Here is a 68,446-nt window from a genome sequence, read left to right on the forward strand (position 1 = left end):
ACACCACTCTTTAGTTCAACCAGTAGACTCTTATGGCTACTCCTCAAATTTGACAAGATCCAGCAGTGTAAGTTTAGTGTTTAATTTCGAAAGGCACCACTGACAGCAAAAGTAGTTGGAGTAGTTTATTTTTTTGTAAGGTATAATGGAACAGTTGATTTTTGTGTGTGTGTGTCTTCATGGTATTATTTATGCCTAATAAAGCAGTGTATATTGAAGAGAAGGTTTATAGATGTAGTGAAAAATATGCTTGTGACAGGAAGGCGCAGAAGACAGTTCGCTGGAGAAGGTTGATCAGCCGTGGCGATCCTTAACTCTTTTACTGATGCGGTCGTTTTCTATTAACATTGAGATCACTGTAATAAATTGTTTGGATGGACACGAAAAAAAAAAATAATAATAATAATGTGAATTTGATTAAATCTTTGCTAAGTTACAGAAGTACGTTTATTTAAGAGACTAGAAAAAAAAATGAGTTTTTAAAAGTGTAGATGAGTATGGCAAAAGATTAAAACGCTGTAGGAGCCCAAGCGTCTTAATGTTATCAGCAGTGGGAGGGTTAACACAGAATTGTTGGTGTTTTGATGCTATGATACACTCAAGAAGACTATGATATTCTGGCAGGAATTAATGTATAGAGATGACATGTTTTTTTTAAAAGGGCCATTGCTATTATTACTTTACACCAGCCTTTATATCCCTATTATATATGTGTTGATGTTAATAAGCGCTGAGAGAGAGAGAGAGAGAGAGAGAGAGAGAGAGAGAGAGAGAGAGAGAGAGAGAGAGAGACTGACTTACTTTGTGCTCTGCTTGTGTTGCTTGGTCATCATTCTCACGCTTCTCGCTCTCTGTAAAATGGAAACAAAAATATGAATCAGCTTCCGCAACAATAATACGAAGGTTGAAATATGATGTATACACAAGAAGAAAATCAACATTTATCTTAAAATTCAAGCTACTTAGCATAATATGAACCGAAGATAGACATCAGTGACTACATCCATCATAACACGTATTTTGAGGATTATCCAAAGAAAACGGAGACCTGAGTAGACTAGCAAAGAAAACGGAAAGTCGCCAAGTCTGAATTCCGGTCGGTACATAGTGAAGCATCGAGACGAACCGCCGCGAGGCTTCAAAAAGAGAAATCAGCCAAGTAAAAACCGAACCACGAGGAAAACAAACGAGGCATCAGTCGAATCCATACGATGATTGAAGTCACTCACCACCAAAACGTCCTAAGCTCCCCTGATTAGCGAGCACCCACTAACACCTGCCTTAAAACACCTGACATCACGGAGAAGCGATGGAGAGAGAAAAAAAAAAAATGAGAATTGAGATTAGCGAGTTGGAGGGAGGATAGACGGAGGGAGGATGAAGGGAGAGGGGGGAGGAGGGAGAGTTTGAGCGTCGATTGGACGATGTTTTCCCATAACAACGTATATTGGCTCGAGCCCTCTGGTGAATAACAAGAAGCTGATTGGTTGAGTCTCACGAGAATACGAGGGAGCTGATGACCGCCTCTACCAAGGCTTCCCCCCCTCGTCCCCCCTCCTTCAGTCCCCCCCGAGTGAAGGAAGAAGAGAAGGAAGAGGAAGAGGAGACGAAGGAAGAAGATAAGGAAGAGGAGACTGTAAGACCTACAAGACACTTTCCGAAGGAGAAACAAAAGGATGATAAGTAAGGAACGAAGGAAGAAAAGGAAGAAACAAAGGAGGAGGAGGAGGAGGAAGAAGAGGAGGAGGAAGAGGAGAGGATGGTAGGACACCTTAACTGTCTAAAAACAGGAAGAAAAACTATGAGGAGGAGGAGGATGTGGAAGAAATAGTAAGGTTGAATAAGAGGGAAAAAAAGGAGGAAGAGAAATAAATAAAAGAGAAGGAGGAGGGGGGAGGAGGAGGAGGAGGAGGAGGAGGAGGAGGAGGAGGAGGAGGAGGAGGAGGAGGAGGTTGTAAGTCCCACTCATTGTCTAGAGGAGGAAAGAAAAATAAGATGAAAAGGAAGAATGAGAAACAAGGAACAGTGGGAAAGAAAGAAATAAAAATATGAATAACTTTAATTTTGTCTGTTAAGATTGCAAGATTGGATGAAAAAGTAATTTATAGGAAAAATAGTGTATCGATTAAGAATGCATATAATAATAATAATAATAATAATAATAATAATAATAATAATAATGAACAGCTTGCCATCACTAGAAGCTGTTCTTCAATCTGTATTATTCATATGTCTGTTGTTTACTTAATTGTGTCACTTTGTCTTATTCATAATGTAACAAATATCAAATTTTTTATACTTATTGAGATATAACCCTGATTAAAACAACGATAAACTCTCTCTCTCTCTCTCTCTCTCTCTCTCTCTCTCTCTCTCTCTCTCTCTCTCTCTCTCTCTCTCTCTCTCTCTCTCTCTCTCTCTCTCGGTATGATTATAGAGATGATATCTGTTTTTTTTTTATTTATATATTGATTTATGTAATCTTAATCTCTTAGTAGAAGTGATAGACTCTCTCTCTCTCTCTCTCTCTCTCTCTCTCTCTCTCTCTCTCTCTCTCTCTCTCTCTCTCTCTCTCTCAGGGGGTTAAGCAAGTCAGACTCTAGGATGAATTTGGAGGAAGAAGCCGCGAATATTCCTCATTAAATAAATATATTTCCTTCACGCATTGGGCGGCGAGGACGAGAGAGGTGTGAGGGGCGTGTCGCTAAGGACTACCTCCCGCTGGCTTCCCTGGGACTTCCCTTCTTACGGGGGCGGACAATGGAGTAGGTCCCGCTCAGGCCGCTCAATTGACGAACGGCCAAGCTTACACGAAGCAGGAAAATTAAAAAGACTCTTAATTAATTGAGTTAATTAGCGAGGACCGGTGGCAGTACTTAATGACTTTCCCCGCCAGGTACCCCGTCTCCCTGCGCCTCTTACACCACAATCTTTTCCGCCTAATTCCGCCTCATTTTTTTTTCTTCCTTCTTACTTTGCTGATCATTATTAGTATTGAGCGATGGCGGCTGTGAGGGTAAACAGGGGATGTGAGGAGGGGCGCCCTCACCTGTCGGCAGGATCATCGCGGGGCAGGTGAGAACAAGAAACGTAAAGGCGACGAGGGCGAGAATTTTAAGGTTCTCGTTTATATGGAGTTTGTCTCATAATTTGCTCCGTATTTTGTCGCCTCAAATAGCCTCCGAGGCGTAGAGTTTAGAGTGAAGTGTTTATGGTTACCGACTTTCCTTTGGCGTTTGTTTGTTTTCCTCAGAAGAAAGTCTCCTTCACCCTTTACTTCCTGACATTCATCCTTCCATCACAGTTGCCTTATAGTTCCTTATCTCTCCACTGTCTCTTTATGCTCCTTATTCTCCTTCTCCGTCCCCTCTACTTATTCTCCTTCTTCGTCCCCTATATTTCTTCCACGTCTTTATTTAATCTCCTTTCCTCCCTTACATCCCTCATCCTTACTTCTTCCTTGCAACTTCTTTATTCCGTCGCTTCTCCAGCTCCTAAATTTCCCCCTTTTTCTCACTCGAGTTCTCCTATTCCTCATCCTCACCCCTTCTCTATGACTTCTCTCTCTCTCTCCAGCTTCCTTCCTATTTCATCTTACACGCCTTTTCACCCCAGCTTCCCTTAAGTCGTAAATCTCTCCCCCAGTAACATTCATTCTCCCCCTCTTCTTCTCCTCCCTAGTCGCTTTACCGCGAATTCTCACTCCCCAGTTTTCCTATTTTATCTTACTCACCTCCTCACCCCAGCTCGCAGTTCCCTCCTCCTGGTTCTCTGGCTCTCTCTCTGGTGTTCTCTCTCTCTCTGGCTCTCTCTTCCACCCCAGCCAGGTCCAGTAGCCGCCGCCCTCACCGCTCCGCCGCTGTCCGACCTTCAACATATATTCCCCCACAACACCTTTCCGCTCGGCTGAGGACATACTCGAGGGCTGAGTATGTCGGGCTCCGCTAAAACATTCGGTTATACATTTCACAACTGCCAACAAAACAGTGGGTTCCTGCGATTGTCCTGACCCCTGGCGTGTTATGTGCAAAGTTTGAGATGTATGTGATTATGCGATGCACACGAATGCATTCCAATCAAAAGCACAAAATTACACGCACGCAGGCGATTTGCAAGACGAGGGTGTGTGATTCTATACATTATTCCGCGTATCTGGTGCTTGTGATTATTGCCTCCTCGCGCCGCGTCAGGAGAGTTAGATGTAGCTCTCTCCGCGGCGCAGGAACCCTCTCTCTTGACAGTCATGCTCAAACTTTTGGAGCATTGTGTATTTTTCCCCCTCTTCCTTTCTCTGGTATTGTCGCGGAGAGGAAAAATGAGGCACGGCGGTGGGTGGCGAGTCTCCGCTATGGGCGAGGGAGAGAGAGGACGAGTCTCGCCCCGCGATAGTTAGTTGGTCATTGAGGGGAGAATCGCGCGGCGGGTGGGCAGCCCGGGCTCATGGGAGAGGTCAAACGGAGGCGAAAAAAGAAAAATAAAACTGAGGGAATGGAGCAGAACTGGGGGAAGTGGCCGTTTGGCAAACAGATTAAATCGCGCAAGAGAGAAAGAGCGAGAGAGACACACAGAGAAAGAGAGAGATAGGAACAGTCCAGTGAATACATTAATTAAAAATGTACAAACTGGTGCTACTGTCCGCTATTGCTAAGTTAGTGATGCGGGAAGAGGCGGCAGGAAGCGTCGGTCGTGGCGAGGCGACGGCGGAGCGGCGGCGTGCAGCCCCAGCGCCCTCACCGCCACGCTTGGGGCCGCGCCGCCGTAATCTCTCGCCGCCGGAGGGGGGCGCCGCTCCACCAATTCGAACAAATACCTAAAAGTGAATAAAATGCAAAAATCCGCTTTACCACACCCACACGGGCGAGCAGCAGCTGGATTACAGGCGGGAATCGTTCAGACAAAAGTATTACAAAAAAGTTGACGTTGTTGCATATGTTGTTTCTTCCCTCTGAGGTGCACGGGAGCGTCAACACCACAACGCGAACATCAAAAAAAAAAAAAAGGCACAGGTAAGCCTTGCATGAGTTACCTGCAAGCCCACACCATCACCACCACCACCACCACCACCACGTCATTTCCCTCGCCAATGATTACAAAAATGTGGAAACTCGCCCCCCACCCCGACCATTGTGCCAGGAAGACCATATGCTGACAGCCCTCCCCCTGTCCCCCTCCTCCCCTCTTTAATCCTCGGCGTGGTGGGGGGGGGGACGCTGCTATCACCCTCATTTATATCCCAAATCTGGCTGCCTCATCTCTGATTTTTTTGTCGATACTCTAATGGCAGCAGACAAAACCTGCACCCCTCTCATTACGAGCCGCGTATGCAACAAGATGCTGCAATTAACAACTACTGCAACCGTTTCATCATCACAGTCTACTTCACTGCGAGTCTATTCATGGCCACCAGCACTGCCAATCCAGCATGAAATCCCTTCGACTTAAAATAATATGGAATACAATGGTGAAAAAATGGCAATGTTTTCCGTTTCATGAGTTGCCACGAAATAGTAAACTAACGCTGCATGATTTTTCTTTTTACTCTTTTTTGTTTAGGAATAAATACAAATAACACTCCCTTGTTTTAATACTGAGGTGTGGGTAAGAATATTAACACTGAATCCAAATAAAACATTAGGATTGAGAACAGTAAAATAGGACTTATGGTGTTCATGCTAAAAGGTATTTCATATGAAGCTTCGAAACATGTAGGTAAAAGAAGCAAAACACTTATTCCATCAGTACCTACACTCGTTGCCTTCACGGAGGCGAAACACACAAGGCCACACAAGGACACACGGGCACACACGAGGCAAACACATACCCATTAGCAGCACTCAGCGCCGCACCATCACACAGGAACACCAAACGCCCTTTACTTCGAAACAAAACCAACTCAGATACAACGAAGCTTGATCCGGTCCATTGGCCTGACTATGAACCCCATTACCGCTCGCCTATGACTCTCAGATAGCGGCGGGAAGCGAACCACCGATACTTTGGTGTAAATTAACCACAAAGCATAATATCCATTGAGATTCGCATGTTGGTTCTCCTAAAGGGAAGAGCGCCACTGTAGTTTCCATTTCCCTAACCGGTGATTCACGCAGGAACGAGCAGTGAACCAATTCTCCCTTACTGTCCAGCCTTATCGTGTTAATCTTTTAAAGGTCGCCACAATGGCACTTCGGGGAGCGTCCGGGAAGCCTCCTCACGATGCTTGAGAAGGACACAGGACGCGGCCAAGGGGAAAAGCTGAAACTGTAGAAAACGTAACACACACACACACACACACACACACACACACACACACACACACACACCTTGAAAAGAGTATTCGTGGCTGTCTGTTTTCTTTTCCCACTCCTTTTTCTTCCCTCACCTCTGCTTTTTTCCTACTCTTCGTCCTCCTTCTCCTACGTTCTTTTAAGACATAATTTTGCTTTCTGTTCATGTTAAGTGGTGTTTATAACTGCCTACAAAGAATTATAACTATCCAACTGAGTGTTGTGATGCTTTAGTGAATGATATGAAGTAAGTTTGAGGTGACAGGACGAGCACATCACATTAACTGTCACTCACTTTGCTCCCTTTCATCAAGTGAGTCAGATAACGATGAAAATCACTTGTATTAAACTCAACTGGTGATGCAGCACAGTATCACAGTCATGGCCATAAGTCCTGAACACGAACACCAGTATTTTTACGCGCACAACAAACGCTGTTAACAGTAAATAACAATCAACAGGTGCTTCTACTAACATTACTTCCAGCACCAACCACCACCACCACCACCACCACCGCCACAACTACAACTACCACTACCACCACTGACTGACTCTCCATTACAACCACTATTTTTTTTTTTTTACCCACACAACCACTACGGTTATCATACGACTATATAACCATCAATAGGTACTTCTGCCAACATTACTTTTTTATAACACCATCACCATCACTACCATCACCAACGATACTACCTTTACTACCACTATTTTAACCACACAACTACCAGTATCTTTTACATATTATTCCAAAAACAACAACCACCATCACCACCACCACCATTACCACTATTACCAACACTCATCACCAGTAGGCACTACCACAAACACTACTTCCAGCAACAACTCTACCACCACCACCACCACTACCACCACCAGAGCCACCGCCACCAGCAGCGTCCCGCAGCACCGGTACGGCCCAATAGGGAGGCGGCGTTAGTTAGCATGCATTACAGTGGGTCACTCGCGCAAGTATGTAATTGAATTCCCCCTTCTTATTATACCATTGTGGAGGCTACCGACGGGAGACGGCTCAGCATCTTTTATTTATGGAATCACAAATGGAGACGTATTCTGTTCAGGGCGGTCCGGGGAAGAACTAATCCAGGAAGTGTCGGAGGAAGACATGGAAGGGGGGAGTGAGAGAGAAGATGGGGGAAGAAAAAAACTTAGTCGCGTCTTTTTTTATTAAGCAACACTGCCGCGTCTTTCACTCTACTGGTGCTCTCAGGCGGAAACCTCGATGATATGGTGTGTGTGTGTGTGTGTGTGTGTGTGTGTGTGTGTGTGTGTGTGTAAAGAAGACGTGATGTGAGATGTTGTGGGTGTGAAGGAGACGAAAATGCGGTGCGATGTTGGTGTCCGTTGGCTCAGTGGTAAATTCTTTGCATACACGTACGTTGCCACCTGTTCAAATCCTGCTCAGCCCTTAATCACGTCAGTTTGGTTCTCTCTCTTTTTTTTTTTTTTTTTTTTTGACCGTAAATTAAAACACCTTATAAATCAAAGAAAAAATAGGAAAAAAAAAGACCCAGGCAGAGTCAAATCCCATGTTAACTTTCTGAATGAAGTTAATTATCTGGAAAAAAAAAATTGTAAGTGAAGAAAGTGAGAAAAATTAAATGGATTTACACACAGACAAACCTTCACCTTCTCTTTTTTTTCGGTAAATTATAAGACATGCAGGAAAATGTCAAGAGAATACACAATTCCGGCGGATGAATAATCGATTAAGGTCATAGAAAACGTGGTGGACGGATAAACTAATACATTGCGGTCCTGTCTTACTTGTTCTGAGGAAAATTTATATCCAAAACAAAACAATTTAAAAATGCACGACATGCGATCAGCCAAATACGTCTGAAACAAGAAAGCAAAACTAATAAAATAGAATGAAAGAAGGGAGAAAGGGAGTGTACAATTAAAATCACTCAGAATACTAAATCTCATCTCATCGTGGAAATTATTACCCAGATAGTACAAGAAGGAAATAATGAGACACCACACTTCGCCAGCCCTCCGTCAGCCACCCCAGCAAGCATCAAATCAGAAATTCTCTTTAACTTCAGAAACACACTCGGTAGAAGTATAACTAATAAAAATAATAATAAAAAAGAGTAATCGCACTTCTTCAGCCCCTCCGTCAGCTACTCCAGCGAGCACAGAATCAGAAATTTCCTTTAACAACAGTTGTATATTCCATGGAAGAGAAACTAGATAAATAATAAGGAAGGCGTAACCACACTTCGTCAGCCACTCCGTCAGCCACCCTAGCAAGCACCAAGTCAGAATTTCTCTCTAACTTCACAAATACATTCGGAGGGAGAGTAACTAAGAAAAAAATAATATAATAATAGTAAAACAAAGGAGTAATCACATCTCGTCAGCCCCCCAGTAATACGTCCAGTGGAAGTATGAATAAGAATAAGAAATGGTTTGTCAGCTACTCCGCCAGCCACCCCAGCAGAAGTCCGCTCGGTAATACGTTCAGTGGAGGTATAACTAAAAAAAAGATGGGGGAAAGGCACCAAAGGCATTCATTACACACGGCGCGATGGGAGAACGGGAGCGTAACGCAGGCGGGGCAGAGGACAATGAATATTTGCATCGCCCAGCACTCCGACAGCCGCCCTGAGTAATGCACATTAAATTACGCTTCTCACCACGCCGCCGGAAAATATGTATCCACAGTTCCTACAACCATGAAATCCATTTATAATTCGGCGGCCATAACTCTGTCTCGCTAAGATACCACCACACTATACAGATTTTCCTTCCCTCTCTCCCTCCCTCCCTCCCTCCCTCCCTCTCTCTCTCTCTTCCTTCCTTTCCTCCCTGCTTCTCTCTCCCTCCCTGCTCGTCTCCTTGTCTGTGTGTGTGTGTGTGTGTGTGTGTGTGTGTGTGTGTGTGTGTGTGTGAGGGTTCGTGCAACAGACAAACACACACACACACACACACACACACACACACACACACCCTGTCGTCGCTGTCGTCACCAGCAGTATGGGCGTTGCCATCGCTAACGCTGACGCAGGGCTGACGCTCCCTCACGCCCACACGCAGGAGGGAGGGCGGGAAGCAGGTTTCCGTGCGCCTGCGTGCTGGCGGCGGAGGGCGGCGGGCGGGCGGCTTTTGATGTGCGGGCGGCAGCGAGCACATAATACCCGAGTTTCCCCGGGGCCGCCCCTCCCCGCGCCGCATCACAGGCTGCACTGTATTAACAGCGACTCCCATCAGACAAAGAGCTCCCGTGGCACTCCATATAGATAATCAATTACGTTTTAATCCAAATATCAATCATAAGACCAAGTTTTCTTTTGTGGCCAACAAGAAACCGCCGCGGGCAGGCAAACCTCATTACCCGCTGGTGCCAACCCGGTGGTCACCGCTATAGCGCGCGGCCGCCGGCACCACGCCGCCGCTCTCTGGTATCGACTTTAATTCATGCTCTTCTCCTGGACATGCGATCCCCATTACCGACTTCTCCGGAAATATGTTACCAGGTAAAACTGCTGCCAATATTTCCCCCAAAAAACAATAATTGAGTTGCTGCTGAAACGTGTGTGGCAACTCCCTATATTTCGCAGTCAATTCCGACATTTTATAAAAGTTTGACTGTGCCGTCAAATGCGAACTTCATAAGACGTCACGACAAGATATGAACTGCCGGCGGAAGGGTTGGCGGCACCCGAGGACCTGGTGTGCTGGTGTGCGCGGCGGGGCTTTGTTGTGGCGGGAAGGGGGCGGGTAGGAGCTGAAGGGGGCTGAAGGGGGCTGAGAGGAGGAAGGGGGAGATTCCCACAACGTCCTTAGTCAGTAAACCACGTCAGGCTTGAGAGGAAGCGACGCCTTCATCTATGGGCAATTAATGGTCTCACACACACACACACACACACACACACACAGTACGTTTCTCTTTATCGCCTTTAAGATATGGGCTGCCTTATTGAGCTTTCATCATATCATCTTACTATGCATCTCCCCATATCTATAAGCACCTCACCTGGCTGTAATACCTGTCTGAATGATGAGGACCCAACGTAATACCTCGATGGGAAGAATTACCCTTACAAATGACGCAGGTGCAATGAACTAATGACATACTGCACAAGTACACAAAAAACAGGTAAGGTATTGATTCTACTAAGGTTATATTCACGTAAACACTCAAGCTACGTTTCCAGAAGTCAAAATTGCGTTGCCGAGAACTAGGGAAAGCAATACGAGGGAGCAAGACGGCGGCCTCACAGATCTGAAACCAGACCATCGCTTCCCTAACCTACCTGGCCTGAAACTCGATACAATTTGTCCCGAGGGAGGAAAAACTATCAACCGAGCCTTTGATCTTTAACGGGAGTCATACCAAGTCTGTAAAATCTGTTAAGTAGATCTGCCTTATGTTGTGTTGTGCCTGGGAGGGAGGAGAGTGCGGTGAACGTTCCTCTCAGGGTGATCTTCCCTCGCATCTCGCTCCTGTCTGTTCCTTGCACTCAGGATGATATGATGGCTGAAATATTACAAGTGTTTCTTATTCCTTACTCTAGCGCCATTTAACTTTTAGTCTTTATTGATAAGTTATTCATTCTTAACACATTTTTTGTAATAAACTACAGCAATAAAACGTACAGGAAATTGTTTCATACAGTTACGCATTACAAGCCCTCTAATCCCTCAGTACAATATTATTTAAGTTTTTTCTTTCTCTATATATAGAATATATTTTTAATTCCTTCCGTACCTCTTTATCTTCTCGTAATAGATTCTAGTAAAAAACAAGATAGTTGTATAGGACTTTATATTACAAATCTTTTTTCACCCTTCACTCACTCGCAGTTAAAGATTTCTTCCATACGAATAAATTCTTAATCCCAACTCCTCAACTCGCCACAATAAGCTGTAGTTAGGAAGGTGGAGGGAATGGCTTTACAAATACAATCTCGCAGGCACCTTTGTGAGAGGCAACATCCGGTCCCTCGCCCCTTTACTGGCGCTGCAACACAGGAGGCAACACTGCACCACAACAATTACAACACAGACAACACGTAAGCACCTCTACGCTACACGAACACACTCTGCACGGACTCGCGAGGACGGTGACGGTCATCCGGCGTCACACCTGCCCTAAGTAATGATCTAATTTGACCTGGGCCGCTCACCTGTATCAGACTTGGAGTATTAACCTTAACCTTAGCAAATGGAGTCTCCTGAACACATGAATACCGCTGACGGCCTCTGTGTGGGCCCCGCCTGGCACTAACAGCCAGTGACGCTCCCTAACTGGTCACGGCCGGGTATAATTGATTCGCTTAACCACCCTATTAGGCAAGGATAATCCCGTCTGGCTAGCGAACGTACGTGTGTGTGTCTCTCTGTGTGTGTGTGTGTGTGTGTTGTTATCTCTGTCTTTCTGTCTGTAACTCTCTCTCTCTCTCTCTCTCTCTCTCTCTCTCTCTCTCTCTCTCTCTCTCTCTCTCTCTCTCTCTCTCTCTCTCTCTCTCTCTCTCTCTCTCTCTCTCTCTGATTGCTGTCATATATTTCATTCACGTAATTTCCTTCCATCACTTGCTTCACTTCTCTCCTTCACTTGCCTCGTCTAAGTATCGCGTGATTTACCTGCCCCCTCCTTTCTGCTTCCTGTGAATCCTCCCATTATTTCTCTCATCAAAATCCCTTATTATTATACTTATTTATTTCCTAGACACACCAGTACACATTGATTTCAAGGGAAGGAGTACGCAGCCCTCTTACCTTTATGCATTAATATGCCAATTAACTCCAGTTCTCAGGTAGAAGAAGCCATTACACAAACAATACACAAAACTTGAGCTTCCAAGGCATCAGAATTTACATTGAGAGCTCGTATTATCTTGCATATTTTCCTCTTCTTCCTTTCTTCTCCCCTCCTCGTCCTCGTTCCCCTCTTCATCCCTCCCTTTACTCCCTCTCCCCCTCCGCTCCTCCGACTGAGACACACACAAATACTTCTTTCAATTTCTTTGTTTTGTCCTACTCCTCGGTGAAAGACTTGGAAATAATGAGGAAATGGGAAGTGTCATTCTAGGTCATATTCCCAGGAAACAAAAATATCGACGTCTACTCGCCCAAATGGGGAATCCTTGTCCTGAGCCCAAATGGTAAATACAGGGAATGCAAAGGAACAGCAGCAACGAGTGTGGCCTGAGGAGAGTCAGAGTTTCACTACATTACGCCTTCTCCTCCTCACCCTTCGCGTCCTCTCCCGCCTGGACTGACCGCAATGTACCGTCTCCCGTCCCAGCCACCCTGAGCTTTCCAGCCCCCTGGTAGCGGGAGTCCAGCGTCCAGTGGCTCGTCCGGGTGGGGTGGCTCGGGTATGTGGTCACGTGGCGTCTTTTTCCCTCATTTGGTGGCTCATTTTATGTCTCCGCTGACCGAAAGTGTGGGAAAAATTCATTCACGTTGACGACAGAGGAGAGTGTGCGACCGTGTTTTGTTTTTCCGGAGGGCCTAAGTAAGATCCCGTGTCCTCGCCCCTCGTTTTGTGCACTCCACGCCGTCATAGACGCTCCATTTTCAGTGATGCTCATCTTCACTTCACCCCAAACGACTTAACGCGCTAACCAACCCGCCGCGGACGCTGTCGTGGTATTGGTGATGTTGATTCTTCTCGTCTGCGATAGTTTTTCGATTCACCAAAGCGTGGGAGGGGAAGGTTGGGGAGGCGCACTTACCGAGGCTCGTTTTTGGTAAGGGTGTAGAGGAAACGACCTGCACGGGATGAAATGACCGACGCACTGCACGTTCTGGTAATTACGTACTGCACGGTGGTCGTTCATGGTTTCCTCGTTAATATGGAAAAGGGTGCTCTTTTTGTATTTCAATATTGGTGTGTTTAACAATGATTATAAATTATATTAATCTTAATACATCAAATGAACTTAACAGGTGAGTTTAGAGTGTTCTTTGGTAAGAGTGGAATTAAAGTAATCGTGGGAAAATAATGCATTGATGTCTTGAAAAATATTGAAAAAAAAAGCATTACATCTTAATGGCACCTGATGTCTTGAAAGCTACACTATTAGCAGGGAAGCACCATGGGATGACTACAAGATGACGACAATGACATAAGAGGATTATTTTTGTCAGGTAAACTCTATACTACATTGGATTTCATTCTTTAATACCGCTTTCGTGTATCACTGTCCTCCTTCTAAGCCTTTATTCGTGCTTTATATCTATTCTTTATTAGTCACATCAATCACATTTTCGATTATCTTTATTACTTTCTGTACCTGCTTGGTGTATTTGTCTAAGTCATATTTCTTTCTTAACTATTCCCAACTCACAGAATGAAATATAACTAAAAAAAATAAAAATAAAAAATCTTCGTACTTGCTGTTGTCTTTTCGGTATGTTCAGTTCCTGGTGCATTTTGTATTTGTATATATTCAAGTTCCTATCTATTCCCTCTCCATTAGACTCCTTTCTCCTTCCCTCCTCTCTGTGCCTCCTTTTGCCGGTGTCTGTCTCTGCCCGTCTGATCCCGCTCCCGTCCCCTCCCGGCTTTCTGTCTCACCACTACTCACGCCTCCACTCTCTGCTGCACTTGAGGAAAAAGCCCCATTTATATCATCTGTAAGAGGTGACGGCAAGAAGTCTCACGGTAAGGTCTTATGTCACCGTCACTTCCTGGAAACGGGGAAGGGGGAGCGAAAGGGGGACGCCACACACCCATGTCCCCCCAATTCAGGACCCCTTCACCTCGCCCTCCCCCCTCACTCGAGTCGACCCATCAAGCCTTCTTTATAACCTCTGACCTGACCACGTAAAGAACGACAGGAATAGTAGCACATTCTTAGGCTGGGTCGAGTCATCAAGCTTCCTTCATAACCTTCACCTTGACCATCTTAAAAAAAAATACGAGTTACAGAACATCTTACTGATTCTTGGCCGGATGTACTAAGCGCCCTCTTTCGCCCAGCACTCAAGGCATAAAGAATATAAACAGACTTAGCATGCTCAGCGATTATATTCAAAATTCATAACGGCTTCGCAAATCAGGGCTGGCTAGACCCCCGAGTGTCTTAAGTGGAAAGCGTTGTCCGACTGGTCCGAGTTTCTGGGTGGGTACGGGGTGGCTGGCTGCCTCGCTTACCTCTACACGAGATTTCAATTATTGGGTCTCGCCTTGAATTATTAAAGGGGTCTGTTATGGTCACAGCTGGAGGGGGATGTTTGTTTTAGATGATGGCGTAAGGGATGGGGTTTATAAAGCTAAGAGCGCGTTGTGGCGTATGAATGATATAAGGAGATATTAGGGGGTGAGCCGCCCTCCTTGGCTCCTCGTTGCCAGAAAGGGAGTATCGTATTTTCCTATTATCGTACCCGGTAAAGAAACTATTGTTGATCCATTGTTCGGAGTGAGGGGAAGTTGTTTTGTTCTTTTACACCCTCTGTGTGTCTGGTGGTAAAAGTCAGCGAGCAATGAGTGCATGGAGGTTGGTACTCGTGGTAATAATTCAGTGTTATGGTGAAGGAAGGAAGCGAGGTGCGGAGTACGATGCTGCGTGAGGGGAGAATAACAAGTATTGTGATTGATATTTTTTGACAGAGAGAGAGAGAGAGAGAGAGAGAGAGAGAGAGAGAGAGAGAGAGAGAGAGAGAGAGAAACTAACACGCTACAAAAACCCACGAAAACAAAACACCCAAACACTCAATAACCACCATAACAAGTTAACACCCTTACAACACCACACCTACACTCTGGCCAACCCTCCAACACACGTCAATCTCACAACACGCCCTCTGCCCAACGCTCACGCCCTGAGAAGCGATATGAAGCGAGAATCAAGCGAGTATCGAGCGAGTAAGCGACGCCTGATAAAGCATTAGCACGTCATACAAGAGGACTCGGCGCCACTGAGAGCAGCTCCCCCACCAAGACGATTTATGGAGCCGAATCTGTACAGTATAACAAATTGTGTGCCAGAGTCCGGGGAAATATTGCCGCCAACGTAAAACAATATTTGCCCATAAAAATGTAGGTTGTGTATGTGTGTGTGTGTGTGTGTGTGTGTGTGTGTGTGTGTGTGTGTGTGCTTGTGTCGACACGAGAGAGAGCTGTCGGGTTTGAGTGACTGATTAATAAGCGAGGTTTCTGAGTACGTGTGAGTTATGGGAAATTTAATCTAATTTAAACTAGTCTTACGTAACCTTACCTAACCTTACCTTACCTAACTTTACCTTACCAGCAAAAGATAACGTTACTCATCCACACTTGACCTACAATAATCTATGTAAAATTGAATAGCTTAAGTATGGCCATCCTTGTATTAAATAGAGATATAATTATTGTTATTTTTGTTTGCTCCTTTCTTTGTTTGCTGTCGTTGTTGCGCTTATTATTATTATTATTATTATTATTATTATTATTATTATTATTATTATTATTATTATTATCATTATTATTATCATTACTATTATTATTACTATTATTATTATTAATATTATTATTAATATTATTACTATCGTCATCATCATTACTATTATTATCATCAGTATTATTATTCTTCGTACTGCAACATGACCTTAAGTGAGAAGGGCACACAAAAAAGCATCACAAAGGGGACCTCACTTCTCCCTTCCGAGAACTTTAATGAAGACACGACTATTTTAGAAACAACAAAAGCTTGCAGTCACCACTTCCCTCCCTCCTGCTATTTTTTCATGTCCCTCCCTTCCTTCTTTCCCTCCCCTGCCCTTCCTTGCCTTCCTTTTCCCCTCCCCTCCATTCCTTCCTCTCTTTTCCTTACCTACACCTCCCTTGCTACACCACCGCACAGCTTTACCTTCGCTACAGAAAACCCAGCTTCGGTTTTGCCTTTGTCTCCTCCGCCCCTTTGGTACCTCGCCACTAAGTAAACAAAATCCCTCACTAGCTGCCGGCCGCCGCCATTAGCAGCAGTTTTACGCTAGTCTCCTCCGACTAGCCGCTATTTGTGCCTCCTCTCCGAGCCTCTTACGCCTCGCAGACCACGTCCCGAAGCACCTCAAACATTGTATTTACCTCAAAACAGTCGCACTCACGGCTCACTCTACGGGCCGTGTTGGCGGTTGGGTTAAGCAAACTCTCGCTTCAACGTGTCCTTCACACCGCTAAAAATGCCTCGCACACCACGAAGCGTTTCGTGAAAGACATTATCTATATTTACTCTTGAGATGATACTTTAAAAATTGAATATTGTTGTTTAAGTAAAGTTATGTGAAAAATTAGTTACTCTGAGAATCAATGTTACGAGAAAAATAAGTTACTTTGACTTGTAAAATGTTACATGGAAGACTAATTGCTCTTACGAAACAAAACAAGAAAAATCCATCTTTGAAATACTACTGGAAAAAATAAGTTTGTCTTGATTCTGAAAAATTACATAAAAGGTGAGATCGAGGGAATCTTTGAAAAAAAAATGAAACGTTAAATAAAAAATTAATAAATATAAACAAATATAGATAAATGACAATAAAAAAAGGGCAGCTACATTTCTCAAAATTTCTGTGGCGGGAAGTTGAAATGGCGGGATAGATTTCAAAAGTTGAGATGAAAACCAGTGAATAGAATTACTGTGAAGTTGCTTGACAGTGATAGTAAGAGAAGAAAGGGAGAGAGAGAGAGAGAGAGAGAGAGAGAGAGAGAGAGAGAGAGAGAGAGAGAGAGAGAGAGAGAGAGAGAGACTATGAGACAGCGAGGGGAAACAGAGGGAGAGGTAGTGAAGAAAGGAGGGAGGGAAGGGGGAGAGGGAGGGGAAATATGGAAGGGAGAAGGGGAAGGGAGTCAGGGACGGTATGGGAAGAAGAGCAAGGGGAAGATGACAAGGAAGTGGACGAGATTAAGAAAAAAGTAGAGCCGTAAATAAAAAAAATTAAAGGGAGAGAGAGACACAGAGAAAGAGATAACAGTTAGAGTGATGATGAGTAGAAATATGAAAAGACAGAAAATTAGTGCAATTACAGAAGTATCATTAAAGTTAATGAGTTGTGTCCGGGAAGAAGGGAGGCGAGAGAGAGAGAGAGAGAGAGAGAGAGAGAGAGAGAGAGAGAGAGAGAGAGAGAGAGAGAGAGAGAGAGAGAGAGAGAGAGAGAGAGACGGAAAGCAGAGGGAGACAGGAAAGTTAATGGAGTCAATCAGGATGGAAAGGAAACGGCGGAAACGAGAAGAATAAAAAGTGGAATTAGGAGCGAAAGGGGGAGGGGAGAGGCCATCCAAACTTGTGTGACAATTACAAGATTTGGTCGTTGTAAGTTCCGAGTCAGTAATCGTCTCGGCCCTGTGCAAGCTCGTCAAAGATTTAATGACACTGTGTTCGATTCTCTTGATGAGGTTTGTAATTAACTAACATGCCGTAATTAGGGCACTTTAGGGACTCTATCGCGGTCGTAGCAAGGCTGTGATGGTCGCCGGGAGCAGTGAATATTTGCGTTATGCACCAGAGCGCCCCAAGCACCTCCTATTTGCCGTTAAAAGTGTGGGGTTTAGAGCGAGGGTGATGTGTTTCGAAGTCCGAGATGGCCGGGGAAGCGACCAGGTGTGTAAGGAAGGTTAAAATCTGTTGTGTAGGAATACTCTAAAATGGAAACAGAATTTGCCAGCATCAACATTCAATTATCGGGGATTGAGAACGATTAAAACAGCCATGGAAAGGATCCAAGAAAATGTGTCGCGGATTCTCTTTTGAAATGTTTCTTTCTGGTGGCGAAGGACGCGAAATATAAATCCACTAAATCACTTTTCCCTTATATTTTTTTCTCTATTTGTTTTGTGTTACGGTTACGGGAATGTGTGGCTAGACTATGGTTTTAATGCCGCGAAAAGAGAGAAAGAACACGCATTCGATTTCATTAAAGAGTATGTGTGTACAGATGTTGTGGAGTGTAGATGATGTTACTGTGTTACAAAGATTACACTCCGCGGGAAAAGGTAAAAAAAAAAAAAAAAAATGCAGGGAAAATAATATGCCGCAGTATGAACGTGTAAGACTTGAGTGTTATGGAAAATGCACACTTTTTGCTTCTTTTTTTTCTGTAAGACTAAAGCTGTGGTGTCTATGTACGCATGCATGTGTGTACTACGTGTGTGTGTGTGTGTGTGTGTGTGTACGAAGCGACATCTTTTTCCTCGCTTTTTTTTTTCTTCTCGAAACATGAATATTTCCTTTATAAATCACTGTACTACAACACTGGACACTTTATTTTTATCACTTTTTTTATTGCTAATCCTATTTATATCACACACGTGCTTCTCCCTTTGAATCAACACCACATAAACACACCTCCATTACTTCACGTTGCAGTAAGTGCTTAATCCCTACACATCTCACGCCCTAACCCAGCCTAAGCTTACACTACTGTAGGATGGTTACCCAGGAGGAGGAGGAGGAGGAGGAGGAGGAGGAGTGGAAGAGAGAAGTGAATGAGACTGAGTTTCTAAGAGAGGACAGGCTATGTAAGGTTATGTTAGAGCAGATAAGAAGGAAGGCTAGGAAAAGGATGAGGAGAACATAGACACACTCTAGGACAATTAAAAAGGATAAATAGGAAGAGTGACTAAGAAAGAGTAGGAAGACGAAGGGAAGAAGGCTCATGTAGGAGAAAGGTGGAGGAGACGGAGAAAGGAAGCAAAGGAGGAGAAGGAAGAGAGCAGAGACTGAGTCGGTAGGAAAGGGTAGGAGGAAGGTTACATGTGGACGGCTCGAGGGTGGAGTGTCGGGGGAGGACAAAGCCTGGCCTCCCCCGCTGGGCTGACACTCACCAATATTGCACAGCGTCAGGGATTAATTATGCATCGCAGCAATGTTGTTCCCTCGTGCACCACCAGGCAGACCAACAAAGTGAGTCCAAGCAAAAATCACAACAAAACCTTTATTTCCTTGAAGCAGAACATCCGGCGAGAAGAGAAGAGAAGCCAAGTCTCATTTACGATTCGAAAATCAATGCAATCTGAACCTTTATTTATTTTTCATATGGCATTGGATCCTAAGTTTTATAAATGAGTGACATACGTACGTACATAAATGTATATATTTTTATTTTAATTTCCCTAGCTCGCACCTGCAGAGATTCGCGCGTTTTGACTTTTCTCCGCTGGCTGCAGGTGTCACTCACTAATTTTCGTATATTGTGTGGTATGTACCTGGCCGGCCCTGGCACGCAAATACGGCAGGCGTAGAAATATCAAAAATGCAATCTGACAAACGCGCCAGGCAATCAAAATCAAACATACACATGGCGATTCAAACACACACACACAGACACACACACACACACACACACACACACACACACACACACACACACACACACACACACACACACACACGTGAAAAAAAAAATAATAACAGTTCCCCCTTCATGATGGTACATTTTTACCTCATTACCGTTTTCAGTGCATAATTCTGCTTGCTTTAATGTTTGCTTGAATTGTATGGCTCTTTTTGTCTTTTGTTTTTGTTTTTTTTGTTTTTTTCTAGACTCATCAGCAGCCTAACTAGCCGAGACTCGAAATGTCACAATGAAATAAGAAATAAGCAACGTCAAACTAAATCAAGGTTAAAAACTAGCATCATTGCACTCAATACTGATGAACTTCACCGCTCATTACACTGAGTACAGCAACCAGTACACCACACAACAACACAACAACACAATATTAATGTTCTCAGATACAAAAAACAAATCAGAAATAACTTTGACTTCTTAAATCTCTCTCTCTCTCTCTCTCTCTCTCTCTCTCTCTCTCTCTCTCTCTCTCTCTCTCTCTCTCTCTCTCTCTCTCTCTCTCTCTCTCTCTCTCTCTCTCTCTCTCTCCTTCATGACGTCACGATCTGCACCCTGGTGGCTTCCAAGAGAACTAATTAACGCTGCAACATGCAACTTCGAAACGCAGGCGGAAGAGGCTCTCAAGCTCCGCCATGAAAGCAATGATTTTTCTTATATAAACCTTAAGAGTTCCAGCTCCTTTAATACTCCGAGGCTTTTTTTCCTTCAGCGTCGAATGGAAAACAGTCAGGAAGGAGACGCAGATTTTTCTTTCTTTTTTTTTTTTTTTTGCTGTGTTTATGTGAGTGATTAGTGGCTCTCTGTACGACTGTATGAGTAATCTGATCAAAAGTGAGTTAATTCAGGCTATCGCAATGTAAGATAAGCAATACGTGTGATCTATATAGCAGTGAAGACTTCTGAAATCATACAGCGATAAATGGGAAAAAATAATTGCTCTCTCTCTCTCTCTCTCTCTCTCTCTCTCTCTCTCTCTCTCTCTCTCTCTCTCTCTCTCTCTCTCTCTGGAATGAAGTAGTAATTAGCCAACAAATTATTGGGCGAGTGATTAAATTTTCCATTAAAGTTTCATTCGTTTTAGAAAACATACTGAGATTTATCTTGAGGTGACACGCTATGGTTGTGTGTGTGTGTGTGTGTGTGTGTGTGTGTGTGTGTGTGTGTGTGTGTGTGTGTGTGTGTGTGTGTGTGTGTGTGTGTGTGTGTATGTGTGTGTGTGTGTGTGTGAGTGTGTGTGTGTGTGTGTGTGAAGGGAGAAAAGAGCCATTGCGTGGAAGGAGAAAAAAGCCTTATTAAAAAGCCTAAAATCATAGCAACACTGAAAAAATTCAACTTTGTTTATCGTAGTTTCCCTCATCACCGCCCGCGTCTCCTGCAAGCCTGCCCACCGCCTCTCGACCCACTCAGCGCGGAGGGAAGGAACACTCCTCCCTGCGGGCCTGGACGCAGCTACCACCACGACAAACTGGAGGCGTGGGGCAGAAAATCAGGGAGTCTCGGTAATTCCCAGGACTCGGGATCAAGAAGTAGCGTCCGGCCGAGCGGCGACATCTCTGGTAGTCTCCGCCGAGCCCTCTAGCGGCCGTCAAAGGGAACGCGGATTATGAGGTTATCGAGTTTGACTGGGCACGCCCTTTGACGGAGCCCCGAGGTCGACCTCCTGGGGATCGCCGTAGGCCGCTGCCCACCACCCAGGATGATCTGACAGCACCGACCAAAAGCCGTATTGCCAAGGGGGATCAAGGGAAGGTGACCTCGCTTACACTCCCTTCACGGGTGATTTTACGGCCTGGCTATGTCCACGGCAGAGCGAGGGAGGCAGCTGCTCTGGAACCCTCGGCCCGCCGCTTGTTCAGGCCAGCGTCTGAGGGTAATCTAATATATCTCGAATAGTTAACAAAATCTGCCAGAAGCCAAGGGCAGCGTATGGAAAGTTACGAGAAATTTGAGGCAAGGAAATGGTGTTGTGGTGTTGACTCGGGACTGCGGCGCTCCCTCCCCGAGCTGCCGCGTCTCCCTGAGCAGATATTGGACACGGGATTTCCTCTCCCTCTTCTGTCTGGCATAATGTTTGACAACCCTCTTAATTCTCTTTGGTTCTGCACACCATTTAATCCTCTCAGTTTCTCACTTTCACCGTCTTTAATACTCTTCCCTTTTTTCACTGCTTTGTTTCTCTTCAGTCATCTTCCCTCTCCTTCTCCTTCTCCTCCTCGTGCTCTTCCTGTGGCCGCCCTTCACACATCGTCAAGCCGAGGGAGGGAGCTGGCCAGGAGCCACTTTGAAGTTTAGGCGGTGATCCCCAGGAGGCAGGGGACCCCTACGGCCCATATTACCTTATAAATGTAAGATGAGCTCAAATGGACTTGCCTGACCACTCGCCCAGGTAACTTCTCGAGGGACCGCTGGGTCAGACACTTAGAGGCGCCTCCACAAGGGTAGTACCTTTACTTCCCGTGCACTTACCAACTTGTAATTTGCTGCTGGAGTCTGAATTATTTCCTCCACTTACTGTACCCTGCCAGCCCTTGTTTATGGGTTCAGCTTGAGTGGTGGGAGTGAAGGACAGCGTCACCGAGCACTCTAGCGACACACTTCTCATTCACAGAGTGTGACAGGAGGAACATTCAGTCATGCCTCTTCTTACAATACGTTTGGTTTTCCTTCCCTTGTGCTACTGTGAGTTGAGGGAGGAGGGCAAGGGAGCCACTGACCTATTTTCAGGCCCTTTCTGTGATTGTTTTCTTCACCTGTATAGAGTATTACAAAGCATCTTCCACGCTTTCCTTTCTACAAATACAGTAAATATAAAGTATAACAGCGTATTGACCCACAGGAATACTTTGAAGTGAGCTGACCAGTTTCCTTTATAAGTGAGTCTTGTATCATTATATATGTAATAACAACCTCGACACTTTAGAAAACATGTAAACATGTAAATATTTCTAGCTTTTTTTTTAAGTCTCTCTCTCTCTCTCTCTCTCTCTCTCTCTCTCTCTCTCTCTCTCTCTCTCTCTCTCTCTCTCTCTCTCTCTCTCTCTCTCTCTCTCTCACACACACACACACACACACACACACAGAGTACATTTCTTCAACTTCTGGCGACGAGAATACGTTCCAGAATCACAGATATTTTATTTCCCAGCAGGTCTCGGTACTTCTCCAGGTAAGTGAATGCTAAACTTTCCACCTGGCGGGGCTCAGTACCTGGGGCCGCGAACCCTCACAGGAGGAGACCAATCCAGCATCCCCGTCACTGTATTATTATCCCTACGTCTATTTCCATTCCTCGTGTGATTTGTTCATTGCATTCCGTCCACATGTTGTAGTTTTAGTTCCTTGGGTTTGTTGGTTTTCCGTATCCACCCACTTATCTACTCTTACCGTCCACTTATTTGTTATTTTCCCGTATTTTTTTTTTTCTCTATCGTTTTACTTTATAATACTCATAAGCTCACCTATCCATCTTTTGTAACGGTAATTTATCTTAGCATCATCCACTTATTTGTGTTATTTTTTACTTTTTTTTATTATTCCACTTTTAAGACTTATAGCGTCCACCTATCAAACTTTCGCAGTAATTTTTTCTCATAGTATTTCTGTATCCATCCACTTATTCACTCATATCAAACCATTCCGCCTTTGTCTTAATAGTTTTCTTCATTCATCCACTTTATGTTATACCTGTACCGCCAATCTATCCAACTACTGCAGCAATATTTCTTTATCTATCCACTCTTAGTATCTTCCTATTGAATCTTTTCGTCCTTATCTAAATAATGTCCTCTTTCTATCCACCGAGAGCTGCATTATTCCATCTCTCGGTAGCGTTTCTTTATCCATCCACTTATATCTTACTCTACACACTCCCGTCAATCCTTGTGATGCGTGGATACAATGCACTCCTGAAATGCTACCCCGTTAAAAACACATAAGTGGGAAAAATACTGGTAGCTGTGACTCTTCTTCCTTGGCAGCGTTGTATTATGTTTGATTTATGACTGCGCTGTGCATCAAATATCAACATTCACGCACTGGGGTAAATACGTGGAGTGATGGATGGATGGATGGATGGAGAGATGCTTCACGTAAGGTCGCATTACATTATTGGTGTGTGTGTGTGTGTGTGTGTGTGTGTGTGTGTGTTGACTGTCACCTTGAAAAGTCAAGGTGACGTGGGCCTTGATGACGAGTCGGCCCACAGTACATTATTGGGAGTCTCAAGAGTGTCTGTGTGATTCTAGAGACAGTTTAACAAGAGTTCTCCACTATTAATACAAGAAAAAAAATGGTAAATATAAATGAAAAAAAAGTTCGCATTGCATGTTAGGAGTCTCATAGTATTTGTATGATTCTAGAAATAGTTTAAGAGTTTCACGCCATCAATGCAAGAAACATCCATAAAAATTCAACCCATCACTTGTGTGGCCTTTGGAAACAGTCCTGGTGGCAGCCCCTGGGAGGCCCTGGGAGTGGAGTCATCGGTTGTGTTCTGCACTGGGTTCGATCGGGACTCAAACTTTCACTCAAGCCTCAGTGCGCTGCTCCCCTCCCCCCATTCCGCCCCTCCGCCCCCAAATCTCTCTCTCTCTCTCTCTCTCTCTCTCTCTCTCTCTCTCTCTCTCTCTCTCTCTCTGGGTAAGACTTGCTGGTTGTAATGAACGAGTCGCCGAGATCGAATTTCTCATTTTTCACAAACCCAGCTTTGAGTTTCGCCTTTAATTAAATCGCTAATTAACGTCTGGTAGAATTATTTGTTCCCTTAGCTAATTAATGAAGGCAGACGGGGAAAAAAATAAAAGCAAACTACTTCTTGATTAAGCATTCACCTCCGTGTTCACTAAGTCTTCCCCGCTCTCACTTTCACTCTAATGGAACCTTAACGCAAAGGTGAGGTAAAGAATAGAGCTTCTTTAGTCCATAGTTAATCCATCATCCCTCACAATACTTGTCACACTCGACACAAATTTAACTTCGCTTTACATCTACGATAACCAACTCGCCTCTTCTTTCAGTAAAATCTAACCAAGCTTCAATTTTACGGTAACTAATTCGCACCTTCATTCAGCGAAACAAAGTGAAATTATCCTGATTTTTTTTCCAACTTTTCCACCTGTCCCGTCTCACCTGTGATGTCCGTCTGTGGTCTGTAAGTATTGGCACAGGTAAGAAAGGTAACGCTGGGAAACATACAACAAATTATCAATGCAGCATTAAAGCATGAATGTCTTTGGAGATCCTGTACTTCTTGAGTTTTATTGATCTTTTCGTAATTGTTTTACGATTGTCTAATTGTATGAATTATCCTTAAGGTGAGGCGATGGAAATAATGACAACTTAGGTTTTTGTGCGTTTGAATTTTCTTTTAGATGAAGTGACTAAGATGAAAGTAACTTAAGATAATGTGTTCGCGCTATCACCTGTGCAGTACAAGTTACCTGTATTCACCTCATAGCTCGATAAAGTAAAAATACTAACAAATTCCTGCAACGTTTACTTGTTTGGAGCGTTTCAGACAAAGAGGTATCGGCGGCAACAATAGCCTTCATTACACCGCCGCCTGAGGGTGCCAGGATTCACAGGAAGGACCCCCTGCAGAACATCACGCGCCACATAGTTCACCAGGTGGGAACAGAGACCCCTGCCCTGCCCCGATCTCCCCGTCCCCCTGCACCCGCCCCCTGCAGACGCCCCCCGCCAAGTATCGCCTGAGGTGTGACAATAAATCAGACTGGCTGCCACTCCCGAGAGGCTCCGTATCTCGCTCAATAGTGTGAGATAATTAACCTGGGATTAATTCTCCGTCGGACTCATTACCTGTCCGCAATGATTGGCACTGGCCAGAGGAAAGCCCACCTCGGGAGCCACCTTGCAATTGCATCTCCAACTTGTGATCACCGGACGTTTTTCCCACATAGTATCGCTCATAGAGATAACTCGGTCAGACTCTCAGATGGAGGAAGCCTTTGAACGCCTTCTTCCTTGGGGCGGATCAGATTGGCTAATTTACAGCACCCCTTCACGCTATTGATTACCGAGGCACAAGAACCTTGGCAGACTCGTGTGCGGGACGCTTGGCGCATCTCATGTGTCTCGAATTCGGCTCGAATATTAACTGAACAACGATCGAATGGTGAAGAAACGTTGATGTTAATTAGCGAGTGAGGGCGGGCGGGTGGCTCGCCGGCTCCGCCTATTGTTTCTTGCCGGCTCCAGCGCACCCGCACAATAGACCTCCGCCTTAATCTTTGAAACTAATTAATTAATGAAAAGATGAATCAAATACTAAGGTAATAAGCTTCCATAATTAACTGACTTTCGTAGATGGGGAGCTTAAGGCGTCAATATGTCCTTTTCAGTCCGTCCCGAGCTGATTACCTGAGTGCATGACAGAGAAGAGTCGGTCTCGGGCACGGGCTGGATCGGTGCTTCATTACAAAGGTGATCCGTCAAGGGAACAACGGCGCAGTTCAATCAGCGAGGCCTCGAATCCCCGCCAGCCTCCACCTGCCTCAGCCCAACTGCAATTTCGCTCTTTTTACTCATTCTGTCTTGACGTGGCTTTACATCTGGCGTGGGCCCAGCTGCCGTTTATTCTTCCAACGCTCTAAAAATATTTCCGGGCAATTCACAACGGGAGGCAATTTGAGCAACAGGAGGTTTTGAACGTGTCTCGAATCTGTTTCTATTTTATAAACCAATTTGAAACTTTTTAGGAAGATTAGCAGCATTAAAAACAGGACCTGTCATCAGATTTCGTCGTTATTTATACAAAAAATTCGGAGGCCCATTCCTTTCACGTTGTCATGAAGTAAAGCGAAACAAGAAGCAATCAAATCGGTAGACAGAAAAAAAAATAATAGTCATATGAACGCCGCGGAAAGAAAAACAAGCAAACTAATCAAGGCAAGAAAAGAAGAATACGGTAATAAATGTTCGGGTGGCAAGGAACGAACGTCACGAAAGTCGCAAAGTGGTTCCCTGGAGTCAGCCATTTTATTTCCATCAAATGAGTTTCCATTCATAAGTTTTACAACAGCGTAGCACGAGACGCATGACTTTACGAGGTGAAATAAACACGAGGGAACTTTTTTTATGAGTCAAGTCTTCATTCAGTCCCGACCAAGGAGGATAGAGAAGACTATTGATTGCATGACTGATTGAAAGTTGCGCTGCAACAATGAGGTCATATGGCGCCGGGAAGAGGTCATCTTCCTTGATCCTCTAAACGCTTTATTTTCCCATTAGTACTATTTTCATAGGTCACAGAGATGACTAACCAGATTCTATTTTTTTTTTTTCTGATAATGCAGATCTGTTATTAAAACTCTCACTAGTATCACTCAAAACACTCATAACTTACACTGGAATCTGTTAAAAGTCAAGATAAGATACCAGGTCCTCAATTTTTTCCCCCTACTGATGATGTTGATGTTAAACTATCACTGGCATCACTGAAAAGAATAAATAAATAAATACTCGTAACACATTCGAGGCTGAATAGTCGAGATGAGATACCAAAACGTTTAAAAATGCGTTTCCACATCATGATCACCAGGTATGTATCGAAGCCCTAAATCATCCCTTTCCCTTTGTTCACTCAGACACTTACCCAAGGTCCTGCGTCCGACACACCAGAGTAGCCTTCACTCAAGCTTCACACAGCAGCTGGCAGTGACCCCCTCGTGGTGCTTGGGTGGCTGTGGAGGAACAAAACTCATCCTCAATCATTTGTAAGGAACACTAAAAGGTGACACATGATTAAACCCTCTGACTGCCATAGCTTCTTCCCGGACTGTGCTCAAATGGCCTGGTGCAAGTTCAAAGCGCAGACACCAGTGACTGCCAAACGAATAATCGAGTACTCGGAATCTTTCAGTGCACGTATTCTTGTGTAGAAATGCCAAGGGTTACTACATAAAATGAGGGTAACAAGTTTGGTATAGTCTTTCGTCAAAGGTTAAGATCCGAAGGAAATTGAATCAGCATCATTCCAATGAAATGTAACAACACAAAATGATCGAACAAATCTCGATAATAATGCACGTGTAATAATTTTATATCATGATAAATCACTGAAAAAAAAAAAAAAAATATATATATATATATATATATATATATATATATATATATATATATATATATATATATATATATATATATATATATATATATATATATATATATATATATATATATATATAGTTTTATTCTTTTCAAAAAGATATGTTTCATTAATTTAATACAGCTTTATTTAATAACTACAAATAGATGTTACCTAAGATGTGTTAATCATTTTAATACATTCGCTAATATTTTTAAGTCTGCCACTGCTTTTTGTCGTTAGATAATTTCCTTTATGCTTTATCACCCCTCTTAACTATATCACAAAAATGGTCGCTATGCTGATGTAAAAAGGTCCAAGAAAGAAGCACGAACACTTTAATTAATGAATGGTAGAATAAACGCGCCAGTGTCCAACACCAGACACGCTAATGCTGTGCCCACCAAATACCATCAACTCATTTCGCACGACCAAACAAGACCTCATAACTCACAAAAAATTCCCAATCATTCATACAACTTATGAAAACCTCACAGCTTCACAATAATCTCCAAAATCCCAGTGGAGCACACGATCCATGGTATCCTCTAAAATTAATGACAATTTCTAACGTCTTCACATTAACCATGAAATCACAAACTCATTCATAACATCCGTCACATCCAAACCAGGCAGTCTGTCTTTTCATAATTTCACTTACAAACGTTTAGATCCCTTTACTGTTTTTCAGTATCACTCAGCAGTACATATACCTAATAACAAAATACCTTTATATTTCTAACTCATACATTACAATCGTTAACTCCTCTCTCCTCAAGAACCTTTGCCATCTCAGCATTCTTTTTTTTCATCCTTTAACAATTTAATTCGCTAAGACATATTCCATATCTTTTGTTCTTTACTAAAAATAGCCTGCCATGAATCATTACCCCATAGCCATTCTGAGAACTCTCTCTCTGACCCTATTCATGACATCACTTGTTTACTGTCTTCTTTCAATGAAAATGCCACAGGTGTAGCCGTACTTACAAATTAGCCAAATTTATAGATGAGGGCAACAGGTGGAAATAGTCAAATTTCCTGCAGGAACTGCCATGTGTAGGCCTCACAGCTTTCCTTATGTTCTTAAGTTCTTTAATTCTCTCAATGTTAATATTTTCTTTCCCTTCTACATTTCATCACATCAGGATGGCATTGCAATACATTCTTTTATATCTGCAAGACACTGTCACTCATGTATTATCTTCTCACTTAGACTAAGTCCAAATCAGCACAGGTTCATGTACATGTAAGTAGCAAGACTTGATCATTAGCAAAATATCCCTTAGAATCCATCAATATATCAGGCTGACATTCCCCATAAAGGATCGTAACAAACTGACACTTTTCTCATCATACAACTTAAAGTTCCCAGTCCCCTGGCTCATCTTTTACAAACACAGGGAGTGGTGGCAGTATTCCTCTAAAACTTATCCTACCACAGGAGAAACCCAGAAAAATCCTTCATAATTCCTAGAAATGAGGAACAAAAACATACTAAATACAGGCATATATATTTATAACTATATTTCACACTTAGCTTCTTTTTGACATATTTAGTGATGTACAAAAGCCAGAATAGAATATATTATCATAGTGCCTCAGAAATTAAAATACTCCCACAAAAAATTTAAAAAAAATACAACCATAAAATCAAATGAGATTTATAAGATTTATTTACAAATTACTGATACACACACACACACACACACACACACGCACACACACAGGAAAAGCTAGCATTGTTAATTTTAAATATAAATTATAACCTTGTAAAAATATAATCCGCTATTATTTACAATTCAAGTTTGCGTTCCTGTGCACAAACTAGTGTATAAATCAGTGTGCTTCACTCAGCCAAAAGTCAAGCATATATCAACAAGCATAGAAAGACAAGTTTGTTTATTTCTACCTCAGCTGAAATACAAGGTCAAAATTTCAATTTACACTACCAAGATTGAAATAAGGGCTGGAGCTCTTGGATATGAGGTAAGCACTCTAACAAGAACTTTTTAAAGCTATCAGTCACATAAGTTCCTTCATTACACTGCTAATGTTATCATTAATTACAGGCTTGCATATCAATACTGGCACAATGATCTTGCAGTACATTGCATTTGGCACACTACGGTATGTAGGCATTTTGGTATCAATGTACTACAATATTTCTTAAGTAATCAACAATTACTTATGTATTTACTTTATTTGTATGATGATATTACAAGAATATTATGCAATAACTATGAGTATTGTTCAAACTTAGATTAACTGCAACCAAGAAAATCTATTCCAAGTATCTATACACTAGATTTTCATAATGTGTAAATAGAACTTCCATTTAAACACCAGCTTTCAGATAAATATTAAGGCAAGTACTGTTAAGTGATAATAATAAGCTTTACAAAGTAGTAAAACCATTGCCCCATTAAAATTTAAGACCAAGAATCATTAAGGAGTTCTGATATTGCTGCACTTGCTTTCACTTTACACATTCTTCTCCCCCATGTAACTCCAGTGCAAGGTTGCCCATCAGCGTCTTTTTTGCTTGTACCTTGGACTTTCTTGCTTTTCTTGACAGTTTCATTATCAGTGGCTTCATTTATATCAACCTTTTCTTCATCGTCTCTAAACTTTATTTCCATTTCATTGTCAAAAGTTTGGTCTTCAGTCAATGGGGCTTCCTTTGATTTCTTCTGTCGACCCTTAACTTTCACAGGGGCTTCATCATCAGGGATCTCTTCAGTTTTCTTCCTTCTACCCTTTGGTTTCACAGGGTTTTCATTATCAAGGACTTCTTCAGTTTTCTTGTTTCTGCCTTTTGCTCTCACAGGGACTTCCTCATCATGGACTTCAGTTTTCTTGCTCCTGCCCTTAGGTTTCACAGGGATTTCAACATCAGGGACTTCTTCACTTTTCTTGCTCCTGCCCTTAGGTTTCACAGGGATTTCAACATCAGGGACTTCTTCACTTTTCTTGCTCCTACCCTTAGGTTTCACAGGGACTTCAATATCAGGGACCTCTTCACTTTTCTTGCTCCTGCCCTTAGGTTTCACAGGAACTTCAATATCAGGGGCTTCTTCAGTTTTCTTTCTTTTACCCTTTGGTTTTACAAGAGCTTTATTTTCAGGGACTTCTTCAGTTTCCTTGCTTTCAGCCTTACATTTCACATGGGTTTCATTTTCAGGGACTTCAATTTTCTTGCTTCTACCCTTAGGCTTCACAAGGACTTCATCATCAGGGACTTCCTCAGTTTTCTTGCTTCTACCCTTAGGTCTCACAGGGGCTTCATTATCAGGGACTTCTTCAGTTTTCTTGCTTCTACTCTTAGGTCTCACAGGGGCTTCATTATCAGGGAATTCTTCAGTTTTCTTGCTTCTACTCTTAGGTCTCACAGGGGCTTCCTCATCAGGGACTTCTTCACTTTTCTTGCTTCTACCCTTAGGTCTCACAGGGGCTTCTTCATCAGGGACTTCTTCAGTTTTCTTCCTTCTACCCTTAGGTCTCACAGGGGCTTCTTCATCAGGGACTTCAGTTTTCTTGCTTCTACCCTTAGGTCTCACAGGGGCTTCATTATCAGGGAATTCTTCAGTTTTCTTGCTTCTACCCTTAGGTCTCACAGGGACTTCATTATCAGGGAATTCTTCAGTTTTCTTGCTTCTACCCTTAGGTCTCACAGGGGCTTCTTCATCAGGGACTTCTTCAGTTTTCTTCCTTCTACCCTTAGGTCTCACAGGGGCTTCTTCATCAGGAACTTCTTCAGTTTTCTTGCTTCTACCCTTAGGTCTCACAGGGGCTTCTTCATCAGGGACTTCTCCAGTTTTCTTGCTTTCAGCCTTACGTTTCACATGGGTTTCATTTTCAGGGACTTCTTCAGTTTTTTTACTTTTACCCTTTGGTCTCACAAGGGTTTCCTCCTCGGGAACTTTTTCAGTTTTCTTACTTTTACCCTTAGATTTCACAGGGGCTTCATTATCAGGGACTTCTTCAGTTTTCTTGTTCCTACCCTTTGGTTTCACAGGGGTTTCATCATCAGGGAATTCTTCAATTTTCTTGCTTCTACCTTTAGGTTTCACAGGGGCTTCCTCATCAGGGACTTCTTCAGTTTTCTTGCTTCTACCCTTAGATTTTACAGGGGCATCATTTTCTGGGATTCCAACTTCAGTTTTCTTCTGATGACCGTCAGATTTCATATCTTTTTCTGGACTAGATTCATCCACATCCATTTTGTATTGACCTGTATATTTTACTATATTTTCATTAACACTAGCTTCATCTTTTGTCTTCCTTTTAATTTCTTCTTCAGTATTCCCCTTATTGACAGCATTATTGCTTTTCTTTTCCTTACCAGGTCTGCTACTCTGGTTTTCTTTATTCTTCTTTGCATAACTCTTTGCTCTTTTCTCTTTCTTTTCAATAAAAGTCCAGCTATCATCTGAGTCGAGCACACAGCTAGGAGACAAGTTTTCATCATAGTTCTTCATTTGTTTGCATCTCCTTCCACGAGCCGTCTCCTTCACACACTCCATGTCTGTTTCTTTCTGCTCATGTACATAAGTTACATCATGGGTTTTCATTTGACTTTTTCCTTTCCTTTGTCTACTTGTGGCCTCTCCTTCGTCTCCTGTGTCTGCTTCCTTGCCAGTGATCTTACGCCTTCCTTTTTTACTTTGCTTATTACTTTCCTTCAAGACCATTTTCGTACTTTTCTCAAAATGCACACTTACAACATTTTCTGTCCCAGTTTCTGTTTCTCCCAGTGGATCTAGTTTACAATTTTCCTCTTCCAAAAACTTTCCAAAAACTTTAGGTTCCTTTATTACAGAGCATTCAAGATCATCAGTAGTCTTATTAGCATCACTATGATTACCTGTTTCTGGTGGTTTCTCAGTAATGTGGGCAAAGATACCCAAACCTTTGCTATTCCCTCTAGGTGCCTTATGCTTGTGTGGAAAAATTTCAAAAGAGTCATCATCATTCCTCATATACAATTTTTCATTTTGCATTTGATGAATAAATGTATCACTCTCCACTGAAGAGGTAGCATTAAATATTGTTTTATCCTTAATAATTTCTTTGATATCAGCAATGTTTCTCTCTGAACTGATGTTCTTGCTTAAATATTCCTTTGGAATAATGGGAGAATCATCTACATCTTTCCATGATTCTACTTTAATTTCATTGTGATTAGTTTTGCCAGGCAGCTTCTTAGCTGACATAATATAAGTAACATTCTGAACAAGTGGTGTGGCTTGTTCTGTGTGGTTCACCTCACTGTCCCACCCTCCTGGGGAGGCATTTTCCTTGAGTGAACAATTTAGTTCAAGATTTTCACACAACACTGATACATCTTTTTCATTAGCAATCAAATGCTTCCGATCATCCTCAGCACCATGCTTCAACATACTATCTGAATAGTCTTGATTCTCAATACTGATATTTTTCATCAGTTTCTCTAAATTATTAGGTTCATCGCACATACTTTTATTGTTACAGACATAAGTTCTTTCATTGTTAGTGATACGTGTTTTTTCATTACTGCAGACATAAGTGCCTTCAGAACTGTAGATAAATGTTCCTTCATTATCCAAGTCATAAGTGCCTTCAGACTTGCAGCTGAAAGTTCCTTCAGTATCTGACATGTGAGTGCCTTCAGACTTGCAGCTGAAAGTTCCTTCAGTATCTGACATGTGAGTGCCTTCAGACTTGCAGCTGAAAGTTCCTTCAGTATCTGACATGTAAGTGCCTTCAGAATTGCAGACAAATGTTCCTTCATTACCTAAGACATAAGTAGCTTCAGTATTACAGACAAAAGTTCCTTCATCACCTAAGACATAAGTGCCTTCAGTATTACAGACAAAGGTTCCTTCATTATTACTTATGGCAGAAGCTGGACTTTCAGCAGAAAGAGTGGCTTCAGAAGATGAACTTTCATTAATTACTACAGAGGCTAAGACTGAAGATGATGAGTTATCATTTCTTACTACAGACACTGGGCTTTCACTAAAACTGTCTTGAACTGTCAAGTTTCCACAACTGCTACCAGACGAGGGTGGACTTTCATAATCATGAATGGCAGTTGTCAACATTTTGCTATAAGAAACTTTAACTTGTGTCATGTTGGTCTGCAAACAGCCATCTTCTAGGGAATGATTTATTGGTGGTGACTTTAATGTTGAAAATTCAGACTGGACAGCTAAGCATTTTCCTTCCAATGATTCCGAATAAGTCTTTGAAAAAGTCTTGTTATTCTTATATCCTGAGGGAGGGGACAGCACATAATGTTCTGGCAACCCTCCATCAACTGGCAATGGAGAATCAGCAGAACTCTTAGTAGGACTTGTAATGTGGAGCATTCTAATTGGTTCAAGTGGAGAGTGAACAGGTGATGAAGGCTCACTACTTGCCATATGGAATGTTTCCTGTTCAACACTCCTATTCTCTTCTCCTTGTGTGCAATCGCTTTCTTTGCACCTCTCTGGGAGATCTAGTGGTGATACTGTATTCTGTGCTTCTAAAGTTCCAGTCATTTCCTTATTAGAAGAGCACGTGTCCTCTTCCAGATACAACTTTAACATTTTATCTGGTATTTTGGGAGTCCTTGGAATTTGGTGACCAGTTGGAATTATGTTTGGTTTTTCCTCAGCTAACACCTCAGCCTCAACATCCACACCACGATCACTTTGTGGAGAAATATCTTGGCTGAAAGGCACAGGTGGTATACAAGCCTCACTAGAGCAGTGAGACAGTACACATTCCTTCAACACAGACTGAACACCATCACCAACTGGTTCAGGAGTACAGCATGGATAGGTATTGTCAGCCCTGTGAGATGTATGAGCAAGCTGAGAAGAAACAGGAGTCATAGTGACACTATTCTTGCAACATACATCATGATCTGTTTCAGAAGTATTAGATGGCTCTGGCTTGTAGTGCACATCATTTTCAAATTGTGAACCAGTGGGAAGATTGTCAGACTGCATAGCAGTGGTGGCTACTGGCGTCCTTTGTAGCTGCCGCCCTGAAAATCAATTTAGCATTAGGGTTCTCTTTCTAGAAAATTAGCTTTTACTATAGCTATAAATGCTATACCATACAATACCATTAGATGTGGTGTCTTCTCTCCACTACTTTCCGTTTACTAGGTTTGTATAAACATAATCAGCCTCAGGATAAAAATAATGGCTCCCAGTAGGAGCGGAGTGAAAGCAAAAGCTTTGCTCGGTTGAGACCTTATGCCATGAGTACCAAACATTTCCTCATTATTGAGCCCTGAGAAAACTGCAAGTGTTTTGACACTATACACATCTACTGTGTTGTAATAGTTGCTGCATTTCATTATAACTATTACTTTAAGCATGTCATTAAAAATATTTTCAAATGTGTGCATTTGTAATGAACACAGTCATTTTCATGATTCCTTAAAAACTATGCACGAGAATTATCATGAAACCATTTTTCTTATGCACATACAAATGTGTAGTCTGCAATGTTTGCCATTAGAACTTCTACTGACATAAGCATCACATTGCACAAACTGGCAACCTGCCCCTTCTCAGTCTGAAAAAGTCTGCCAAGAGAAAATAACTACATGGCAACTTATGTTTTTGAAAGCACAGAATAACAGATTCAGTGTTTGACATATTGAAATGAGGGAAAGTTACCATTTGTGACAACTTCTTGCTTCAGCTAACAAAACGGCTGTGTTTGTTTTAAACAGTGTTCTACTGTGATGAGCGATGCCTGGAAAATATACAAGCCATGATTACCGTACATAGTAAAAGTGTTAGTTTCACTAGAATGGTGAAACAAATTGAAAAATATGGCACATAACTATTGCCAATGGAAAGTATGAGTGCACTGGTGAAGAGTATTGCGAGGACGTGCCTCACCACAAACAAGGTGGTGGGGCACCCCAAAATATTGGACAATATCTTATATGGTGTCAAGAGACAGTTAAAGGTACATCCTCAGCTTACAGCAAAACAACTAAAAAAAATATGAATTTTGGGGTTGCCCCACCACTGCGTTTGTGGTGAGGCACATCCTTGTGTCCCTCATCACTCCATTTCTTCACCAACACACTCACACTCTTCTTATTGGTAATAGTTATGCAGCATATTTTAAAATTTGCTTCACCATTCTAGTGAAACTCTAACACTCATACTATGTAATCATGGCCTGTATATTTTCCAGACATTGCACATCACCTCAGTAGAACACTTTGTTTAAAACAAACACAACCATTTTGTTAGACAAAGCAAGGAGCGGTCACAGAAGATAACTTTCCCGTGTGTCAATATGTCAAACAATGAATCTGTTACTCTATGCTTTCAAAAACATATGAGGGGTTAACCTAAGTTGCCACGTAGTTATCTTCTCCCAGCAGATTTTTTCAGATCGAGAAGGAGCAAGTTGCCAGTTTGTGCAATGTAATGCTCATGTCAACGGAAGTTCTAATCATGAAAGTCACTGACTATGTACTATATTCAATGCATGCTACCACACTACAAGAATCTGGAGTAAGAACATACATCAATACACAATTCTCAGATCTATTACAATATCTAGATACACACATATACCAAGACTGTCTCCCCCCAAAAAATAGGGGGAAGCCAAGCCAAGCCACCAGTGTGGGACTGTTGACACGCAGCACCTCCCTCAAAGGTCACAGGGCTGCATCACTCCTTACACACAACTGCTCTCCATTCACTTCTGTCATGCACTATCACTCTAATATGTTCTAGTGTCCGTCTTCTTCCCTTTACAGCCTCTTTAACACTATCTGTCCCTTACATGGCCTACCTCGCAACTTTACACCTCTCACACTTGATATTACTAACTTCACCAGCCTACCATTCTCCTTTCTCTTAACTTGTCCATACCATCTCAGCACACATTGCTCTGCCTGTCCTGCCAAGACTGCTTCTCATTTCCTCATTTCTGACTCTGTCCATCCATGTTATTCCACACATACTACTTAAGACATCTCATCTCCATGGTATTCAATCTCTTTATCTGCTACTCCTACATTCCAAGTCTCAGCACCATACAGTGCAGTAGGCATTATTACATTAAACTAGATTATCATGAGTCTCCAGTTACTTTCCCTAAGCAGATTAATTATTCAATTCAAAGTAACTGAAAAGCTCCCACCACTGGGGTGAGGTTAGGAGGAAAAAGCCTCCAGTAGCATGTAATCTACATAAAGAGAACCTCAACCTGATATATAGATAAATATGTAAGCAAATATGCGTTCTGAGCATGAATAACATAATAAAGTCAGCCATGCATTTTCAGTTTATAAGTACTTCTGAACATAGACACATCATGTATGTGTGTATGTGTAGGATATAAAGGACCTGAATGAAATTAGGCAGGATATGATTCAGTCAGTACTCAAAAGTAATACCTCATGCCATATAACTTTAGAGATATTAATCCTAAGCTAATTGTATTGACATATATGCACAGAAACACAGCAAAGAAGCAGCAATGAGTGGCATTCACGCAGTTCTGCATGAGTGGCCACTCACTGGTGTGAGACCAGGCGCTGGAACAGACACTGCCAAGGACGCCTCCCACTGGAAGAACACCCCAGTGTGTGCAGCCAGGTGCACATGGTCACCTCATGCCCACACTCCCAATACCTAAGAGACTTGCATGGCTTCGAGGACATTCACTCACTACTTACATTTTGTACTAATTTAAGTATTGTTTTAAAATTATAATTTTATTATGATACACTGTGGTCAATAAACTATCTAAATCTAACTAAATCTCTGTGTGTGTACGTGTGCAAGTGTGGTCCACCACACACAGACTCACCTGATGGAATGAAGTCCCTCGGTGATTCAGGAGTCACCGTAGGAGGCTGTGCAGCTTCAGGAACACTAGCCTTGGGCTGACTCTTCTTGATTTGTACTGCCTTAGGTTTGGTCTTCTCTGGTACACAGCTGTGCTGGGGCGCACAGGCTTTGGGCAAAGGGACAACAGGGAACACATTCTCTTGGCTTGACTCTTGGGAGTCTTCCTGAACAGTACCAGTAGGTGGCCGTGGCTTTGGTTTGTGGCTCTTACTCTTCTGCTCTTTTTTTATGATCTGCAAGAAATTATTTTCATAAATTCAAGGAAATGCTGGGATGTCCACTAAATACTGTTTATATTTTCTATTGTGAAGCCCCAGACTCAGTTTGTAGAGACTGACACAGGAATATGAATAGATTTTTATTAGTCACTAATACTCTACTTCATTACTTGATAATACAGGAAATAAAGAAAAAAAATTAAGTTGCCAATCAAGGAAAGAATAACAGAAAAAAAAAAAAGTGTTCAGTCTAATGATCTCTATAAAAGATCCATGTCTGAGTGGAGAGAAAAGACTGGTGTAGATATGGAGGATCCTAAACTTCATGCATTTTCAAGTCAGTCATCAAGGGCACTTGTGTCCAGTGACATGATACAACAATGTAGGGTCCCCTCCAATCTTCACTGTTTATATATATGAACAACTGAGCTCAATACGAAAGATTTAACACACGAGTGCATAACAACAAATTATCAAGGAACAGCGAGATATGAAAACTTTCCCTGCAAAGAATAGGGCAGGTAATAGCAGAATACACCACAGATGAAAATACTGCAAGCAACTTTTGTCAACATTTAAACTGCTTGATGAAGGAAGGTTAGTGCAACTAACATTCCTTCACCAGGCATGACAAAAAAGGTTTTCTGCTCCAATACAAACACCTCCAAATGACATGTATATCTTGCAGCATACATACTTGTAAGTTAATATGGATGGTAGATACAAGGAAAACACATCAGGACTTACAACTCTGATCCTGCGAGCAGCAATGTGGGGCTTGTACTTTGCCGAGATCTTGTCATCAAGAGCTGAAATAATCCGAAGCGCCCGAGACTTGTCCACCAGATCCTGTGACTTGGGTGCCAGGTGACCAATACCCAACAATCTGAGGCATCTGTGAAGGCAAGAATTTATAAGTGTTCATACTAATTCGTGTTGTCACTATCACTGTTTTGAAAGGTAGGTTCTATATTAGCAAATGTCAGCTTCTTGTCATCTGAAAATAGCTGAAAATGTTTGGGAACCATTCTCAATTTGCTTAAGTTTTATTAGGTTATAACTGTTCATATAGTATATCATCCTCAAACTTGCTGAACTAAAATCTTCTACAGCCTGAACTCAAAATGGCTCTCAGGTCCTGTGGCCTAAACTGAAAGTCAACAAGTCTTATGACCTGGCTGTTATCATACTCATAGCATGAAAACAGCCAAAAACTTCTTACAGTCTAAACCAAAAAGAGCCATGTCATCTTGGTACCTGAACAAAAAAATTAACTCAATTTCTACTCAACTACTTTAAAAACACCCAGAAAATCTTACAGCCAAAAATAAAAACTGCCAAATCATATTACTACCTGAACTCCATATAGGTGAAATATCTTAAAATCTAAGCCATAAAGCTGCCAAACTTTCTATCGTTTAAACTCAAAAAGTCCAACACATGAGTACAGCTGCACTGGTTCAGAAAGAAATTTAGGAGTGATCTCCAGAGTAGAAATTAGTGAATTAGTTGTTTACAATAAAGAAGCAAAGTATTTGGTTTTACAACAGGATCGTAACGAATGCAACAGCAAATGTTATTATAAGGTACTGTTGATCTCCCTTTAACACAAGCTTTCATAACACGATGCAAAAGAAAATTATCTTAAGCGACCACTCTAATGTGACTTTTCTCATTCGTAATGCCTGCCCACCGCCACCTCTCGTTTCTTGTGTTAAGGACGAGAACAGTGAGTGTCATGAGTAAATGGGAAGCTGGAGAGAGGAGTGAAAGGGAGGGCCTTTATGGTAGGCGAGTCAGCCTTCATTGTATTTTCGGTGCCAAATTTAACAAATAATAAGTTCAAAAAGGGAACTTTAAATGGGAGTGCTTAAGAAAACATGGGGTTTCAAGAATCCTTCTAACACAATATTTCTCTAACGCAATGGCTTTGCCTAAGAAAATTATGGCATTGAAGTAGAACTTATTGTAAATGATTGGCTTTAATAATGCCATACTTGAATTATCCTGTACAATTCTGGCTTCCTTATCATAGAACACTAAGCACATCGCTGCAAGGAAGATAATGTTAAAATAGCAGAGACGTACTTGCAAATGTGAGACAGGTGGTGGGCGGCCTGCGGTGCCACCTCCTCGTAGTCAAACCCGTCACTGTGCACACTCAGGAGACGCTGGTACACTTTAATCAATGTGGCAGAGTCCCATTCTGCCTTCCCCAGCACGAAACCACTGAATAAATACTTCTTGTCGAGTAAATCAGTGGTTATCTCTTCTACCTGTGCCATGACCGCAATGTTTCGCCCCCCGTGTTGTTTTGAATCTTGGCTCAGCTGAGAACTGCTCCCGCTGCTCTCTGATTGGCCCGTTCTTGACTCTGCTGCTCTCTGATTGGTCCTTCCTCCCTCCTCCTCGTAGTTTGATCAGTCTCGCGCACTCTTTTAAAAATTGATAATGGTGTTTGATTGCTATCTTATATTTATATATGTGGTGTAGAATAAAAGTAGATGTCACAAGTATCATCATACAGGAAAAAAGGGCTTAGTTTATCGTGACTGGTTACTACGTGAATTCGTATGTAAAATAAATTGTATAAGAAAGAAATTTCACATAGATTAGCACCGTATTAAAACTCATTGACTGGTACTTTATTTTTCTTTGGGGGCGGATAATTCATGATTCCTCATTTGTTGCTTAAATATGTACTTGTAGTGACGAGAGTACATAATATATATCCCCGTTAAATAAATACAAAATACAAAGCAAGCACTGCATCATGCAACAAATAAGGAATCATGAATTACTCACCCCTAAAGAAAGAAAACATATTATGTACTTGCATAACAATCTTGACCTTCCCTATGTTTAACGTTGTTCTCGTCAGGGATTCTATCCCACCCAAGGAGGTTTAATAATATAATAAATCTTGACGTTCCCGATGTTTAACGTCGTTATGATCAGGGATTCTATCCCACCCAAGAAGGGTTAATAATGATATTTCCATAATCCCTCCCTCTCACAGTCACACTAAAGAATTATCTCACCCTCAGAACGACGGAGTGTCAAAGAAAGAGCCTTGAGTCCTTGGGAGTGCAGAAGGGAAGGGAGGAATGACATGACATCCCCAGCGTCATTTGGATAGAATATATGTAAAAAAAAAAAAAAAAAAAAAAAAAAATGCATAGTATTATGGTTTAGGTCAAGATTATCTTCTTTGGTTTAGATAGTGGGCACCATCATCCCCGCTCACTCACCTCGCAAAATAATTAAAATAAACAATAAATAAAACAAGTAAATAAATTAATAGATAAATAAATAAATAAGTATATAAATAAATAAATAAATAAATAAATAAATAATAATAAAGTAAACTAATGAGATACCTTACTATGCAATGTAAATGATCAAGACCATACCTCATAATATTCTGCATTCCTTAACTTGTACCTTCTCAGTCTTGCAAATCCCTGGACACCAGCTCTCACTTCTGTGGGATCATTAGCTGCCCTATGGAACCTTTCCAGGGCCACTCTGTAAGGTGTTTCATCTCAGTCATGGCTGAGCAGCTACCACACAATCACACACACAGGCCCATGATTCACAACCCAGAATGCCTCCTTTATTGACTGCCTACTGGAAAATTCTAATACTATTATATATATATATATATATATATATATATATATATATATATATATATATATATATATATATATATATATATATATATATATATATATATATATATATATATATATATATATATATATATATTATTATTATTATTATTATTATTACTATTATTATTATGGTGAAAATAATATACATGTATGCTGTTTGGTGTATATATTTCATAGACTTTTGTTGTGTTTTCTTGAAGCATGCTCTCTTTTCAATATTAAAATTCTTGGAACTCTGGAAAAAATACTTCAGATCTGCAAAACATAAAAAAGGAAGTATTTCATATACTATGATTATTTAGCTGATTAAATACAAGTATTATCAAACTTAATGTTCCTAGAGGACAACAAGTTAAGAACTGGAGTGGACTGCTGTAGTGACCTTGTGACTTGTAACACAACATTCAAATGCAAGGTAACAATAAAACCTTCCCAACGTCGTTGTTGTCTTACTGTCAACCTCTAATTTTCATGTTACCTGATTAGTTGCACTCCCTTCATCTACATGCCCATCAATGAAATTATACACACATACATGATGTAACTCTTCCAGGTCAAGGAACTGGATATGCATATCTAAGTAATTAACTAAAATACTTTTCATTAGTATAACCATAATTGAAATGATAATAAAAAAAACATATTTGGTATTTCTGTTAACCTGTTTTCATGTGAACACAGTCTGAGGAAAAGTCATGCAAAGCCTGCCAGTGCAGTGCTTAGGTGATGTGCAGCCATCCCAAGAGGTTGTCACAAAATACACTGGAACACTGTAAAATGTTACATCTCTACTTGGGAAACCATATATTTTACCAGTTACATAATTATAAACCTGTTCAATAGTCAGTCAAATTACGCATAGCATTAGTGTAATACATTTTCATATTTTTAGTCTATACATGACCTTATTGAATATTATCCTGCCTATTTATGTAAATTTCTTTATCTTACCACAATCTTAAACAGAATCTGCAATACAATATAATTACATGAGGATACTATGATCAACAAACAATTCATCACTTGGTAAAGAATAGCAATAAGAGTTATAACAAGTATGCATTCCTCAGATAGACAACTGGGCATTGCACTTTTCATTTAGAGTACATGAAGCATCACAGATCACAAATATCTACATCACCAGCAAGATGAACAAGGCTGTCCAGGAACCATCTGCAGCATGGCTATTCATGTCAAAGAGGAATTGTAAACAAACTTTCATACCTGAACAAGATCCGTAAGTAGCATGTAAGGCCACTATGTCATTCTCCTTGTTACTTATTACACTCTCAGTGGTTCCTGTGTTAAGAGGAGTGTTGAGGAAAGCACAGGCTGATTACAAGCTCACTTTAATAAGCTCAATGCACACTGCATGTACACTTATGCTAAGGAAATAGGAAAAATCACAATTCAAGGGGCACAATATTATGCATAAACTCTGTCATTTTCACCTCAAGAGAATACATGCATATCATAGCATGATGAGCTTCTGGTCATTAAAATACAATGTGATATCTGTGCTTAGTACTCAGGCTGCTCCTCCACATATGTTGCCAATTTGTAGTAAAGAATTATTAGCTACTTTGGGCTAAAGCTTTGTTCCGCTTTGTCCACATTTCAGAGTGCATTTTAGATTCAAGTATGAAGTATCAACAATAGGTGAACCAAAGGAAGGAAGAACCTGGCAACTGAACATTAGGCACAAGGTGTGGCAGTAATGTGACTGTGACAAAGTGGAGGTAGAGAAGAACACCATACTCATGCATCCAAGTACTTCAACAAAGCTGTACAAATGCTGTCAGGTGCTTATGGCCACACACTCCAATGACTTCACAATAAGACACAGCAACATGATGGTAACATTAGGCTTACTTAGGCATAGTATTGGCAAGATGGCCTTCAGCATTGAGGGGGCCCACACAGAGCGGCACAAGCAAAAATCAAACCACTTGTGTTCTTATCCAGAAAAGCAGGAGAATCTTCACTTTTATACACATTGTTGCAGTGATCTTTCTCTATTTTTACACATTATAGCAGATATTTTTTCATGAAGCATTTGTTGTTGGCAAAACTGTGAAGCACAGTAGCAAGTTGAAAGAGGACGTGATGAGTCACGTCTCAGTGCAGGGTGTGTGGCTCATGGCTAATGGTGACTGGTTCACCCAGCTGGTCACCACAGCTACAAAGCACCATTTTATTCAGTTCAGTTCGTCCAATCATTCATTCGTTCATGAGAATCACATCCCACATATCACATGTCCGTGGAATCAAGATCCTAAGATGAATCTTTTTCATATTATACTCTGTTATACTTAATTCATTATTGTGAATCAGTATTACAAATGATCATTTACCATATATGAATCAAATCCCTTTCATCAGGCCAAGCTGCAGTGCAGTATACACCATTTATCTCATAACCAACAAAATATCAACAATATTATATTGATGGAAACCACCAAAACAATGAGTAAAATAATATGAGTACTAAACCAGGAAGACAGTCCCTGGAGAAACAGTCAATGAGAGACATCATTGAGGACAAATCTCTTAATTCCTTTGTTTTCGCTGAAAAAAAGTCCTCAAGAATTACATCTTATATTGATCAAAGATATACACAATTTCATGGTGCTAGAAAAATATATTAAGTAGCATGCCAACTAAAATACTGGTGTATATGTAATTACAATGGATAAAATACTTTCATTATACAATACCAAGACACAAAATTTGCAAAGAACAGTGGTACATAAAAATATATAACTATGTTATGTATAAATAAGTGTACAAAGTTGCTTACATGTTACCACTATCATTTACTAAACCTTCACTTGTAGTTAACGGTTACAAATAATTCAACAATCTGCTTCTTGATGTGATCCTTCACGTATCAATCTTACTGTACACATCAGCGAAGCTTCCCAGCACATAAAAGTTTTAAAAGCTCAAAACTCATATGCTAAACCTGTTTAGAAAGATTCACCAAACTCTCATTCACTGAGTTCATCTTCATCACTCATGCTAAACTTTTCACTCTCTGAGGTCAGGTCCGACTCTGAGCTAACTTCAATGTCAGAATCAGAGTCATCTCCCCCCACGGCCGCCGCAGCACCCCCTTGAGCAGCTGCTGCTGCGGCAGCCTCTTTCTTTTTCCTCTTCTTCTCTTTCTTGAGTTGTGCCCTCTTCGTATACATGTCAATGATCCTCTGCACCTCTTCTTGCTCAGTCACTGCATCAATAGCCTTTCCTCCATCTATTTCTAAATCTATATCACTATCATAACTTTTGCTGTGCCGCTCCTCATCAGATGACTCGCCCTTCTTCCCCTTGGATGACTTGGACTTCTGCCGTCCCTTTTCCTTCCTTCTTGTTGCCTGTGCCATCGCTCCTGCTAGCTCAGGCTCAGCTTGTAGCTCTCCCAAGGCCTTTGCTGCATCAGCACTGGCCTCTTTCTCAGCAGCTTTCATCAGAGCTTCTACCTGCCAAGAAGAATTTGAAGTGAATCATCAAAAAATATTAGGCTGAGCTTTAGTGATGTGCTGTTTAAATAATTCTGAAAACTCCCTAAGATTTCCATCAATTCTTGGATGATTTTTAATGGTCTTCAGATGTGCATTATTTTCTTCTTAATCAATATAACAAACAATGACAATATAAAAAAAATCAATCAATGAATATTTATTATTATTATTATTGTTTATTGACCATCAACATCCCTTACAAATTTACACTTAATTACATACAATTGGTCCATAAAATAATGACAAATAATTCCTCATATATGCCCACAAAACTTCATATTTCAATAAATAATGCATCACTGTTAGCAGTTAACCAAAAGGAGAGAAAAAAAAAGAACTAAATTATTTACGTTAAAAATCAATAAAACACTACTTTTCAACTGATAAAACTGCAAAAAAAAAAAAAAAAAAAAAAAAAAAAATATCCTATAAAAAACAATAATCTTCAAATAAACTGTTACAATTTACATGCGTACTAAACAAAATAAAAGGTAATAACATTCAAAAACATTAACTTAAAACTTGATCAAACTAACCTAATATAAAAAAGTTGTTAATAAAAACTATTCTAAAAAGATAAATCTCAAGTAAAACTAGTCAAAAACTTAATTACACACGCATCAATACACACAACAAGAAAATATTAAAATGAGTTAAATCACAATTAAACATCCCCTAATTAACTACATAAAAAGTATTATTTACACTCAAAAAGCTATTGATATACTGCCAAGATCTTATATATTATCTCACATATCAGAGCATCACTATGCTTATCTGAGAACAGCTCAGCAATAGTGAAAAAATTGTAGGTGTCTCTCAGTTGTTGTGTTAGCGTACAATATTGAACCACATGTACCTCTGTCTGTATCTGACCACACACACATGTCCTGCCCTCTACTGGCAATCTTCCTCTACCCCTTCTGTTCCACCTTCCGACTTCAATTGCCAGTGAATGTGCCGACACCCGGAACCGAGTGAAGGCAACACGATGGTGCTCACTGACGTTACATTTCGTACTATACAAAGAGTGAACTGACAAACTAGGGTTTATATCTTTATATACAATTCGTCTGGAAGAAGTTGAATCAAGGAGATTTGCTTTCAGCTCATTAACTCCCTCACATATGTTGTCAGTGTTGGCATACAACAAATCACTGATGTAATTACGTATCCTATATTGACTTTCCATAACAGTTTTTACAGAGAGAACCAAGGGGTCATCTTCCATTGACAACCTCTCGTTCCACATCTTACCAAAGAAGTTTCTCTGTCTATTCTTTACTAAAGCGGGCAATGGGAGACAACCAGACTCGGTATAACATACATCATTACATGTAGATAATCGTACTCCCAATAAATATTTTAATGCCCAATTATATAATTTCATCACTGGTCTCAAGTCAGCATTCAGCCAGGACTCACACCCATACAGTATAGCTGACATTACGCAGGCTTCAAACACTCATTTTTTGACATGGAATGGAATATCATTATTTTTCTTTAGGAACAATATAAATTTCGTGACATGAGCCATTTTAGCAGTGGCGTGGGCCTTCACTGATGACGACACGGACCCATCAGCAGTGAAGGGTGACCCTAGGTACATGTACTGGCTACATGGCTCCACCTTCAGGTCACCTATGCGTACAATATCTTTGTCCTCGATCGTGCCATTTATCGCAAAATATTTTGTTTTTGCCTCATTGATTTCCATTCTGTAATCATCACAAAACTTATTCATAAGAGACAATTTTTGAATCATTCTTTCTCTGGTAGCTGACAATAGAACAGTGTCATCCATTAGAATAAGTATGTGTAACCACTTCAAGAAGCCATCATCATTACAGTTATCCTTAATAAGCTTAATAAGATCATTTACACATATAATAAATAACAGACAGGATGTGGGAGAGCCCTGGCAGACCCCGATTGTGGTCATGAACATAGCGGTGCCAATGATACTCTCTGTTATACTGTACATGGCACAGACGACACTCAGCATCACCACCCCACACCCAAGGCGCATTAGAATTCTTATTAATATATGTCTTGGCACTAAATCATACGCTTTCCTAAAATCGATAAAAGCAACAAATAATTTTTACTTTCTTCTTCTGGCAAAGTCCGTGAGGAGACGTAAGGTTACAATATGTTCCATACACCCACGACCACTCTGTGTGCCTGCCTGCTCACGATATGGTTTGAACCACTGCTCTAGCCTTGCGCACAGCACCATATCGAACAACTTCGAGATACTGTTTGTGACGCTAATGCCCCTATAATTTTTAGTGTCTCCAATCCCCGCTCTTAAAAATGGTAAAAAACTTTGCACGATTCCAACTTGTAGGGTACTGGGCAGTAGTAAATATTGTGTTAAAAAGTGAAGTGACAAACATTATCCACTGGGCTGGAAGCAACATAAAAATCCCAGGAGCTATGCCGTCAGGACCACAAGCCTTATTTGTATTAATCTTAACAATCTGAGCCATGACCTCAGCGGGAGAAATCAGGTCATCCAACATCGGTATCATTACTTGAGCGTCACGGCACTCATCTGCCAGGTCGGGTGTGGGAACATTAATTAAATTGTTATAATAAAGTTTGAATTCCTCATCAGAAGGCTTAATATCAGCCTGAACACTATCATGTAGGTTTCCTCTCCAATTGATGGCCTGCCACACCTGCCTATCATCCCGGTCTTCTAATAGTCGTTCCCAGCGAGTGAGCATACTGCCGCCACCTTACACCCTCTCACCACGACAGCGGCTTGACTTGGCACAGTCATACAGTGTGTTGGCTAAGCTTTCAGCGCATTCAATGATGTCAGTCATGTCATGAAACCTTAATATATCAAGACTGTGCACATTATCTGTGAATAAATTTCTATCAATACAAGTAAATCCTACAGGTCTGTGCACCCTCGAACCATGCTCTAAGGATTCGAACCAGGCGTGTGCACCAAGGTGACACGCGCGGCGGTAAACATTGTCCAGACTAATTACAGGAACATTTATTTCAATACTAATGGGAGCATGATCCGAGGATGAACAGTTTTCTTGATGCACACAAAAGGATTCTATAATATTTACCACATCATGTTACACCAAACACATCTAATTCTGACATCCAATTTCTCCTTCTATGGTATGTCATATTACCCTTATAGTGGTGAGCAGGGGTCAGCAGGTTGTTCAATACCAGTAACCTGTTATCCACACACAACGTAGATAACACAAATGCATTTTCATTTGGAGTAGGTATATTATCAGAAATAGTAGGATATTCATACATAAAAAACTGCAGGGATGTACAATGAACGTATAGAACATGACTTACCTCATCCATACTCATGTCATCTAGATCTTCCCCTAAGGTGTCATCAGCCCTGGCATTGGGTGACAAGGAGAAGGCAGCAGGTGGTCTGGCAATGGCACCCCGGGCCTGGGCTTCATCACCCCTGAGGCGAGCCAGTCGTGTCTCCAACTCATCATCGGCCTTAACCATCTTCTCGTCTAAGGCCACTTCACCCATAGCCTGGTGGTAACAATTCACACTATTAATCATATTAACTTATATTGTAAAAGCTCCTCTGCTATGGACAATAAAAATTAAAAATAAAAGTGGCAGCAATACTTATTTTAATAGCAATTTTTTTACTCTAACATCAAGTAGTTAATCAATCATAGCCCAGATGCCATACATCCCTAATGACATGGTCATGACAGAGTTATACAGGCCAGCAACCAACCACTTCATTAGAGGCACAAATTGGCACAACTGTAATTGTATATACATATACAGTGCTCATCACTGAAAATGTACTCAGGATTTAATTAGTTGTTTGAATTTTCAAAATGTCTGTGCTTGTTTGTTGAGTGCTGGTGCTTTAGATAAAATAATTATGTAGCTGACAACTCAGCCTTGGTGTCTGAGATGGCATACAGAAGTGGGAAAAAATGACAGTTGCACATCACAGCCGTTAAGGAGGGTGTACTTGCTGACACCTTCTACTGACCCTCCACCCACTAGGCTTGTACTTACACTGTTGTTCAGCTCTCTAACTAGACAGTGGCTTGCTACAAAGTGCCATCAAGGGATGACATCATAGCCATCATGATCCTTCACAAGCCACTCTACATGGGCTAGGTCAGAGCAGATCGATGTCATTGTATGCCAAATTCAAAGAGATGTGAGGCAGATGATGGAAGGTGACAACAAAGTACCACAGAAGAAAAAATGGCCAGTAAAGACCCACAATACTTCCCTTAGAACACTGAAACTGGTACACAGTAAACTAGAACACAGAATTGAGAGAAGAAAATCCAAGACTGGTGAGTGATGTGTCTGTGAGGACATGGTCTCACCACATCCATAGAGACCTCAGCTACCACAGCTATGCAGTGCTGCACATACCTGTAGTCTCTATTACCCAGCAGAAGAGGCTAAATTTCTGTAACAAATAAGACCTGGACCCTCAAACAAAGGTTTGGTGTGCTGTGGAGCAACAAGGCAAGATTTTCAGTGACAGCCAGCAGTTAAGGTCACAATGTCCCAGCAGCAACCCTCTTGACTCTTGCTGCACTTCACCAGCTGTCAAGTTTCCTGATTCACTGATGGTGTGTGGCTGCTTCACCTATCATGGTGTGCGAAGCCCTGTAGTGTTACCCAAGAACACCAAGATGAATCAGAACCTGGAACTTCTCTGTGATCATCTACTGTGGTTTTTCGAGAGGTGCCACACCAACACTTTCATGCAGGATGGAGCTTCCTGTCATATTACCACATCAGTGAGGCAGTAGTCCAGGGACTGCTGTGTGCTTTTCTTTGAAGACTGGCCTGCAAACTCCTCTGACTTGAAGCCAATCAGGAATTTGTGGACTATCATCAAAAGAAAGTTACACAGCCACAAAAGCTTTACAAAACCCAGGCTCCAAGCTGCCCTTCACCACCTTTGTAAAAGTTTTGCCCCACAACATCTCAAGGTGCTTGCTGACAGCCTTCCTACATGTTTGAAAGAATGTATGAAGTGTATGGGGATGCCCACAAAATACTAACTGTAAAATCAACAAATTTCTTTGGTGTATTACCTTGTTTTATTACCTCATATAGCAGGGAGGCAGGGTGTGACGTTTCCAATGACAAGCACTGTATATATTTAGCTAAATCCACTATGTTATAGACTAAAATTCTGAACATGTAACTATGAAAAATGCCAGTTGGGTATAATATATGTGATAGCAAGATTATTTGAAGGTTAGAGAATACAAATAATTTCCTAGTAAACAATAACAACAACAGCTAGTAAATATACCAGACTGACAGTGATCATATTATCAACAACTAGTATTCAATGGCTGGTCAGGTTGAGATACTTCTAAATGATGTGGATTGTAGAGGTGAGAAAACACAGGATGAAACAGATCTTTATTTCTCTAATGTTTTGACACCAAGTCTTCCTCAGAGGGCATAGTGTAGTGATGAGACAGTTGCTCATATATCCCTCCAAGTGGATCAGGGAACAGGTAGGTCAGGTTACCACCACAATCCACTCATTTATCTAATCTATGCAACTTTTCAATGTGCCAGAAGCAATGCAAGCAATTTGAACACAGGTTCAGTTACAGCAGATTCAAATATTGTAAAATCCTAAAGATGCTGGTTGGATGTGTGGCTTCTGTCAATGGCTAAATATGCTCTGTGGCAGAATTAAATGTTACATACCTGAGAAATTAGATCATCAGCCTTCTGGCCATCAGTTCTAGTGTCAGGTGGCTGGTGCACAATGGAAGGCTTGTTGTAGTGGTCTGAAGGAAGGCCTTTCAGATGAGCAAGTCTGGAAGCCATCTCTTCCTCAGTTGGTAACTCATCAATGTGAGATTTCCGCAGGTTTTCCAAACGTTGAGCAATTTCCAGATCAGCCTACAATATTTATAAAAATGCTTCACAGGAAGTGATGGAGGTTTAATTATTGTAACACAGAATGTCAATTTATAAGGTACCAGTCTATTTACAGAACATCTGGTAGAAAAGTTAATAAAGCAAACAGGCTAGTTGGAATTATTAAGGCACTCATATTTTTAGATGAGGAAAGTGTTAAAACATTTTAAATGATTAAAGTCAGACCAAATTTTGACAATGACAATCACCAATCATTCCTCAAATTATCAGTAAAAATTCTTACTTTAGACATGGTGGCCATGCCAGCCCTGGGACCTGGATATATGGTGATAGGTGCTTGCTGTGGAGGAGAGATCATCTGCAGACTCTTCTCTAGGGATGATTTTGATAACTGTTTCTTCAATGGATTCCTGTCTGGGTCTGTCATGGTGAGTGTTGATTTTCTGAAACGATTATTTTAATTATTAGCATTCATATGAATACATACATACAATTATCACCGCAATAACATTTCCTGAAATAATTTGAATCAATCACATATCTGTTAGCGACAAAATAATGTACATCTAAAATGTCTTATAGACAAAACATCTTCATGTCATGGCAAAAACATCCTATATCCCAGGAATCACACAAAAATATATGTCTTAAATATCTTGCATGTCTTATGGCTTAAACATTTTACAGCTGGAACAAATTGTGGGTTATTGTTTTAAGGGCAAGATGTCTTACAGCTAAAATCTATAGCCAATACTTCTTAACCCTTCCAGTGCTAAACGCTTGCAGGGAGCAGTAACGTCATTTGCTGGTGGTGCTAAACACTCACTGAGACTTCTAATTGCACTTAAATTTACCGCATGTGAGTGTGTTCAAACAATATTTTATGAGCCACTTCTCACCCCACAGCACTGCCAACTCAGTGGGTTTACCACTAATTTTGATTGAAAATCATATCAGCCTACAGCAGAAAATCAACGGACTAGTAACTGGTGGATGTTCTTGTCCAATATAGCAGCATTTTTGCATAGCTTACCTATCACCTGACTTATTATTACTTATTTATTTTTTTTATAAAATGCTTGTAAATTTTGCAGTTGGCAATATTACCCTGCCAACACACATTCAAGCATCATATCTACTCAGTTTCTTCAATATGGTTGGCTACCACAGTTGTGAACAGATGAATTGTTCACAGACAACACTCCTGAATGTGCCTGCATATTCACATCAAAGATGTTGCTTGCCTGCATGGAACATTAGTTGTGATGCAGTTTTTGATATCTATTGTGTAAAGTGTAAACAGTGGTCGAATTGCCCAAGTGACCTCGCGTGCAATGTCACCACAGCATAATTCACCACTGTAATTTTTCATGCATAATTTGTTGTAAAAGTACGCAGTTTATGGTCTTTTCCTTTGTCTTTACATTGCAATGCACTGCTTCTTATCACAAAATGCACTTTTTGAGATCTGATTGCAGAAAAAAGCTCAATAGTACAACAATTTTCATTGACTCTATACAGCACATATGAAATAATATAACAACATACATAAACAAATCTCATATATCTGTGACTCCTCTTTTCAATGGTGCCTTAATATTCTAGCTGTGATGAATAGTTTTTGAGATACAGCAGTTAAGAGACCCCCCGCCATTGGGCTGCCAGTGCGCCTGGGAGGAGGCCTGCCTTCCTCACTGCACGCAATGAAAGTGTTAATGCCAAAACAACTTGCAGCCTTCAGAGGCTACCCAAAATATCTTACGACATTACGTGCATTACGTCCAATAGTTTTACTAGACGTAATGCACCATCACCTGAATGCACCAGACCAAATGCACTGTCAGCCTAGTGTGAATGCACCAACTTTGTGGTTCAAATGCACCAACTGCTTGGTCTGAATGAACCAGACTGACTGCACCAGCAGCCTAGTCTGAATGGACCAACTTTGTAATCCTAATAGACGAACTGTTGTAAGAAATGGATGTTTCATTAAACAAAGTTATTTACCAAAATGTAGCAACAATCAAATATGGCACCATACAGTAAGTCTTTATTATTCTATATTAAAAACTACAATCATCATACATTGAAGTTCTAGCAGGCTGTTTCAGTTGTCAAAAAGTTAAATCTTCTTCAGGGTCTTACAACACTATGTAACACGATTTTTGTCTTTGACATGCAAATGTTACTGTCCAACTCTTTTCATTGCAAAATAAAGAGAAAATGTCCATTATTACTGTCAAACTTTGCTTTTGTGGTTTTTAGTGATTTTTTTGGCCCATAATGGCTAAATTTCACCATTTTTCCAGATGCTGTCACAGAGAACTTCTTTGCTCTTTTCTTGATGAACTGATCACATATGTAGCAAAATGCATCTGGAAAATGATTGCAGCCTCTTGATGCCATTTCACCTCTTGTGATGTGTCTTCTTAGGCAGCCAAAGCAGAACTGATTGGTGGTCTGCAAGGCCCTACTTTTATATTGTCAAGCAGTACTATAGAATATTCTTAGTCTTTCTAAGATGTGTTCCAGAATGTTCTCTATCTTTCTAGAATATTCTTGAACCTACTTTAGAATATTCTAAATCATTCTAGAAAATTCTTGTAGATTTTAGAAAATTCTTGATACTTCTACATATTTCTACTGTATTCTAGAAAGTTATAAAATATTCTGGAAATGTTTACATTGAGTAGAATGTTCTAAAATGTTCTAGAAACTTCTTAGTGTCTGGTAGAACATTCTGGAAGATTTGAGATTTCTGAAATGTAAGCAAATTTTTCTAAATATGAAAAATTTCTTGCTAGATCTGGTCAGTTCAAGAATGATCTTATTAAAATTAAAAATCTTTGGAACATTTTATATTCTTTCTTTCATTGTTTTAACTTATTTGCAACATTTCAAAAGCAATTAGATAAGCAACTGAGATTTTGCAAAGGTCTTTACCTGACATGAAAACCAATAGTAACCCATACTATAATGAAATAAGGCAAAAAATTAAATTCATTGTTCTAACCACAAAAAAAAAGTTTTAGGATCAAAACATTTTTTTTTTTTTTTTTTGTTTGGATGGAAATAACAAAAATTATGTTTTGGGGCCAAGGACAAGACAAAAGTGAAATTTTATTACATAGTGTAATTTGTGGCATCTAAAGTACTGGTCAACAAGCAAGGTTTTCTCCAGGGTGTTCTAATTCCTCAGGTACTCTAATGTAATAATGTCATGGTGTCATGATTTTTGTAATCTAATTCAACTATACATGGATAGTGAATCCAGTTCTTGTCTTGAGGTACTCATGGTAAATGGTCTGGAGGCTTCTCTTGGATGTCTTCTCTATACTCCCAGAATTGTAGCTGACTAACAGCATTGTGTTTGAATTGTCATAAGCACTCCTAAACTACTGGTAAACAAATTAGCAGTAAACAGGCAGTTGGGCCTTTTGTGTCAGTTGAGCCTTCTAAAGCAATCTGTTTATCATAAACAGTTCTTAAAATACCAGTAAACAAATAGTTGTTACAATGTAGAATATCAACTGGCCACTGGTTGGTGCACTGGAACCATACAGAGTGGTGCATTTGGACCAGCTATGTGGTGCACTGTTGATACATGGTGCATTCAGTATTAAAAATCTTTGGAACATTTTATATTCTTTCCTTCATTAAGATCATGAACCCAACTTAGTCTAAACATTTTACAGCCTAAATGTCTGAAGAGAAGGTTTTTAAGACTTCCACATCTTACAGTTGAGAAGTCTTATAGCCAAACCTAAAAAGGGCCAAAATTACTACCTGCCAGACAGGATCAATACTTAACAATCCCAACTTTGTAATGAATTGATACGGTCAAGTAGTCACAGAGCCAAAGAGCAAAAGGAGCAGGAGGAGGAAGAGGAAGAGGAGGAAAAAAAAATAAATAAAAAAAATAATAATAAACAATAATATGTATCTTTGATTTCTAAGATACTACAAACCATATCCCATTGTTCCTTTTCTATGTGCAGTCAAACTAAAAAACTGGGGAATGAAATAAACTGAGAACTTGCAACTCACTGCCAACGTTGCTGCACTGCAGTTTATCAATGCTTTCCAATCACCACTACACATGTCACTTGGGTTGTTCTATTAGTTTCTGATCAATTTTCCTTGCGATAGTTATGGCCCTATTAATTATACAGGAATGAGGGAAATAATCTTGGTCAACAAATTTCCAGATACTGACTTCGTCTCTCCAAAATATAACGCTTATTTCAAATCGTAACTTACAAAATGAAGACATCAGCAGTGAAATTAATGAACTGAATGAATTGAAACCTAAACTAACCTTCTGAAGAAAACGCCAATGTTATTTCAATATTATCCACTTCTGTATAAGAACACAACTCGATCCCTTATCTACGTGTAATTTATTAGACTCCTAATTTCAGAACTGGCATGCCGGTATATTCTGACTCTCTCTCATATTGCCCATGACCATTCCTTCCCCTGCTATGCTGCTTGCAATCCGCAGCAGCCAAGCAGGAGAGTAAATCATGTGAGCAAGAATCTCCTGCTCTGCGTCACTATTTCTGGAAGGTTACCAGGAACACTCATACTAATTGTAATCATGACGTAAAATTTTCTGAACTTAATTATTCACAGATCCCAAATCTTTACCAGACACTTACTTCCCTCACGGCGACAGGTAGATTATTCGTAGACAGGTACAAACACAAAATCTCGGGTAGTAAGTGGAAAAATCCAAGACACGGCAGTTTGTTTACATCGCCGACCTCTTGTTGTTGTGGCTCATAGGTGACTGAACCTAAGTGGCGCTTGATCCTCCTTCCAGCGCTGCTCTTGTGGCACTTATACTACTTAGAGGATTCCAGTGTGGTGTTAAAGTCATCAGCGCACATTGAATATAACTTGGATGTCTACGGAAAACTTGTGATAAAACGATAATTGGTGAAAATGAAGGGCACACCATAAGTGCACCAAATGTAACTAACTCAAGGAATGTTGTTACAGTGGTATATTATCATATTCACAGAAGATAATCTGGAAGAGGCTTTACGCTTGTGGCTCCAGTTCAGAGGCCACTATATCAACTGTGTGGCCGTGCGTGGTGGTCAATAATGGTGTTTTATAGTTATATTTTTGTTGTTGATTTTTCCAGTGTTTATCCAAATTTCCCTCAAATACATCCACATTAGCCCCATTCACCACCCACTCAGGAAGACTGTTCCAACTGTTCACAACCCTATCTGCATATGCACATTTCCTTACGTCGAGTCATGGATGATTCTTGAATAGCTTTCTGTTGTTCCCTCTGGTGTTGTCTCCTCTCATCCTGAGTAGTCCCTCCATACAGTCCTCGTCATACTTGCCAGTCATTATTTTAAATGTTTCAATCATATCCCCTCGAGATCTGTACGACAACGAGGACATATTTATTGTCTTTAATCGATCTTTATACGTACCTCTGGTAGTAGTTTTGGGGCTCTTCGCCGTACATTTTCCATTATGTCAATATCTGGTAAACTCTGGAACTCCCTGCCTGTTTCTGTATTTCCACTTTCCTATGACTTGAATTCCTTCAAGACGGAGGTTTCAAGACACTTATCCTTCAGTTTTTGACTACCGCTTCGGATCCTATTCGGGGACCGATATCTCAGTGGGCTTTTTTTTTTTATTGGATTTTGTTGGCCTTGGCCGGTGTTCCTCCTACACAAAAAAAAAAAAAAAGTAAAATAGAAAATAAATAAATAAATAAATCCTTTTTCAGGTGTGGGCACCAAATTTGATAGGCATTTTCAAGGTATGGTCTCACTAAGGCTATGTATAATGATTTGTAGATTTCAGGATCTAAGTGTGCAAAAGTTCTTTTTATGCGCGCTATCCTATTTGCCTCGTTGACTTTCTCAGCCAAATGATCCGAAAACTTAAGTTTGTTCTCAATGACCACACCTGTCTTTTCCTTGTTAATTTTATTCAGGGTGTACTCTTGATCCTGCATCTGCATTCTTCCTACTCTCATGTATTTACATTTTTCCCGGGTGAAATTTTAGTTGCCACTCTTCTGTCCATCGTTTCACTTTATCCAGATCTTCTAGGAGCTTACTACAGTCCTCTGTGTTACTAACACTCCTGAAAATCTTTGTGTCATCTGCATATAGATAGATTTCACTGTGATTCCTTAGAGTTTCTGGGAGGTCATTTATAAATACAACGAACAGTAGTGGACCTAATACAGATCCCTGGAGCACCCCGCTGGTGACGTCTTTACAATCTGAGACTTCCTCATTGACTGCCACTCTCTGACGTCTCCATGTTAGGAATTCCTTTATCCATGTGGTGTACTGAACCTCAATCCCATGAGTGTCGTTTCTTCAGTAGCCGGTGGTATGACCCCCTATCAGAGGTCTTCATGAAGTCACAGTAGACCACATCTAAGGCCTGATCCTCATCCATGGCCTTTATCATGCCTAGATAGATTCTTTGGAGGAGGCAGTAGACACCTGCCGAAACGATAATTACTCCCAGTGAGGTCTAAAGCACTGTTCAGGGGGTGCTGTGAACTTATCATTAAACCCAGCTGTGACCTCACTGAACGTTTCCCTTTGTGTCTCACAACACAAGGGGGCAGTCACAGCCTGCCCTCTAAAGACAACTCTCTTCCTCCACACAAAACTACAAGCACCTAATAACACACACACCTTTCACTCAAAAATTTTAAAATCATCATGGCGACTCCTACACCAGCCTCGGAGTTCCCATCTGGGGAGGGGACCATAAATGTCCCCAGGTCGGACTGCCTTTCTGTCGACGACCCTAAGTGTCTTGAAACCCCCGTCAAGTTTTTCTTCATTAACTTCTGCAACATTCGCGGTCTAAGATCTAATTTTCAATCTGTAGAACACCACCTCTCCTCTTCTAAACCTCATCTTCTTTTCCTCACTGAAACTCAGGTGTCTGAGGCAACTGACAGTAGCCCCTTTTCTGTTCCCTCCTACTTTCTCTATCCTCATTTTCGATCCAAAGCTGGATGCTGCGTTTATGTGCGCAATGACTTAACTTGCTCTCGTGCCCACGCTCTTGAATCTTCCGAGTTTTCCACCATCTGGCTATGACTACAGAGTCACTCTCATACTAAATTTATCTGTGCTGTATACCTCTCTCCTAACTCCTCTGACTATAAGAAATTCTTTGACTACTTAACTTCCAAAGTGGAGCACATTCTGACCCTCTTCCCTTTTGCAGAGATCTCCATTCTTGGAGACTTCAATGTTCACCACCAACTTTGGCTTTCCTCTCCCTTCACTGACCATCCTGGTGAACTAGCCTACAACTTTGCTATCCTCCATGACCTAGAGCAATTGGTGCAACACCCTACTCGTATTCCTGACCGTCTTGGAGATACGCCCAACATTCTTGACCTTTTCCTGACCTCTAATCCTTCTGCTTATGCTGTCACCCTTTCTTCTCCGTTGGGCTCCTCCGATCACAATCTCATATCTTTATCTTGTCCTATCACTCCAATCCCTCCTCAGGATCCCCCTAAGCGAAGGTGCCTCTGGCGTTTTGCCTCTGCTAGTTGGGGGGACCTGAGGAGGTATTTTGCTGATTTTCCTTGGAATGACTACTGCTTCCGTGTCAGAGACCCGTCTTTGTGTGCTGAGCGCATAACAGAGGTGATAGTCTCTGGCATGGAGGCATACATTCCTCACTCTTTCTCTCGTCCTAAATCTTCTAAACCTTGGTTTAACACAGCTTGTTCTCGTGCTATGCATGATAGAGAGGTGGCCCACAAAAGGTACTTAAGCCTTCCATCACTAGAATCTCATGCACTTTATATTTCTGCCCGGAACCATGCCAAGTCTGTTCTCCAACTAGCCAAAAACTCCTTCATTAACAGAAAATGTCAAAACCTTTCATGATCTAACTCCCCTCGTGATTTCTGGCATCTAGCCAAAAATATCTCCAATAACTTTGCTTCTTCTTCTTTCCCTCCTCTACTTCAACCAGATGACACCACTGCTATCACATCTATTTCTAAAGCTGAACTCTTTGCTCAAACCTTTGCTAAAAACTCCACCTTGGACGATTCTGGGCTTGTTCCTCCCTCTCCTCCACCCTCTGACTACTTCATGCCACCTATTAAAATTCTTCGCAATGATGTTTTCCATGCCCTCGCTGGCCTAAACCCTCGGAAGGCTTATGGACCTGATGGGGTCCCTCCTATTGTTCTCCGAAACTGTGCCTCCGTGCTTGCACCTTGCCTAGTCAAACTCTTTCAGCTCTGTCTGTCAACATCTGCCTTTCCTTCTTGCTGGAAGTTTGCCTACATTCAACCAGTTCCTAAAAAGGATGACCGTTCTAATCCCTCAAACTACCGTCCTATTGCTTTAATTTCCTGCCTATCTAAAGTTTTTGAATCTATCCTCAACAGGAAGATTCTTAAACATCTATCACTTCACAACCTTCTATCTGATCGCCAGTATGGGTTCCGTCAAGGCCGCTCTACTGGTGATCTTCTGGCTTTCCTTACTGAGTCTTGGTCATCCTCTTTTAGAGATTTTGGTGAAACTTTTGCTGTTGCCTTGGACATATCAAAAGCTTTTGATAGAGTCTGGCACAAAGCTTTGATTTCCAAACTACCCTCCTACGGTTTCTATCCTTCTCTCTGTAACTTCATCTCAAGTTTCCTTTCTGACCGTTCTATTGCTGCTGTGGTAGACGGTCACTGTTCTTCTCCTAAATCTATTAACAGTGGTGTTCCTCAGGGTTCTGTCCTGTCACCCACTCTCTTCTTATTATTCATTAATGATCTTCTAAACCAAACTTCTTGTCTTATCCACTCCTACGCTGATGATACCACCCTGCACTTTTCCACGTCTTTTCATAGACGTCCAACCCTTCAGGAGGTAAACATATCACGCAGGGAAGCCACAGAACGCCTGACTTCTGATCTTTCAAAAATTTTTGATTGGGGCAGAGCAAACTTGGTATTGTTCAATGCCTCAAAAACTCAATTCCTCCATCTATCAACTCGACACAACCTTCCAGACAACTATCCCCTCTTCTTCAATGACACTCAACTGTCCCCCTCTTCTACACTGAACATCCTCGGTCTGTCCTTTACTTATAATCTGAACTGGAAACTTCACATCTCATCTCTAGCTAAAACAGCTTCTATGAAGTTAGGTGTTTTGAGACGTCTCCACCAGTTTTTCTCACCCCCCAGCTGCTAACTCTGTACAAGGGCCTTATCCGTCCATGTATGGAGTATGCTTCACATGTCTGGGGAGGTTCCACTCATACTGCTCTTCTAGACAGTGGAATCAAAAGCTTTTCGTCTCATCAACTCCTCTCCTCTAACTGACTGTCTTCAGCCTCTCTCTCACCGCCGCAATGTTGCATATCTAGCTGTCTTGTACCGCTATTTTCATGCTAACTGCTCTTCTGATCTTGCTAACTGCATGCCTCCCCTCCTTCCGCGGCCTCGCTGCACAAGACTTTCTTCTTTCTCTCACCCCTATTCTGTCCACCTCTCTAATGCAAGAGTTAACCAGTATTCTCAATCATTCATCCCTTTCTCTGGTAAACTCTGGAACTCCCTGCCTGGTTCTATATTTCCACCTTCCTATGACTTGAATTCCTTCAAGAAGGAGGTTTCAAGACACTTATCCACCAAATTTTGACCACTGCTTTGACCCTTTTATGGGACTGGCATTTCAGTGGGCATTTTTTTTTTATTAGATTTTTGTTGCCCTTGGCCAGTGTCCTTCCTACATAAAAAAAAAAAAAAGATCTGATGCTGCTGCTGCTACTACTACTACTACTGCTACTGCTACTACTACTACTATCAGTGTTGCAACTACTGCTACACCTACTTCTGATGATAAATATGGAATAAATGCATAAGTCCTGAAAACAAGACATTCTATTGTCCTTTGGTGGCCTTTGAAGTATCCTCCAGATCTTGGTGTACACTCAATATTGCGTAACACACGCGACCTTCGCTAGTGTATCATCGTCATTAGCAGCATTTCATTCATTATTTTCTTTCTTGTTCATATAATTCTCTATTCTCACATACTATATAATTTCGCGCACAATTTACACTTTTTTTTTCAGTAATAGCGGCGTTCGGTAGTTTCTCGCGTTATAAACTGACAGATCCTATGGCATATATTTTTATCACGTCTATACAGATCCATTAGAGTCAAAATCTCTCAAACTTAGGCTAAATTATACCTGCAGACTTAATCTCTCTCTCTCTATTCCAGCGGTCTCTTCATTACACAAGCCTAGTCATTCACCTTTTAATTATTTGATTTGCTGCCCGCTCTCTCTATTAGATGTTCTCTTCCTTGCCATTCAAGCTCGTATTATTTCTATAATGCCTTTAAATTTTTTGTTCTCTCAGGTTGACATGCATTACCTTTCAACTCTGACCCCTCCGTGACTCCATGGACCTCTTCACTGATTTGGTTGCTTTCAAACGCATACACCCAGGAGTCACCGCATTAAGTACAATTCAAGTCTAAAGTTAGCCTTCCTTTTTACTGTCTTGTGTTTTCCCTGTCTTAAGTACTATGACGTTCTGGGAATTTATCAATTATGTTTTTTTTTTTTCTTTTTACTGTCAACAAATCAGATCAGGCTGCCAGCTGACCTCTACCTGCCAGTCATGTCATGTGTGATACCGTTCCTGTAGCTCCTTTAGCTCCTCGCCACCCCACCTAAGGCCTAGCGCTCTGTGAGATGTCTTCACCATTGACAGTTCTGTAGCAGTTGTAAATGTAAGTACATCTCGATAGGATTTTTTATGAATGTTATTATTATTATTATTATTATTATTATTATTATTATTATTATTACATATCTATATTTTCATCGTGGTTTTACCCCGGATTATGATATAATCTCCAGCTTCCTTTAGCTCTTGGGCTACGGTTAGAGTCCTTTCTCCCCCTCCTTCCCACATACTTGCCCTCCCTTGAAGCAGTCCTCACCACCTGGCGCCTGATGAATGGCAAGGGGACGAGCAGGTGGGCTACTAGGTGGCAGGGATATGGAGTTGTCCTGGCCAACATGAAGCCTGATATCTGTGATCTGTGCTCCAACGCGCCACCTGCAGCACTGTGTTCTCACCAGGGGTCACTGCTTGCCCTCGTAATCCATGAGACAGCTGTGTTGCAGTGAAAGCACATACTCACCAAACAATCCAGCTTTCCTTGTGTCTTCACGGCATCATAACACCTTAAGTCCTTTATTCTCATGCAACATTACCATACTCAAATACTTTATAAATCCATAGTGGTAACTCACGCAAACTCTGTATTAACAAGAGATTTATCAGATTAATATATTTGACCACATTAAGAATAACATTAAAAGGATCAAACACCAATAGTTTGTACATTTACAATTAATATCCTTGCACAGGCATTACAATTCCTTGAGTTTTCTTCGTAATAGCAATAATATTTAGTGTTTGTCACAAAGATTCCTAATCGAGGAGAGAAACCCTCGAACCAAGGAATAAACAGTTTCTTTATTAAGTACCTCTACACAGGAGAGTTTAGTACACAATGCAAGAGTTTATTGAAACGTCTTAATCTTCTAAGTGGACACAAATGCAGGATCAAGTCTTCTACTCTAGTCTCTTAGTAAAAAATAAAGATTCTCGAAGCGATAGTTCGCATTTTTATTGAATTTATATTTTTATTCATTCCTGACATGGTTTGACCCCGCAGGGCCGATACTGCGTCCTCCAGCCTCTCGCCCCCTTCCCTCTCTTGCTCTGCTTCACTCATCCTCACTCTGACACTCAGTCACTCTCCCTGCAGTTCATCATCCCCCGCCGTCCTTCCCTCGTCCCCGCAACACAAGGTTTATATTACTATTTCTCACTAACCCATAATAATTCTCATTGCCTCATGGTTTTTGACAATAATAGTATATAATATAAACACACACACACACACACACACACACACACACACACACACACACACACACATTACCGTCCACTGTATGTAAGGCGGTTCTATCTCTGGGGACATTAGGAGACATAATTAAAGTTCTCTCTCTCTCTCTCTCTCTCTCTCTCTCTCTCTCTCACGATGTGTAATCCTCCTCACACACTCGCTGCCACACGCCACACTAACACGTATCACCCAACACTCGTGCAACACAGAGACAATCAACATCCTAAATAGAATACAAGAGGCCTGCGTCATGTATGCCTATTTCATTGTTAAGCCTACGACACGGATTTACTCTTTTCTTTTCATTATTGGATTGACTTTACTGGCTGTCGTCAATGTGCAGCAGCGCTTTTTGTTTGCCTTTCTTCGTCATTTCTCGAGGTTGCTGACTTTTAATCTTGACGTGGCGTAAGCTCACGATAAAAGGCTTTAAAAAAATGTCCCAGTGAAGGATTATACAAATCGCTCGCTTCACTAGAACACATTAGTAAATAAAAAGCACCATAAGGTAGAGTATAAATAATCTATCGCTACTCACAGTCAGTCAATATTACAGTTATTTATACACAAAAAATAATAACAGGAAATGAACGGTTAACACGAAGGATAAAAATCTTTGGCTTGGACGTAATCTGAAGTTCCTTATCTTTCACATCTTTGCTCTATTACTCGCTGGATCACGTAGAACCTTCCAACCTTCGCAACTCAAACTCACTATCCATTCTACGACACATCCTTGGCTTTCTCTCCAATGGGTCTAAGAGAAGGAACTTGGACAGAACCCTCAGCCACTGTAGACTGAGAGAGAGAGGAGGACCGGGGTTCGAGTCCCACGCGTCATTTAGAAAGAAGGAGCATGGCTGAAGCATCTCCCGGTAAGAAACTGAAACTGCTCGCTGTACTTCTGGTAAGGAGGCGGTTGCGTCCGATCGCTTGGTTAGTGCAAGAGAAGAAAATCGTTAGGGAAGAGGTAAATAATTTGGAAGTTACCGCAACTGCATCCACATAACATAAATAGTACCCTTGAGAAATTTGCTAAAAACTTTCGGATAACTTATTTGTACTGTATTGTTCTGGGAACCGTTGCTCTAATGGTATTTTCAGCACCATGTTCAGTACTAGAATCGACCTCACTTTGTCGCCTCCTAGTGGTGGTGGATACGGAAACAAGAACAGAACGAGTGGTACAAGCAGCGCTGACCATGTCCTCGTGACCTCTGGCACCTTTGTCATGTGTTCTTAAAGGATAAAATGCATAAAGAATTCACACTCCTTCCCGGGAGGACTAAAGAAACACATAAACTACTGCACCTGAAGAAATGGCCAGCACGACACGCTGGCCACACTCACAACACGCTAAGACGCCTGTGGGTCCTCCTGAATGGCTGATACACTGATAAGGAAACAAAAGAGCTGGAGAATGTTGGTTACTATTTACGGAACTCCAAGTAGCGCACAAATAATACTAGTATTTTGTTGATGTCTACGATTCTGGTCCCGTTGTCATCGACTGACGGCTCCCTTTGCCTTGACGGAAGTTCAAGTCCAAGTTCATCAACAACACTTCCGTGCACAGGACCAGGTGGCGCGCGGTCTCAGGAGCAGCGGGAGGAGCTGGCATGCTGCCGGAAACGAAGAGTTTGAAGGTCACCCTGGTCATCACAACCCAAGATCCGGCGTTCAGCAGCAAAGACTCAGTCAGTACTGCTGCCTGAAGAGTTCTCACTCCCTGTCGTCGGTGCAGCCTGCTCCTGCCGCAGATCAGGTGTCATCATATCAATGGGCGCGATTCCCCCGGCTGCTCCTCGACAGGGAAGTGTGTCTCCAAGGGTCTTTTCTGGGTCTCCTTTTCCTCTTCAAACACTTCATCATCGCCATCGCAGCCATCGTCGTCCATGAGCGCGGTGGACTCCATGCACTCCTCCTGCTCAGACTGGTGGGCGTCGTCAGGCTGGTGGATGCTGATGATGGCCTGCCCGTAATGGTGGCTGTCCTCGTCGCCCTCGCACTTCACCGGGGAATAAACTTTCTGGTCGCTGCGCGAGATCATGAGTGCGGGCGTGGCGAGTTTGGTGAAGTAGAGGAACTCAGTATGCCGCGGAGAGCGAGGCAGATGGCCGTCTGAGGGAAAGCGGTAAGAGCTTGCCTGTACAGAGGACTGAGGAAGAAGCGTCAGGCTCACGCACTTTCCCCCTCGCGGCAAACTGCTGCTCTTAGGTGTTGGCGATGCACCACAAGGGGAGTGTCCCTCCGTGCCCACGGTGGCAGTTGACTCCTCGTTGTCTGCGTCCTTCACAACACTTACTGAATGTGAGGAGATGGTGCTCAGCTTGCGAGGGATGAAGGTGACCGTCAGGCCAGTCATCGGGCAGCGAGGGCTCAAGTAGTCTTTCTGGTGCTCGTTTTCTTCTTCCTCGTAACTGTCTTGCTCGTACACGCACGACAAGTTGTCAGATCGTGGGTGCAAGGGGCATGGAATGTCACAGGGTTTTCCCCCATTTTTGCTGGGTATGTAGGTTTCACGTTCAATTGCTATTTGTCTCTGTAATCGAGGTTTAATTCGGACTGCCGAAGTGGTGGTTCCTGATCGTTGGCCGGATGCGCCAGGCTGCTGCCTCACCAGCAGTGCTTGATGGTGAGTGATTTGTCGTGCTGGAATATGCGTCGGGCCCTCTCCTCGGCGGTCCCTGATGGAGCCAAGGCGCAGCACAGGTGCTGCGTCTGCTTTTCCCACACCACGCGATCCACTACTGGATATATCGGAAGAAACTGAAGACCGTGATATGCGCCAGGTGGATGTTGATGCAGTGGTTGCAGAAGAATCATTGCGAGAGGAGGAGAGGTTGCTCTCTTGAGAGGGCTTGCGAGACAGGTACCAGGAGTTGTGGAGTCGACGGTCAAGTCGCATTGACATGACTGCCTGACCTCGACGCCACGTCTCCGACCAGGAAGAACTGTAGGTCTCACTGGAGACAGAAGGGTGTCGTTTAGACTTCACTGCACTCTTCGTCTGCTGGTAGCTGAAATCACTGGCTGAATTCATCTCTTCCGTATCCTTGTGGCAAAACATGTACTTGAGCGCCGATATACGCAGGCGGTGGTGGAGTTTTTGGGACTCTTGAGTCTTGTTTTGGCACCGACAAGACTGGTTATCCTGACGCGTGGAGTTGTCCAGCGCGCTGTTGGTGTTGGCCGGAGTCTGGCGGTTACTAAAATTTGAAGAATGGCGGCAACGTCCGATGCCTCTCGTGACTCTGGACTCTTCAATGGTTTTGCAGAGTAATACACAGTCTTTTTTAAACTGTTTGGTTAATAGGGCGTATAGAAAGGGATTACAACAAGAATTAAACGGAAGGATAAATACAGTAAACACTTTGGCCTCTTTCAGTGATATCAAATGTAAGCCAAAAGCAGCAGTGAGAGAGAAGAAGGCTATAGGCGCCCAACAGATAAAGTCAGTGAAGACGAGCAACGCCATTCTCTTGGCGATGCGTGAGTCGTTGCTGTTCCAGGCTTGGGAACCACGGATGGCGCAGTAAATCTTGAGGTAGCAGCCCATCAAGATGAGGAAAGCCACGCCATTGATAAACATGAGGAACACCACGTAGCCCAGCCCTGCGCCCCTCGTCTCGATGGGCAGACAGACAGCAAACTTGCGATAGTCCGAGACGCCAATGAGGGGTAGCAGGGCGAGCGTGGAGGCGAAGAGCCAGCCAAACACCATGATGTAGGCGGCGTGGCGCAGCGAGAGCCGCTTGTTGAGGTGCATAGCGTGCGTGATGGCGTAGTTCCTTTCCATGGTGATGACAGTGAGCGTGTACACAGACAGCTCGCAGCTCAGCACCCCGAGGAAGCCCGCCACCTGGCACCCCGCTGACGTCTGCCACGGGATGGCGTACATGCGGAACTCCCCGAGGGTTGAGGCGTCCACGACTGCCAGGAACCCTGAGGTGGTGATGGCAGCAAAGAGCAGCATGAAAGAACATCCCCTAATTAGCTACTGCACCATTAATAGACTATAACTAAGTGATTTTTGGTGAAATTGTGGAAGTAACTAATTTTACTATGCATTTCCTGATTAGTTTATGACTGTTTCTTCAAATACTGTTATTCATGCATAATTTACGACCAAAAATCTACTACTACAAATTGTAAGAACTTAGTACAAAAAAATTACAAGAAATTAGTAGAGCCTACTACAAAACTTACAAAGTACTAGAATCTAGTATGTACAAAACAGTGAAACTAAAACATAACTGAGAGGGATTAAGTTTCTTTCCTACAACACATGATGTTACTACTTGTACAAACACTGGATAGGAAAACTGAGCAGTGGACAGAGTGGGGTGAGAGCAGAGTAAGGAAAGGAACATGGGATAAGACACAGAGGGACAGGATAGGAAAGTGAAGGATGGGGCAAAGAAGGACGAGACAAGGCGGGGCAAGAAAGGACGAGACGAGGCGGGGCAAGGTGGGACAGGACAAGGCGGGGCAAGGCGGGACGGGACAGGGTCGCTCACCAAGATACAGGCCCATGAAGAAGTCCGCAAAGGCAAGATTGGTGACCAGGAACCTCGGGACATCCATCTTGGACCTGGCAAATATGAGCACCACCACCACTGTTCCATTCCCGAGCAGCGCCAGCAGGAACACGATCCACACGCCGCAGCGCAGCGTCCACCAGTCAAAGAGGTCCTCGCACGGCATGAAGGGGCCTGTGGCAGCACTGAAGTCACTACCAGAATGCTCAACAATGTATGTTCACTATAAGATAACACCACTTACTCTACACCGATGCCCCTTCTACTAAGCCGTGAATAGACCTAAAAAAAGAGATATACACACGCCAGACATTGTGAATAGAGAATATGAGTAGTCAAGCATTATCCCTCACACTTGGAAATTATCTCAGTACGGAGTATAGTGACTCATACAATATACAAGTTTCTCAGTTTTGTATCTTATGGACTTCAATATCAGAACTGTTTGCATATCTTAATACTAAGGGAACATGTAAAATGGTTTACTAAAGTCAACATTATATTATTTGACATAAAGATCAGAATGGTTTGCACAGCTATCAACAAAGGCTTGCCAGAGGGTGCACGGCTGACCTGGCTCGGGCTGGCAGAGGACCTGGTGACGAGGCAGAGAGGGGTAGGAGGAGGCGGTGGTGGTGGTCTCTTCCAGGTCAAGCGGAGTGGCAACCATCTCGGTATTGGCTGAAGGGAATTCAGCAGCCAGGTTAGCCCAAATGGCCGCAAAGTTTTTGTTCATTCCTGCTATAAACCGAGTAAACCAGACCGAAAAGGAAAAGAAAAAAACAAGAATTACTACCTACAAACCCGAAGCACGTGACTGGTATACTACATGCAAAAGAATGATGATCTAGATTATTGTGTGCTCCAAAAATGAACGTAAGCAAAATGGGAGTAGGAATGGCGGCTTCTATCACACCAGTGAGATGCAGCGTGTGAGCAGTGAGTCTGAACACTTCAGGCTCCTACACCTGACCTCTTTTGCCCTCAACTGACCTAACCTGACGTGACGTGACCTGTATGAACTTTTGTAAAACGGCCCAGTTAGCCCTTC

At 41.8% G+C, this 68,446-nt stretch overlaps 3 protein-coding genes across 3 annotated transcripts in view; all 3 read right to left on the reverse strand.

Annotated features, from left to right (window-relative positions):
- Positions 1–29,194: 29,194 nt before the first annotated feature.
- LOC135090610 (uncharacterized) lies at positions 29,195–41,369 on the reverse strand. Its single transcript, XM_063987523.1, has 5 exons — positions 41,197–41,369; positions 39,872–40,218; positions 38,531–38,678; positions 37,525–37,798; positions 29,195–34,714 (listed from the first exon to the last, which is right to left on the reverse strand). Exons 2-5 carry the CDS (start codon positions 40,066–40,068, stop codon positions 30,129–30,131), a joined length of 5,205 nt encoding a protein of 1,734 aa, XP_063843593.1. The 5' UTR covers positions 40,069–40,218; positions 41,197–41,369; the 3' UTR covers positions 29,195–30,128.
- A 242-nt stretch (positions 41,370–41,611) lies between these two features.
- Positions 41,612–55,681, reverse strand: LOC135090613 (uncharacterized). The gene is made up of 5 exons (XM_063987525.1): positions 55,544–55,681; positions 51,166–51,325; positions 50,706–50,903; positions 48,321–48,518; positions 41,612–44,939 (listed from the first exon to the last, which is right to left on the reverse strand). The coding sequence occupies exons 2-5, from the start codon at positions 51,307–51,309 to the stop codon at positions 44,451–44,453; spliced, it is 1,029 nt and encodes a 342-aa protein (XP_063843595.1). The 5' UTR covers positions 51,310–51,325; positions 55,544–55,681; the 3' UTR covers positions 41,612–44,450.
- Positions 55,682–62,204: 6,523 nt separating this feature from the next.
- Positions 62,205–68,446, reverse strand: part of LOC135090614 (follicle-stimulating hormone receptor-like) — a 17,450-nt gene continuing 11,208 nt past the window's right edge. The window contains 3 exon segments of the mRNA XM_063987526.1: positions 62,205–66,799; positions 67,375–67,569; positions 67,969–68,076. Of these exon segments, the coding sequence (XP_063843596.1) occupies positions 64,626–66,799; positions 67,375–67,569; positions 67,969–68,076 (2,477 nt within the window). The 3' untranslated portion in view covers positions 62,205–64,625.

The sequence above is a fragment of the Scylla paramamosain genome, chromosome 35, assembly GCF_035594125.1.
Source record: "Scylla paramamosain isolate STU-SP2022 chromosome 35, ASM3559412v1, whole genome shotgun sequence".
NCBI lineage: Eukaryota > Metazoa > Arthropoda > Malacostraca > Decapoda > Portunidae > Scylla > Scylla paramamosain.

What these genes read in the sequence shown, in the direction of transcription:
- LOC135090613 (XM_063987525.1), bottom strand. Translation starts at nt 51,309, where the DNA reads ATGACAGACCCAGACAGGAATCCATTGAAGAAACAGTTATCAAAATCA. An exon ending in GCATGGCCACCATGTCTAAA is followed by an intron (nt 50,904 to 51,165) that starts GTAAGAATTTTT and finishes TAAATATTGTAG; the next exon opens with GCTGATCTGGAAATTGCTCA. An exon ending in CTGATGATCTAATTTCTCAG is followed by an intron (nt 48,519 to 50,705) that starts GTATGTAACATT and finishes TGTTACCACCAG; the next exon opens with GCTATGGGTGAAGTGGCCTT.
- LOC135090610 (XM_063987523.1), bottom strand. Translation starts at nt 40,068, where the DNA reads ATGGCACAGGTAGAAGAGATAACCACTGATTTACTCGACAAGAAGTAT. An exon ending in CACCTGTCTCACATTTGCAA is followed by an intron (nt 38,679 to 39,871) that starts GTACGTCTCTGC and finishes TTGCCTTCACAG; the next exon opens with ATGCCTCAGATTGTTGGGTA. An exon ending in GAGGGACTTCATTCCATCAG is followed by an intron (nt 34,715 to 37,524) that starts GTGAGTCTGTGT and finishes ATTGATTTTCAG; the next exon opens with GGCGGCAGCTACAAAGGACG.